The 72089-nt window shown below is 40.8% G+C and overlaps 2 protein-coding genes and 1 long non-coding RNA gene across 3 annotated transcripts; 1 reads left to right on the top strand and 2 right to left on the bottom strand.

The window, feature by feature from the left end:
- The first annotated feature begins 38365 nt into the window (after positions 1 to 38365).
- On the top strand, positions 38366 to 39630 carry LOC137097070 (uncharacterized). Its single transcript, XR_010909952.1, has 3 exons — positions 38366 to 39005; positions 39130 to 39198; positions 39307 to 39630. It is a non-coding gene; the product is annotated as an uncharacterized lncRNA (long non-coding RNA).
- An 11370-nt stretch (positions 39631 to 51000) lies between these two features.
- LOC137097120 (uncharacterized protein F54H12.2-like) lies at positions 51001 to 52311 on the bottom strand. The gene has a single exon (XM_067468473.1). The coding sequence runs from the start codon at positions 52309 to 52311 to the stop codon at positions 51001 to 51003; it is 1311 nt and encodes a 436-aa protein (XP_067324574.1).
- A 2364-nt stretch (positions 52312 to 54675) lies between these two features.
- On the bottom strand, positions 54676 to 56059 carry LOC137097069 (uncharacterized). Its single transcript, XM_067468374.1, has 2 exons — positions 54948 to 56059; positions 54676 to 54824 (listed from the first exon to the last, which is right to left on the bottom strand). The coding sequence occupies exons 1-2, from the start codon at positions 55632 to 55634 to the stop codon at positions 54738 to 54740; spliced, it is 774 nt and encodes a 257-aa protein (XP_067324475.1). The 5' UTR covers positions 55635 to 56059; the 3' UTR covers positions 54676 to 54737.
- Between the last annotated feature and the right edge of the window lie 16030 nt (positions 56060 to 72089).

Here is a 72089-nt window from a genome sequence, read left to right as displayed (position 1 = left end):
GCTAAGAAAATTTCCTAGAGAAAAATGAACAAGCTTACCAATTCAAGGACACCTGATGCAGAGCTCAGAAAACTCAGGCCCCATCTACACTGCCATATAATGCAGTTTGAAACTGCATTATTTGGTCAGTGTAGACCCATATATTGTAGTGTACTGCATTATATGGTAGTGAGGATTTCCCAGCTGGCATTGTCACTAACTATGCTCAGACAAAAGTTTGGACTATATTCTCCAAAGTAACTGTTCTACAGTTTGTCCAAGTGTCAAAGGCAGATAAATTTATAATCTTCCAAATGTAAACATGAAGAAATGTCCACCTTTTCCCAAACAAATGATCATGAATCTTAAGAGATGAGTGGCTCCTATTCAATTACTTGTCTTACCTCTATTCTTCTGAACTAAACAGGAGGGAGGGAGGTTTGCTAGCCCATGAAAGGCTAACAGATCAAAAATTTATTTATTTATTTATTTATTTATTTATTTATTTCAGGTTTTTATATCCCATCCTATTTCAACCTCCACAGAGGGACCCAGGATGGCTAACAAATGGGCACCCCATGGCAATATTAGTATCTAAAGTAGAGGTTGAGCTTCTTTAGATGGGGGAAAGGCTCCATGGTCAGAGAAATCCCACATGGTACAAAAGTGATTTTTATATAGAGATTCATTTAAATTCATTCCTGGTAACAGTATCATTCAAGAATTTCATAAGGTTTCATACTAATAGGATACTAGCCATCCCTAAATGATCCTCTCCTCCAAATTACCTGGATAACCTTAGCAACAGTCCCAGGTCATGGAAGAGAGTTGTTGAAAGTGTTGCTAGCAAGTATTACATCAAGGAATGGTAAAACCACGGCCAGTTAGGACTTGAATCCAGACAAGCATGTTGACTTGATATGACTTGACTGAATGAGCTGGGTAAGCACCGTCAGCTTTGTCCACTGAATTAAAATAAATTGTACAGATGAATTGGACAACTCACAATCCCTCACAATATTTCTAGAAATACAGTGCATTAGGGCAGGATGTGAAATCTGAATCCTTGAGTTTAAATTTGCATCAGGATGATGGCTTACTGTAAACATGGTCAACATTTATCCCATCTCACCCTACAGCAGTGGTTCTCAACGTGTGGGTCCCCAGATGTTTTGACCTTTAACTCCCAGAAATCCTAATACCTGGTAAACTGGCTGGGATTTTGGGAGTTGTAGGCCAAAACACTTGGGGACCCACAGGTTGAGAATTATTGCCCTACAGGCAGAGGCGGCCCTAGGTAATTTTCAACGGTAAGCAAACAGTATTTTGCCCCCCCCCCCCAAACAATCACTGATTGTTCATCGTGGGAGTTCTGTGTGCCATATTTGGTTCAATTCCATCATTGGTGGAGTTCAGAATGCTCTTTGATTGTAGGTGAACTATACATCCCAGTAACTACAACTCGCATATGTCAAGGTCTATTTTCCCCCAAGAGTGCCTCAAGAGCGCCCCTGGGCAAAATCAACTATACTGCAAATGCTTACTTTGTGTAATGGGTTGAGCCACCCCTGCCTACAGGCATCATATGACAGTCAGAAGAAGACCATGTTCCATTGGCTGTAGTTGGCCTGACAATGGGTAAGGTTTTGGGTCATAGATAGGCCTAGAGGTTCACATTTATATACACTGCTGCACATTCATGGAAAGGATATAGAAGAACAAGTAGATTAACTTCCACATGATGATTCAATTCCTGGCAGTCTTCTCCATAGATAGAAAATTACATATCAGCTCTCAATCCAATTGCTAGCCAATGGGCTCTACACAAATGATCACTTAGTGTTCAGCAATTGATTCAGTGAGTGTACTTTAGCTGGGAATAGCAATTAGATTTAGACTGTAGAATCTGCGTCTGACCATAGATTGGTTGGCTTTGGGCAAATCCTTTTATTTCAATTTCCATTGTCCCCATTGCTGAATACATTCTTACAAAGTAAAGCTAGGAACAAAGTATGGGAGAAAATTGATAAAGCTGCATGGAAACCTGAACAGGCAATGACGAAATGGATGTTCTTATAACTGGGAGACAAGCACAAACCTGCCCTGCAAACATTTATCACTACCAAGGAAACAACAGTGCATTATCTTGGATTCTCACCACCCATTAAGCAAATAGAAACTGGAAAATGAAATTGATTGATCCATAAAATGCTTTCTCTTTATATTAATGACAGGAAACTAAAACAGCCAGATCCTGGAAATGGGACTTGGCATTGAAAATAGTTATCAGAATAGCAATGACTAAGCAAATAAAAATGTAAGCATCAAACAAACAATAATCCTATATATCATGACAGTTACTGAGTCTTTTCCATTTGTTTTATTTTGGATTTCAGGGCAGTTTTTTATACCATCAAATATGGCATCCTTTTGGGTAATCTTGCTTGGATGGGCCACCTTGCTAGGATTACCACGGCAGACCATGTTACTCCAGAATGCTCTGAATTACAACAATGATAGCTCACAACAACATATGGTTGTGGATAAATCACTTCCCACCCTTCCAGCTGTTATGAAGACTGCATAGAGAAGCAATAGGGGAGCTTGAGGAAAGTGGCAGATGGAATAATTCTCCAGCTTCATCTAATGAAACAGTCTAACCCTGTGAGCTCTGGTACAATAGTGCTCATAGCCATTCCTTCCCCCCATCCCCTTGTTCTAATGTTATCACGACTTGCATCAATATTGATCTCAAAAATTAGATGCTTGTTTATCTAGTGGAAATAGCAATATAAAATCCATGCCCTGTTCATTTGCTCCAGCTTTAGGCATGTATTATATAATACATATACTACATTCTATCAATGGGGACTCCTTTTTATCAAAATTTCTCAAAAAATCCATCTATTTTCTTACTTTGTAAAAGATAGTACATTTCTTCGGGGAAAATATTACCACAATATTTAATTAAATGGTCCATGCGAGCAATGTAAAGAGTGATGTTTGAAAATTTTGTTGTAGGAGACATTCACTCAGTCCTTCCTGTAGTAAAACGTTTGCCACAATGTCTGCCTATGAGGGGGTTTATGGCTTGGTGGTATCTGGGAAACAAAATCTGCAGGACAGTTGTATGTGGTTGGAATATAGTGGAAATCATGGCTCCAAGCGGAATTTCAAATGCAATTACAATTCCCATCTCTCCAGAATATCAGTTATTATTTGACATATCTCAGAAAGGCTTTCCTTTAGTTACCTAGGCATTTGATGATACCTGCTTTCAAGTATCCTAGCTTTTAAGTAACCAGAGTAGGTCCAAATACCCCAAAAGGCACCAAATACGGCCTGATTGTGGAAGCGAAGCAGGGTCAATTTTGGTTAGATCGTGCATGGAAGAACAATCAGCTGCTGTAGGCTGTAATTTATTTATTTATTTATTTAAAACATTTATATCCCATCCTTCTCAACCTGTGAAGGGGGACTCATGGCGGCAATCATTAGATGCCAACAAAGAACAATTACAGCACATCAATTAACATAAACAGGTCAACAGCAGTAAAAATACATTGAATAAATAAAAAATACATTAAAAATAATGGCCCTTAAAATATTAACACAACCAAGTCTGAGTCTGCAAATCCAAATCATAGTCCAGAGTTCCAGTCCAAGGTCTCTTCATTGACAATTCTAACGAGTCATTACAGTTGTTGCTCAGCCAGCTGCCCAAATGCTTGGTTCCAGAGCCAAGAGTCTTTCCCACAAACTGGTCGATGTCCCTTTCCAGTCCCATGTTGGGCAGATCCGGCATCATGTGGGCCACCACTTCGAACCCAGTGTCTTTGGTTTACTGGAAGGATTCACACATGGCCTTCAGCGTGTGGCCCCTGTTAGTATCTCTGGCCACATCTTCGCAGATGCTCTGCACCCCAGTCTCCAGCCGTGTATATCCGTACCACAGCATGTCACTCAGGTGGCACTTCAAGCTACAATCTGGCCTGATCTGTATTGTAATCCCAAAGCATTTTGTAAGGCTTCACTCGTACTGGACTGCCTCTGCCATGCTGTTTGAAGTGTGATCGGAGAGCGCATCATGCAAATTATGGATAAAGTAATCCCTCTACTCTTTCGGAAGAGCCACGAATGTCCCACCTATCACAATGAACTCCACTTTGTTCACACTGTGGCCCAGCTGCTTCAGCTGTTCGACATGGTGCCTGGTCTGGAGGTAGGGCTCAAATGGCCTTCATTGATGTTGGCTTGTAGTCATTACAAAATATCCAGTATTTTAGATGAAGGCAACGGCAAACCACCTCTATCCCTTGCCTAAGAAAATCCCAGGAGCATTAAGTCAACATGAGACTTGACACATGTATAGGTCTAGAGTATTAATGTTGTATTATCTAACCATGATAAATTGGCACAACTGTCTTACTTGTGGTAGAGAATCAATGATTTGAACATGGATAAACTGGTTTATCCAAAGCTCTGACAGGTTCTCACTAGCACAGCAGAAAAGAACACCCTCTTTCTGGGAGTATTTATGTTTCTATTGATATTATCCATTGGAACAATCGCTTGAGCAGACAAAAGGGCTTGACTCCCATCCCTCCATGCAGATAGAAAGTAGTAATAACATTTATATTAACCTGATCAGCTGCCCCATGCAGAATATCGTGCTTTGAAAAAATGGAACCAAAAATACAAAGGAAGCCATTGTAAATCAATGTGGCCAACCTATATCCAGTTCAGCACAAAGTATCCTAAGCTTTCAATTGTTGTTCTTGCTCTTGTTGTCCATTTGATTTATACCTTATACTTTCTTATAAGATCTCAAGATAGAGAAAAATCACATAAACATTCAGAGTTAAATATAAAAAATAGCTAAAATAATAAAATACAAATGCCTCCTGAAATAATAGTAAAACAAAAAATCAAACACTTGCTTATTCCCTAAAAGCCTGAACAAATAGATATATTTTTCACTCTAGCCTTGGATGTGTTTTAGAATTAATAAATACAGTTCTGGGAAATGGGAAAACATTGCTTTCAATACATTTACAGCAATACTTCCAAAAAGAGAGTTGTTTCAGTATTAACAGAGTCTCTTGTTGTATGCTTGTATTGCAATACTTGTATTTTGGCTATCTCATTAAAAAGCAAAATGTCTAAGATTACATAACAAATATGGAAAGAACATGAGTTTGGGAGCTGATTTGTAGAGCTACACATATCCCATTTCCACCCCAGTTCTCCACTCAGCCATAACCTTATTGCCTCCCTTTAGCACCCTCTAAAAGGCCCAGTTTGTCTTATGGCAGGTTAAACAGCTATATTATGCTTCGAACCAGAAGAAGTTGTTATTGGGAACTATAATTCCAGACTATTTGACAAACCACATCTCCTACTGTAGACCAACTCGGACACTGCGGTCATCGGAGGAGGCCCTCTTCTCAGTCCCACCCCCATCCCAAGCACGGCTGGTGGGAACAAGAGAAAGGGCCTTCTCTGTGACTGCCCCCCCCCACACACACACCTCTGGAACTCCCTTCCTAAGGAGTTAAAGATGCCCCCCCCCCTGCTTTCAGGAAACAGCTGAAGACATACCTTTGCTCACTGGCTTACGAGGAGTAGTAGTAATTGGTAATACTACCATTATACCTCTGATTAATAGCTACCAACTGTATCCGTGCCCTGCTTACCCCATCGGCTCAATTAATATCTTGAGCAATTATCAATCTATTTGTCTCAAGGAATTGGGAAATTGCTGTTTTCTGTTTGTTCTTTGATGTTTTGTCTTATGTCTGTTATAACAGGCTGCGTTTTTTTAATTTTAATTTTAGTTGATAAGTCATAGTTCATGTTTATATGTTGGGTTGTTAAATTTTGTTAGTGTGGCTGTATTGCTATATTCAGGCATTTAATGTTTGCCTTTTTTGCTTGGAATTCACCCTGAGTTTTCCGGGGAAATAGAGTGAAATATAAATTATTATTATTATTATTATTATTATTATTATTATTATTATTATTATTTCCATAATTCCCCAGTCATTACGACCACCAGCTATGCTGGCTGGAGGATTGTTGGAGTCAGAGTTCCCCAAAAGTCACATTTTCAAGATGTAGTAATCTATGACAGAACAACTAGTGCTTCTGGCAAGAAAAAAAAGGTTTTCTATTTTGTGATCATTTGGCTATTAGGTTTATAAGAGTTAGATCAATTTAACAGAGATGTACAGTACAGTACTAAGGATGTAACAGAAACTGTAGGAATGTTAGATTTGGAAATCCCTATCTACTCATAAAACAGCTGGATCAGTCCAGTAGAGATGTTAAGGAAGGTGTGTTAGAGATGTTAAGTAAGGTAGCCATCTGTAATGAAGCAATGGAAATTGCGAAATATGCTGCATGTTGGGAATTTCTATCTAACCATAGGAAATGATTGTAGGTCAGTGGGCACAGCTGGAATGCCCTGTAGCTGGAACACATGTACTCTCAATGGTATCCCATCACATTGTGGCAGCAATTTTCATATGTCTTTTCCTAGTTTTCTTTCCTAGAGTATTGTGCCTTTCTCTTTACTTCTCTCCAGCAAGGCTATTTGTATCCACTATGTCCCTTTCTTGATTTGGCCCATCAAGGTTATCTGATCTGTGTGTCTCACTGTTATTTTTGGAACATAGAAAAGGATTAAAGTTCTAGAGAGCTCTCAACAGCTATCTGGCTCAAATTTGTTTATTTCATAAAATATTTATGCCTTCCCTTTCTATTCAATATCTTCCAGGGAAGTTTATAATTTAAGACTCATAATTAAAATCAGTTTTTAAAATGGAAACTATGAAAAAAAACCCCAACAACATCACTTGTATTTAAGTGTTCAAGAAAAGCCCTGAGTAAAGAAAATATAGTTGGAGAATGGGACAAAAGCCCGGTAAAAGACTGGAACATAAGGCCACTGCATTAAAACTTTTAGAGTCAGGCGGATTCCAGTTTAGACTGTTACGTAGTTAGCGTATTTGAGCCTAGCTAACCAAACCAACTAGATATTTGACTTTTTGTCTGTGTCAGTTTTATTGAGGAAAAAAGAAGGGATCAATAGTTGCCCAGTGGTGAAGGTTGAAGAAGAGTAAAAGAAGATGGACAACTTCATCACATTAGTTAAATTCCACTAAGTCCTACACTTTAAATCCAGTAAATCACTCTGTTCATCACATTGGTTTTAGCTAAAGTGTAGAGTACAGTATTCTTTGAGTTTTTTAAGAATAGGGGGCAGCATTCTGTTCAAATGTTTCAGGAGAAGGTGTGGAAATTGATTTTTCTCAACAATCCGGGTGTGCTAAATCTGTAATGTGATGGCATTTGTTGCTCTCAGGTTTAGGGTTACTCAATTTGTGGGAGGAGAAATTGTGGGCAGAGCCAATATACCCTTGTTAAGGCAATCTACGGCATTACTTTTTGCTCACTGAGTTTTTACTTTGCTATAACCTTTTTTTAAAAAAAAATAGTCTTCTGGGTCCTTCCCTTCCCTTCCCTTCTTTTTCCTTCCTTCTGTGATATGTCTATGCCTTGTGTTGCATGGGAAAGCTGAGAGAGAGAGAGAAGGATCCCCATCAGGGCTTTTTCTCCCTCCCTCCCTCCCTCCCTCCCTCCTACCCTCTCTCCCTCCTACCCTCTCTCCCTCCCTCCTTCCCCCTCTCTCTCCTTTGTTGCTTCCTTCCCAGGTGGGACAGCAGAGAGAGAGAAAGAGAGAGAGGGGGAGGGATAGGAAGAGGGAAAGGAAGCAGCTGGGGGGGGGGGGGAGAAGGATGGCTCTCTCCTTGCCAAGAAAATGGAAAAGCCAGGAGAGAAAGAAGAAGAAGAAGAAAAAGATGATGATGATGATGATGTCATGCCTCCATGCTGTGCAGTCCTGGGAATTATAGTTTCCCAAGGACCATACCTTTCTCTGTGGGTCAGGGGAGAGAGAGGGGGAGAGAGCATCACCACTTACCCTCCCTCTCTCTCTGCTTCCTTGCTTCCAGAACTGAAGACACGTAACAGCTGACATTTTAAAGAGAGGAGGTTTTTCCCTCACCATGAAAACAACGGAGGAGGAATGGTTGGTGGGGCCAACGCTCTGCAGTATGATGAGAATGGTACTGAAAGAATACTGAGTAACACAGATAGATTTAACAGTGTGATGAAGATAAGGAAATCATCCGTTTGATTTCAAAACTGAGTCTGTCTGAACTCTTCTCTATTAAACACTTCTGAGCTTCAATGTGATGAAGTGGCCAGAGTATAATTATTTCCTATGTTGATGTAAGGGCAAGCATTATCTCTTAAAACCCAAAATGCCATTCATGCAATTAATAATTGTATTAATAGTAGGTGGAGAGAAAAACAACCCAGAGCAAAAAAGAGGAAACTTTAAAACCTTTTTGCTGAGCTGACATCTTCCTGCTACAACTTCTACTTGAATAGGAAGAAAAAGTAAATAGGAGGTACAGCAGGGAAACAGATTTATGTTTAGACTCCAGCAAAGGTTGAAATTCCCTTCTTGCCCATCAGGGTTGTGATGTTAGTTGTGCAATGTGTGTTTGGTTTAGGAGTCTTTATCGGAGGTTTTCTTTTCAGGAAGAAGGGGAAGGAATTCACAACCTCATTGAGTTCCTTGACTCAGCTACACAAAAAGCCCCCACACATCAAAACTTTTTTTTTACAAAACATTTGAAGTTTGATGTGGGAATACTGATGGCAACACACTTTTAGTTTTAAAAAAGGCACAGCTAAAGAGCACCTACAAAAGGAATGAGGAATGATTCACTGACCTTCTCTCAGTCTGAGGTTACCTCTCTTCATATCTAATGGATATAGATCTATGTGCCAGGGCATCATGGTGAAGCTTAGCCAATACAAGGAGAATAGAATGTCTCAAGGCCATTTTCAGGGAGACCTTACTACAGGAACTGATGAAAGATAGTCAAATATTTGCCTTGTTAAAAAAAGGAATTCTGGGGCCTCATTGTGACTGCTGATAATTTCCTGTTTTCCTGTTTTAGAGTGCTATGTAAGTTTGGCATGGAGAACTTCTTTTTAATGATCATCCAAGGGATAATGAGACAAAACACTGAAAGCTGGGTTAAATGAATAAATAATTTATTACCCATGGCAAGGTAAAACACAACACTATTAAAATTCAAATAACAAGATACACACAGGTAAAATGGAGGTTAACATTCAGATGTTACAATTGATTGAGTAGGCCTGCCAGAAGAGAGCTGGAAGTAATTGTGTGGGCCATCTAGTCCAATCACCTGCCATGCAGGAAAAGCACAAAGTACCCGTGACAGATAGGCATCCAGCCTCAGTTTAAAAGCCTCCAAAGAAGGAGCTTCCACAACACTCTGAAGCAGTGAGTTCCACTGGTGAATGGCTCTCACAGTCAGGAAGTTTTTCCTAATATTCAAGTGCCATCTCCTTTCCTGTAATCTGAACCCATTGCTCCAAGTTCTAGTCTCCAGGGCAGCAGAAAACAAGCCTATTTACACATGACTATCATGTCTCCTCTGAACCTCTATTTACACATGACTATCATGTCTCCTCTATACCTCTAAACCTTCTTTTCTGCAGGCTAAACATACACCGCTCTTTAACTCAGTCCTCATAAGGCATGCTCTCCAGACCTTTGATCATTTTAGTCACCTTCCTCTGAACTCATTCCAATTTGTCAATTTCTCTTTTAAATTGTGGTACTCGGAACTGGACACAGTATTCCAGGTGAGGTCTGATGAAAGCAGAATATAGGGACAACATAACTTCCCTTGATCTAAATGCAATATTCCTTTTAATGCAACCCAAAATCCCATTGTCTTTTTTAGCTGCTGCCTCACATTGTTGGCTCATATTTAACTTATTGTTCACTTAAGTCTCCAAGATCTTTTTCACATGGACTATTGTCAAGCCAGGTGCAGCTCATCCTGTATGTTGTCATTTTGTCTGCCAAAGTGTAGTATCTTACATTTGTCCTTGTTGAAATTCATTTTGTTAATTTTGGCCTTGCTCTTTGATCTGTTATAGTAATTTTGAATTCTAATCCTGCCTTCTGAAGTATTAGGCATCCCTCCTAATTCAATGTCATCTGCAAACTTGACAAATGCCCATTACCTTAATCAAAGTCATTAATTAAGATATTGGACAGAACTGGGACCAGTGACCTCATCATATTGATGACCCCCCCCCCCCCCCGTCACATTTTGCCAGCAAAACTGAAGGTGTGTGTGGTGCCTCAAAACCCTCCCTCCTTCCCCTATCACATGGAGGAAGAGTGGCATATCAGTCCAAAGCATATTGGTACCCTGTCACTTCCCCCATCAGACAGGGGAAAATCAGGGAAAGAACACATCGGTCTGTCTAAGATACAAAAAAGATGAATGGCTCCCCATGCTGGCAAGGAACCTTCTTGCAACACTTCCACTTCACCCACTGATGGTGTGGGGGCTCAGCCTGTGCCATCTGATGGGATGCTTCTGTATCTGTAGCTGAAGAGGAGCCCCAGCATGATAAGGGGCAAAAATCCCCATATGTGATTAGGTGGCAGGACAGAAGCCTGCAGACTCCACTAGTCACTTCATTTCAGGATGAAGAGGAACCATTGGTGAGCATCCTTTGTGTTTGGTCACTTAACAACGAATTAAAAATGTACCTAAAAGTAATATTTTACTAGTTTGTTTGAAGAAGACCTCAGGGGACCTTGTCAAAGACCTTACTGAAATCAAGATATGCTACATCCACGACATTCCCTGCATCTACTAAACTTGTAACTCTATCAAAAAAGAGATTAAATTAGTTTGGCATGAATTGTTTTTAGGAAATCCATGTTGACTTTTAGTGATCAAAGCATTCTTTTCTAAGTGATTACAGACTGCCTCCTTAATTATCTTCTCCAGAATCTTTCCTGGTATTGATGTCAAGCTGACTGGATAATAATTGTTTCAGTACATTTTTTTTCCTTCTTGAAGATAGGGACAACATTTGTCCTCCTCCAGTCTGCTGGAATTTCCCCTGTTCTCCAAGAATTTTCAAAGATTATTGCCAGTAGCTGTGAAATGTCTTCTAGTTCCTTCAATACTCTTGGATGTAGTTCATCTGGCCCTGGAGACTTGAGAGTTGCCAGGTGTTCTTGACTAGTTCTTTACCTATTTTGGGTTTCATTTCCCCTATTGCTTCATCCACCCCATATTGCTCAGGTTTAATACTGATGTCCTTTTGGGAGAAGACTCAGGCAAAGAAGGTATTGAGTAGTTCTGCCTTTTCCCTATCCCCTGTCGGCATTTCACTATCCTCTCCATGCAGAGGCCCTACCATTTTCTTCCTTTCTCTACTGAAATAACTAAAGAACTTATTTTTATCGTTTTTAATCTCTCTGGCAAACCTGAGCTCATGTTGTGCTTTAGCCTTTCTAACCTTTTTAACACAAGTTGGTTCTCAGTTGTATATTAAATTCTGACAGCTGATTTAGCGGTCAAAAGTCTTCTGGCAGATCATTCCACGATCTTGGGGCAGCTGATGAAAAGGTTCTCTATTTTCTGGCTAGCCGGAGTAGACTGTGCACCCTGCCCCTGAGGATCTAGTGTCCAGGGAAGATTGCATGGGAGAAGGCAATCCTTTAAGTAACCAGGAACCAAACTACATAGGGCTTTAAAGGTCAAAATTAACACTTTGTACTTTGCCCGAAAACTAATTGGCAACCAGTGGGGTGATTTTAGTATAGGTGTAGTATGCTCACTCCTAGATGTTCCTGTAACATATCTGGTTGTTGTGTTTGGAACTAACTGAAGTTTCGAAACTTGGTACAGGGGTAGCCCAATGTAAATTGCATTACAGAAGTCAAACCTTGAGGTACCTGATATCTGGAATCCCTTGATATAGGTGAGCCCAGGCATCTATCCTGAACTATCTTCTCAGCTTTCACTTGAGCAAAAGTCCCAAAGGGAATCCAGTAGTTTGGCTGCTTCCTGGCCAGCCACTTATTGGAAGGAAAACCCAGGGAACTCCCTCATCCCCCAAAGATAAATCCAAATGAAAACAATCAACAAACAGTGATATTTAAATAGTTCAAATTAACCAATAAAATTGAAAATTAACAATGAAGGGACAGTGTGTTTTGAACCAAATGTTATTGTGGCACCCACAAACAGCTGCTGCAAAGTAACCAGTCCCACTGCAACAGAAACTAAGGAATGGAACAAGAGAACTACAAATCAAATACACACAGTCAAATTTATGACATGTATGAAAAGCAAGTGAAATACTGATTTAGATGCCCATTCTGTGGTAATCCAGAGAGGCATATGAGGAGGACAGCCAGGCCTCTGACTTCACCCCATCATGTGCCCTGTCTGGAGCTTTATGCCAAATGCAACAACTCCAGCCTCTGACCATAGAGCCCTCCTCTTCAGCATCCTTCACTGCACAGGGATGTATAATGAAAAAGGAAATATTCTAGGTAAGTATGCATGAAGTCTTCACATATTGATGAGGCAAAATAGGCAACTAGAGAAACCCAAATAAGATAGATAAAGGAATACTATTTTAGGGTCATGATATATCTTTATGCATTATATATCTGTATAATTTTATAAGCTGAAAGAGATAGCCGGCATAGGCTAGTGTTTTCATAATAGGACTATGACTCTGGAGATGAGGGTTCAAACCCCACTCAGCTATGGAAGCTCACTGGGTGACCATGGGCAAGTTACATTTTCTCAGCCTTAGAGGAAGGTAAAGGCAATCCTCCTCTGAACAAATCTGGCTAGGTTTTCCTTACAATCACCATAAGTTTGAAACATCTTGAAGGCACTCAACAACAAATAAGGTAAAATACAAGCCCATCATATCAGTATTCAAAGAAATGCAGTGTAAGCTTGTGTCAGCATACAATGAGATCTTGTAGCACCTTTGAGACTGAGAAAGATGTCTGTAGCATACATTTTCATAGCCTCAGCCTATTTCACCAGATGCACGAGGCATCTGTGGGTAGCAAAGAATGTAACTAGTAATGGGATGGAATGAAAAGTTCAGTTTCAATTATGGTTTATCATAAAGGAGAGTTAGGGGGAAAGGGGACCAACTGGAACTGAATTTGTCATCTCATCACTATACTCACATAATTACTGTTCATCCCCCAACTCCCATCAACCATTAATTCGTATAAATGCCTGTCTACAGTTGCCACACTCTATATGTCTGTCTAGGTATATTTAGCCTACAAAAGCTGATGTCACAGAATCATTTCTCTCAGTTTCAAAGATGCTACAACATTTTTGTATCAGTAAATCACTATATATGATACAGGGCATATAACAGCTCACTACTAATTTGGTTAATTCTTTAATTCTTCAATTGACATTATGCTATTTATTTGTTAAGAATAGAATTGAATAAATGTATTATGATCCACAGATCAGACAAAACAAGTAGAATCAAACAATATCAATAACATGGCATAGTTCTGATAAGGTTTTTATCAGAACTATGCCATGTTCATTAACTCACATGTGGCACAACTAATCTAGGCTATATATGATCTGTTTCTGAGATGGCTTTACTTGGTACTATGCTCCTGGAGCAATATGCACAAAGAAAATTTCTGAACAATCTGTCCCTCAGTTTGGAACTCTAATATTCACACACTGTATCATCAAACAGAATTTCCCAGAATCAATGAACCTCATCAGATGGAGATTATCCTCTACTTCTACACACTTCAAATATGGAATCCCACAGATCCCATCAAATGATGCACTATCCATTCCGTGGGTGCTTGTGGGACTCTGTCTCCACATCGTGTAGAAAATTTTAATCACAGGCTGGAATCGCTTCCACTCATCTCCCTGTACTTAGAAATGGGCATTTTCCATGGGAAAATGCATTTGGCCATTTTCAGTCCATACTCTGACATTTCAGTGAGAGTGTGTGTTCTTTTCATGCCATTCGAAGCTCCTTCTACAGCCATTATTCTTTGGACTTCAATTCTCCTTTAAAAAAAATGTTGTTATAGCTGTGCAGTTTTGAATCTTTGAAATTCTGAAATTGCTCAAATTTTATTTTCAAAAACCCTGTGATGTGGGCACTCCACAGACAACGGCATGGGAGTAGACAACACCCACCCGTGTAATGAGAAATGAAGCATAGGGTAAAACTAGAAATGTGATGAGGGTGAGTAAATTCTTTGTCTTCTTTCAAGATGGAAAGCCACAGAATACCGTGGAATGAAGATTCCTCTCTCTCCCCTTCCCCTTTGTGGATGAGGTCCCTAGAGTTGTTTTCAATCAAAAGCCTCAAAATAGAACAGCTAACAACCACAAAGAGATCATTTTCTAGGAAAGGTATCTTCTTCAAGGATTAGCTATTCCAAATCAAATCAATATTTATTTACCTGTTTAATCCATTCAGTATCAGACTTTTGCATAAAAGAAATTTTAGGTTTATTACCAGAAAGCTCTGAATCATATTATACAAACAGAACAGGAAACAAAATCAAAATGAAACAGAGCAATAGCAACAAGCATGTTAAGACTGTTATGTGAGGATAACATTTCTCCAGTGTTTGCTTTAACTGGATTAGATACGGTTGTCTTTTGTGTCTCTTCGCTTTACAGCATTTCCACATAACTTTCTGGCCTGTCCCTCTAGGTGCCTGATGATCCATAATTCTTTCCCAAGTCATTTGCATATATTCATAAAATACACAATAAAAAGCAGGGAGGACACTTTCCTGTCCATCAGAATTCTGGAATGTTTGGAAGTAAGAGACATTGACCTGACTGAGCCAGATTCAGCAATGTTAAAGAAGATGCAATCTTAAAGAAGTTTAGCAAGCTTCATCACACTAGAGAATGAACCCACTTTAAATCTGGTTTCTGCCTCCTCCAGAATTCCGGGGTTGGTAGAGTAGTGAGGCCAGAGGCGGCCCTAGGTAATTTTCAATGGTAAGCAAACAGTATTTTGCCCCCCTTCCCCCAACCAATCACTGATATATATTTTCTGTTTGTTGTAGGAGTTCTGTGTGCCATATTTGGTTCAATTTCATCATTGGTGGAGTTCAGAATGCTCTTTGATTGTAGGTGAACTATACATCCCAGTAACTACAACTCACATATGTCAAGGTCTATTTTCCCCCAAGAGCGCCTCAAGTGCGCCCCTGGGCAAAATCAACCATACTGAAAATGCTTACTTTGCGTAATGGGTTGAGCCGCCCCTGAGTGAGGCTGTTAAAGGCTTCTCCCTAAACTACAAACCCCAGAATTCTGCAGAAGACAGCAACCGGATTTAAAGTGGATTCATTCTCAAGTCCAGTGGTTCTTAACCTGTGGGTGCCCAGGTGTTTTTACCTACAACTCTCAAAAATCCTGGCCAGCATTTTTTTTATTTATTCATTAACTGCATTTCTATACTGCTTTTCTCACCCCTGGGGGGACTCAAAGTGGTTTACAACATAATAAATGACAAATTCAAGGCCTCACACATATATAAAAAAAATCACATATCTAGATCAATAACATATAACTGTAGGTTAAAACCATTAAAACTATAAAAACATCAAACATAGACATAAGCATGAACCATATTATTGCTGCAATTAACAATATAGATGCCTTCTTCCCCCCCCCCCATCTCTCTCTCCATAGTGTTTCAGCCCTTCTTTTTATACCCTCCCTGCTCCCCCCTCCCATCCCACAAGACACAAAGTTCTTTAGGTACAGATTGAATACAGAATGGGGAGGATAAAAAAATGTCCTGGACCTTCTTGGGGGATGGTAAATGTGATATGAGGTCCTTGGGAAGCAGGCGGGGGGGGGGGGGGAGTCTTATCTGATGATGGCTGTAGGCTACTAATCATTTTTGTAGAAGTCCAGAGGAACATAGATTTTATCAGTTGTGGCGTCATAAGTCAGGTCTGAGCTATCACTTGCCAATAGACTGAGGATGTTTTTTTTTGGGGGGGGGGGCAGCGAGATGTAGCTGCTACCGAGGAGAGTTTGTCTTTAGGCAGCACCTTCCATTCTGGAGCAACCGAAGTCTCCTGCCCTCCTTTTCACCTCCTCCTTACCATCCATTGGTGGGAGGAGGCTGTGAGGTGTAGCTGCCACCATAGAGAGTTGGTCTGTAGTCTGCATCTTCCACTCTCAGTTTACCAGCTGTTAGGATTTCTGGGAGTTGAAGGTCAAAACATCTGGGGACCCACAGGTTGAGAACCACTGCTCTAGTGTGATGAAACAGAAAAAAGAAATAGAAGAAAGCATTTTTTTTCTCCCATTCCATTTAATCATCCAAGTTTCCTGCAGAGAAAGGAAACCCTTCGCTTCAAATGGTGTCTGGTGAATATACATATTTGTTAGCTCTTTCTATTCATGACATATGCTTGAGCAAATCTATAGAGGATGTCTAGGTGGAAAATACTAAAGGAAAACAACAAAGAATGTTGTGGCACCTTAAAGAATAACAGGTTTTATTTGACATAAGCATTCATGGAGAGCAGCCCAGCTCATCAAATGCATCCATGAACTTTTGTGGATCTGATGAACTGTCAGTGAAAGTTTATGCCAAGTAAATATTGCAACTCTTCACTGTTTTTGTTCCAAATGATTAGTATGACCCTTCCACCTGAACATCAAAGAGTAAGTACTGCATGTAAAGTTAGAATCTGTTAAAGGGAATGCAGTGAATTTGAAATTCTTTTTTTTTTTAAAAAAATGATTCAACCTGATGCAGTGGTCTTTGCTTTCAAAAATCTAAAGATGACAAAAATATACAACTCTTTAAAAAGAAATGCTGGGGAAGGGAGGAATAAGGCAACTACCTATGGTTTCTGATAAAGGAAAATAAAAAGGTAACTTGCTAGGACTGTTTTTATGGTATGTTAAAGTTGTTGCCATGGTAATAAGTTTCACCAAAATTCACTTCAGTTCACTGATTTACAAATAAGAACAGTCATGGCTTAGTACTACATAGACATACATTCAAAATACAACAAAAGAGTATTCATTAGAGGTCAAATCTGAAGATGCTTTGCAAATGATGCAAAGATAATCTCTAATTCATAGGCATCAATTTGGGGGAGGGCAATTGTGACAGCTCAGACTTTGAACATTTAAGGTGGATGGAGTTGGAGAATAATCAGGAATTAAAAAAATATTAGTAAATTTGTAAAATTGTTATTTCAAAACCTGCTTTCCTTGGGGAGAAAAAAACATAACAGCAAGTCAGAGACTGAGACAGACAGAAAGAGGGAGGGAGCGAGTGAGCGAGTGAAAGCATTTCCCTTGAGTGAACTACCATATAACAAAATTTTCCTTTCAGTCAGTAAGACAAGTGACCTTTATCAGGGTGATATTAGGCCATTTTGTTGGCTAGGTTTTGGAGGCTGTAAAATACCAGCCAGATATAAACATCTGGAATACTAATGAATCATAACCAAGGTGCCATACATCACTTAGAGCTCGTGTCAAATCTTCTCACTGCAAGAACTGTAATAGTGTTAAATCTTAGAACAAATAAGTAAATGAAATTCACTTTTGGGCAATAGAAGGAAAACCTTGAATGGGACATGACAAGGGATCTTTCAGATGAGATGCTTTTATATCTTTGCCAATGTTTCCTGTAAATGTGTCAAAAATATTTTTTATGTCCCTTACAGAAAGCTGAACCTGGGTATATACAACAGCAGAATCCCAACCCTATCCTGAAAATAGACAACTGTTACCAAGGAATGACAGAGATATGATAGAATCATAGGATCATGGAGTTGGAAGAGACCTCTTGGGCCATCCAGTCCAATCCCCTGCCAAGAAGCAGGAACATTGCATTCAAAGCACCCCTGACAGATGGCCATCAAACCTCTGTTTAAAAGCCTCCAAAGAAGGAGCCTCCACCACACTATGGGGCAGAGAGTTCCACTGCTGAACATCTCTCACAGTCAGGAAGTTCTTCCTCATGTTCAGATGAAATCTGAACATAATAAAGCACACCCATCCATGTATGGTAGCCAGCACATGACAGATTGGCAAAAGTGCAACATAACCCTAATCAGCAGAGCAGTGAGCCTGAAGCAGGCTCTGTAGCATGGATACATCTTTGGACTAAAGCTCATAGCAAATGCACTGCTCTTCTGACATGGAAACCAACAGATCAATTTGGTTAGCTAAAGAAAATGAATCAAATAATTTTAATAATGAATGCAAATTATACCACAAACCAATATGTCTGCTTGAAATGTTATGTGTCTTCAAATTGACTTCACCAATCTCAGAGTGTTTTCTTGCCATACTTTATAGGGGAAATGATAGCTATTGCTTTCCTCTTAGGCTGTGAAAGTATGATTTGGTCAAAGTCATCCAGTGGGTTTGCATGGCTGAGAAGAGATTTATACTATGTTTTCTCAGAGTTTTAGTCCAATGCTCAAATCACTAAGTCATGTGACTCTCTGCATTTCAACCCCTCTGCACTGTTATCTGAATCTAGCCTGCTATATTCTATTGCAGTTTCTTAAATTGTTGTATGCTACAAACTCTACAGAAGAACTGTAGATTGATCCTTTCTAGCCATTCTTTTTCTCTGGAGATCAAAGCACTTTTCTTGTTGGCAGTTATAAGCTAGATGTCAACAGTGCCAATCCCTTGGCTGTTTTGCCAGTTGAAATGCATTAGCAGCAATCAACACACGCTCTTCAAGCTTGGTGTTGGTAACTGCCTCTCTTGAGGCAACACATTCCCCTTGGTTAATGTACAGACTGTTTTGGTTCTGCGTTGGCAATTTCATAATATGTTGTTGTTGTTGTTGTTGCTGCTGCTGCTGTTGTTATCATTGGGCATCAAGACAACATCGACTTCTGGCAATTCTATGAATGAAACAACCCCAAGAACCCTGTTCCTTAACTGCTCTGCTCAAATCTTGCAAATGCAGGGCTGTGGATTTTTTGACTGAATAAACACACTTGTGATGTGGTCTTCCTCTTTTCCTACTTCCTATAAAACATTGAGGAAATTTCCATATTTTTTACCAAAAAAAAAGCTAATGATCTAGTCACACTCCAGATGTCGTTGGAGTGCATGTCCCAACAACTCTATTTAGCTTAGAATGGTAAGGAATACTGGAAGCTGTTGTCCAGCAACATTTGGAATGTTATACAAGACTTTAGGTTTCTTTCATAGCTTGAAGTAAAATCAATTTCTGAGAAGTTCTCAGTATGTGCTCCAATGAAGGATAAGGCAAGAGGGTACCAGCAGATTTTAGCACAAAATATATAATGGAGCAAAATCATTATCCAATCAAAGTAGACAAAACATATAATGTTAGCTCTTGGAAATACACCAGCTTCTTCACTAGGCAAAATACATTTTTAAAAATCATACAGGAGAAGGGAAAAAAAGCAGAGGAGGGGGGATGGATGACTATGTTGGAGTCACAAGCCTACATCTATAGGTTGCTGCACTCTACTCTACTATTCCTTTCTATCTAATGCCAAGGAAGCTGTCCTGACCCTAAACCAGTGCCTGAAATCAGTAATGATGCGTATCATTGCCTTCCAAGTGTAGAATCTTGGTAGTGGGTTTATAGGTAACTGTAAAGTCCTATTCTGAATCCACAGCAAGGACATCAATTTTCCAGATGGAAGGTGGTCCAGACAAGGGTTGGCTTGATACACCCTCTTCTTGACACATTTATCTCTCCATAGCACTGTTGGTAACAGCTGAAGAGTAAGGCCGGATCTACACTACCCTATATCCCGCGATCCAATCCCAGATGATATGCTTTGAAATGGATTATATGGGTCTCAACTCCAATATAATCTGGGATAAGCAGACAATCTGGGATCAGATCCTGGGATATAGGGCAGTGTAGAAGGAGTGTAAGTGTGGAGTGAGAAACAAAAATTCAGTGGCCTTTGAACAGCCACTAACTTGGTGAAAAGATGAGTAAGAACTTTAAAATATGAATGCTCTAAATAAATCAAAATAAAAAAGAAGACATAATTCTGGCAAGTTCAATGTTAACAGAGAAGAAGAATTTAAGCATTTAGCACTAAAGACAAAACAAACGGAATGAAAACATTGGAAATAGGGAGCTTGTCAGTGAATTGGTAGGGCCATTTAACAACCAAGATGTAAAAGGAATCCTCAAGGACAAAGGTATATTTCAGAAAAGCTAAATGAATTCTTTTCATGGTTCTTCATTCTGGAGACTTTGGGGAATTTATCCTTGTGTAAGCTCTCCTTTTAAAGTGATAAATCGGAAAAATTGCTTGAAGTTGAAATGCCAGTGGAAAAACGTTTTGAAGAAAAAGATAGATTAAACAGTGATAACTCAATCAGAAGGACTGTGGGTAAATGTGAAAGAATGGTAATCTTCCCAGAGTAGGGTGCAAAATAGCTTTGTTTTTGCTTAACACAGCACTGCATTTTAAATGTGGGATTAGACTGAGAAGGGAAATGGACCTTGAGAACTTGTTGTGCCATTGTTATCTTGAGTATCGCTCAGGGATGTGAGATTGAAAAAAATGGTTCAATAAAGTAGTAGTGTCTGTATTAAGTACTTAAAGCCAGTGATGAAAATCCTAAAGAAGTGTAAAGTTTCAGCACCATACTTACAAGGAATGTGGGCTGCCAGGAAATGAGAGTGGAGGTGGCCACAGGGGCAGAGGGAACTTTTTCTGAAGTATTCACAAAGCCAATCACTGGATCTTGGGATTTAAAGCTAGAGGTCTGGCTCCTTCGGAGTCAAACCAGTCACTTCAATGATGCTATCCATCCATCTTGCCCTTGGTCGGCCTCTTCCTTTTTCCTTCCATTTTCCCCAGCATCGTTGTCTTCTCTAAGCTTTCCTGTCTTCTCATGATTTGGTCAAAGTACTTCATCTTTGCCTCTAATATTTTCCCTCCAATGAGCAGTCGGACTTTATTTCCTTAAATACAGACTGGTTGGATCTTCTTGCGGTCCAAGGTACTCTCAGAATTTTCCTCCAACACCACAGTTCAAAAGCATCTATCTTCCTTCACTCAGCCTTCCTTATGGTCCAGCTCTCACATCCATAGATTACTATGGGGAATACCATTGCTTTGACTATGTGGATTTTCATTGCCAGTGTGATGTCTCTACTCTTCACTATTTTATCAAGATTGATCATTCCTTTCCTCCCAAAAAGTAAAGGTCTTCTGATTTCCTGGCTGCAGTCTGCGTCTGCAGTAATCTTTGTACCTAGAAATACAAAATCTGTCACTGCCTCCACATTTTCTCTCGCGATTTGCCAGTTATCAATCTGTCTTGTTGCCATAATCTTGGTATTTAATGTTTAATTAATGTAAAACTCCAGTAAGATTCTAGCCATAGCATATATATAGACTGAGTAATAGACAACAATACTACAGCATTTTGAAACACTATAATGACTTATCTCTCAAGAACAAGAAAGAGTGGTATCCATGAGCATCATGGATTGATAATTCTGTATGTTGATGTAAGGTTAGTAATGCAACAGTTAGAAAGGCAAGCATTTGCAGAGAGCATGAAGCAGAGTGGGAACATAGGGATCCTCCAGCAAAGGATCACCGCCTTGACGGGGCGCTGGAGCTTGAGCACCTCAATGATGTCATGAGCGAAACCGTGAAGGGACACCCAAGACGGGACGGTTGTGGCAGAGAGGTCAGACCAAGCGTGATCCCTGGGGAAGGCAATGGCAAACCACTCCAGTATCCTTGCCAAGAAAACTAAATGGACCAGTACAACCAGAGATATGTCGGTATGCCATTGGAAGATGGGACTCCCAGGTCAGAAGATGGCCAAAATGCTACTGGGGAGGAGCAGAGGATAAGTTCAATTAGCCCCAGATGTGATGACGCAGCTAGCTCAAAGCCGAAAGGAAGGCTAGCGGCCGACGGTACTGGAGGCGAACGACGAATCCGATGCTCTAAAGATCAACACACCATAGGAACCTGGAATGTAAGATCTATGAGCCAGGGCAAATTGGATGTTGTTATTGGCGAGATGTCAAGACTAAAGATAGACATTCTGGGGGTCAGCGAACTGGAATGGACTGGAATGGGCCACTTCACATCAGATGACCACCAGATCTACTACTGCGGACAAGAGGAACATCGAAGAAATGGAGTAGCCTTCATAATTAATAAGAAATTCGCTAAAGCGGTGCTTGGATACAACCCAAAAAATGACAGAATGATCTCAATTCGAGTGCAAGGAAAGCCTTTCAACATTACAGTGATCCAAATATATGCCCCAACCACAGCTGCTGAAGAAGCAGAAGTAGATCAGTTCTATGAGGATCTGCAGGACCTACTGGATAATACACCAAAAAGAGACATTATTTTCATTACAGGAGACTGGAATGCCAAGGTGGGAAGTCAAATGACAACAGGGATCACAGGCAAGCATGGTCTGGGAGAACAAAATGAAGCGGGACGCAGGCTGATAGAATTTTGCCAGGAAAACTCGCTGTGTATAACGAATACTCTCTTCCAACAACCTAAAAGACGGCTTTACACATGGACCTCTCCAGACGGTCAACACCGAAATCAGATTGACTACATCCTTTGCAGCCAAAGGTGGCGGACATCCATCCAGTCGGTGAAAACAAGACCTGGGGCTGACTGTAGCTCAGATCACGAACTTCTTATTGCCCAATTTAGAATAAAACTAAAGAGATCAGGGAAAATACACAGACCAGTTAGATATGATCTCACTAACATTCCTAGCGAATATACAGTGGAAGTGAAGAACAGATTTGAAGGACTAGATTTAGTAAACAGAGTCCCAGAAGAACTGTGGACAGAAGTCCGAGACATTGTTCAGGAGGCAGCAACAAAGTACGTCCCAAAGAAAAAGAAAACCAAGAAGGCAAAATGGTTGTCTGCTGAGACACTGGAAGTAGCCCAAGAAAGGAGGAAAGCAAAAGGAAACAGGGATAAGGGGAGATATGCCCAGTTAAATGCGCAATTCCAGAGGTTAGCCAGAAGAGATAAGGAACTATTTTTAAATAAGCAATGCATGGAAGTGGAAGAAGACAACAGAATAGGAAGGACAAGAGACCTCTTCCAGAAAATTAGAAACATTGGAGGTAAATTTCAGGCAAAAATTGGTATGATAAGAAACAAAGATGGCAGGGACCTAACAGAAGCTGAAGAGATCAAGAGAAGGTGGCGAGACTATACAGAAGATCTGTATAGGAAGGATAATAATATTGAGGGTAGTTTTGACGGTGTGGTGAATGAGTTAGAACCAGACATCCTGAGGAGTGAGGTTGAATGGGCCTTAAGAAGCATTGCTAACAACAAGGCAGCAGGAGACGACGGGATCCCAGCTGAACTGTTTAAAATCTTAAAAGATGATGCTGTCAAGGTGATGCATGCCATATGCCAGCAAATATGGAAAACACAAGAATGGCCATCAGACTGGAAAAAATCAACTTATATCCCCATACCAAAAAAGGGAAATGCAAAAGACTGCTCCAACTTCCGTACAGTGGCCCTTATTTCTCATGCCAGTAAGGTAATGCTCAAGATCCTGCAAGGAAGACTCCAGCAATACATGGAGCGAGAGTTGCCAGATGTTCAAGCTGGGTTTAGAAAAGGCAGAGGAACGAGAGACCAAATTGCCAATATCCGCTGGATAATGGAGAAAGGCAGGGAGTTTCAGAAAAACATCTATTTCTGCTTCATTGACTATTCTAAAGCCTTTGACTGTGTGGATCATAATAAATTGTGGCAAGTTCTTAGTGGGATGGGCATCCCAAGCCACCTTGTCTCTCTCCTGAGGAATCTGTACAAGGACCAAGTAGCAACAGTAAGAACTGACCACGGAACAACAGACTGGTTCAAGATTGGGAAAGGCGTACGGCAAGGCTGCATCCTCTCACCCAACCTTTTTAACTTGTATGCAGAACACATCATGCGATATGTGGGGCTGGATGAATGCAAAGCTGGGGTGAAAATTGCTGGAAGAAACATTAACAACCTCAGATATGCAGATGACACCACTCTGATGGCCGAAAGCGAGGAGGAGCTGAGGAGCCTTCTAATCAAGGTGAAAGAAGAAAGCGCAAAAGCCGGGCTGCAGCTAAACGTCAAAAAAACCAAGATTATGGCAACAAGAATGATTGACAACTGGAAAATAGAGGGAGAAACCGTGGAGGCCGTGACAGACTTTGTATTTCTAGGTGCAAAGATTACTGCAGATGCAGACTGTGGCCAGGAAATCAGAAGACGCTTACTTCTTGGGAGGAGAGCAATGTCCAATCTCGATAAAATAGTAAAGAGTAGAGACATCAGACTGGCAACAAAGATCCGCCTAGTCAAAGCTATGGTATTCCCTGTAGTCACCTACGGATGTGAGAGCTGGACCTTAGGGAAGGCTGAGCGAAGGAAGATCGATGCTTTTGAGCTGTGGTGTTGGAGGAAAGTTCTGAGAGTGCCTTGGACTGCGAGAAGATCCAACCAGTCCATCCTCCAGGAAATAAAGCCCGACTGCTCACTGGAGGGAAAGATACTAGAGACAAAGTTGAAGTACTTTGGTCACATCATGAGGAGACAGGAAAGCCTAGAGAAGACAATTATGCTGGGGAAAGTGGAAGGCAAAAGGAAGAGGGGCCGACCAAGGACAAGATGGATGGATGGCATCCTTGAAGTGACTGGACTGACCTTGAGGGAGCTGGGGGTGGTAACGGCCGACAGGGAGCTCTGGCGTGGGCTGGTCCATGAGGTCACGAAGAGTCGGAGACGACTGAACGAATGAACAACAACATGGCCACTGCCAAAGCACTCCTGGTGCTGCAGTTTTTGTAGGTTTATTGACAATTATTCTTGTAGAGCTCTAGGACTTTCTTTTTGCGAAGGTACTTGTAACTTGTAAAAAAAAAAGCAGGACCTATATGCAAGAGAAATGCAGGTTACACATTTTAATATGTGCAGTAAAATAAAGGCTGAAGTGTAAATGCATTAATAAAACTGGATTTTGTCATTGGTTCTGTTGTGCACGTCAGCCTTATCTAGTCACAGGGAAAAATGCAAGATACTCCACTTAGGCAGAAAAAAATGAAATGCAAAGATACAGAATGAGGGACACCTGGCTCGACAGCAGTACATGTGAAAAAGATCTTGGAGTCCTCGTGGACAACAAGTTAAACATGAGCCAACAATGTCATGTGGCAGCAAAAAAAGCCAATGGGATTTTGGCCTGCATCAATAGGAGTATAGTGTCTAGATCCAGGGAAGTCATGCTACCCCTCTATTCTGCCTTGGTCAGACCACACCTGGAATATTGTTTCCAATTCTGGGCATCACAATTGAAGGGAGATGTTGATAAGCTGGAATGTTTCCAGAGGAGGGCTACTAAAATGATCAAGGGTCTGGAGAACAAGCCCTATGAGGAGTAGCCTAAAGAACTGAGCATGTTTAGCCTTCAGAAGAGAAGGCTGAGAGGAGACGTGATGGCCATTATAAATATGTGAGGGGAATTCATAGGGAGGAGGGAGCAATCTTGTTTTCAGGAAAGGAAATTCCACCTGAACATGAGGAAGAACTTCCTGACTGTGAGAGCTGTTCAGCAGTGGAATTCTCTGCCCTGGAGTGTGATGGAGGGTCCTTCTTTGGAGGTTTTTAAGCAGAGGCTGGATGGCCATCTGTTGCGGATGCTTGGAATGTGATTTCCTGCTTCTTGCCAGGGGGTTGGGCTGGATGGCCCATGAGGTCTCTTCCAACTCTATGATTCTATGATTCTAATCCGTACAATTAAACCTTTGAAAGCATACATTAAAATGTGTATATGTGATCAAGAGGGCGAGTTAAATATATGCCTGCCTATGGTAAAAAGGGGGGGCTCATTGCACATTGCTCAGGCAAAATCTACCCTCTGGCTGCTCAGATTACAGACTGAAGGCATTTCTATGATATACAGATTGAAGATCCCTCAGCTGAAATGCTTGGGACCAGAACTGTTTTGGATTTAGATTTTTAAATATATATATATATTGGTGAAAGCATGTTCCTGTATCATAAGCTGTACACAGCTAAAATGCACAATGAACAGGCTTTGATTTTTTTTCCTGCAATATGTGAAAAATCAATAATTGATCAATTAAGAAGTATGGGCGAAGATATGAAAGATAATGTCAGAATTTATATTTTATTTGTGAATTTTGTCCAGATGGCCGAGCACGGCTTTAGCTGTTATATTATTCTGAACATAAGAAAAAGTTCTGTCTGATAAGGAATTTGTGATCAAAGCTCTCACCAATCTGTCAGATTCCATCCAGTCATCGAAGTCACCAGCAATTGGAACACCTGTATTTGCATATACATACATAATGAGAGATGGGATCCGAGTCTAAACACGACATTCATTGATGTTAAATATACACCTCATGCACATAACCTGAATGTCATTTTATACATAATATTTGTAATAATTATGTTCATAAAGTGTCAGAAACAAAGATGTCACTATTCCTGCCATACTTTTGAACATTTTGGAGTATTTCGGATTTTGCAATTCTAGATAAGGGATGCTCAACCTGTAATGATATGCAACCAGACCTCTATCACCTATGTATGAGTCCTCCATCTTCTAAATCATATGCCTCAATCAATGCCTTTGGGGACATGAACACACAGTAATTCAAGCCATTGTATTTCTTTGTCCTGAAAGCTAGGGCAAGCCAATTTTCTCAGGTTGTAAGGTTCATGTGCTAGTAGGGATTCTGGGAATTATAATCCAACCCATTGAGGGGGTACATGATTGGAACAGGATGGGTTTTTAAAGTAGTTTAATTACTGTATTTTCCAGCTTATAGAACTACTTTTTAACCTAGGAAAATCTACTTTTTAACCTAGGAAAATCTAGGCGGGTGCTGAAACTTCTGAGCCAGACTGGAGAATCTGCGGTTGCCGCATATAGTGGGGGGAGCTCAAAAACGGCTGTGGCCACATCCCTGCCATATGTGGTGACCGTATGAAAGCAGCAAGGGTGGCACTGTACAAGTACGATAGAAGAAAATCCACTCACTAGGATTTGTGGAAAGAAGTGTCTTAACACGGTCCCAATGTTGAGGTGAGGGAAGATGTAAGTGAAGGGCGGAGCAAGCTGCAGGCATCCGGGACGCCCGGGGTATGGAACAAAGAGATAGAGTGGCACTGTGTCCAGAAAAACATGCTCTTTCACCTGTTTGGCCTGTCCTTGTATCCTATTACCATACCTCCTTCTCTGCCTCTCAGATCTCACTCCTGAGGATTGCAGTGAAGCGGTGAAGGTGCAGATGTGTGAGATCTGAGAGGCAGAGAAGGAGATACGGTAATAGGAAAATTACCATATTGAAATCATATCTGATGTTTTTAAAAAAAATTATTTTGTGTGCATTGAAAGAGGGGTAGCCGTATACGGCGAGTATATCCCAAACTCTATATTTTAACTGGAAAAGTTGGGGGTTGTCTTATATGCCCAGTGGTCTTATATGCCGGAAAATATGGTACTTTTCTGTTAAGACATAATATCATCTATGGAACTATCAGTGTCACAATTTCCAAAACCAAATTAAAATCCATACATTGCAACAAATATTAGCTCACATGCATAGGACTGAGGACATTATCACAGGAGGCTGCTAAAGTGCAGATATAAATTTCTGATGATTACATTTACCGCACAATGTTATAGTGGGAAGTGGTCACATTGTGCTTGAATCATGATTCAATTGTCCCTTTTCATTGATGGGAAAAACCTGTCAAAGAATTTAATATTGCTTTTGTTTCACAACTTAATCTTGTGTGCTAATTTCCTTCTGCTACAGTCCTGATATTGGAAAGCATAGGAAAATCTAGTGAGAATATCAAAATTCTGTGGCTGAGCAGTTGTAGCAATATACAAAAAACATAAGGAAAATAGAAGAAAAACACAGTGCACGTGCACTGGGTAGGGCAAACATGGTAAGAAGCTAGACTTTGTGAGCACAGATCACAGTAATTCACATCACTAAATTGCCGGCATTGCTCAGCAGCATCGATGTGTGAAAGAGATCATTCCAATGGTGGTATGTTTCTATTTGCTTAAACAATGAGATTGCAACAAGACAAAACCCAGGTATGATAAAGTCCTAAGATAGGTATATGCACTTCAGAAAGGATAAAGAGTACAAATGTTTTATTTTGCTTACTACTTTTTAAACTGACAACTTGTAAAGAGAAGCACAGACACAAAGTACTGCAGTATTACTCATGACAGTGCCACTACACTAGGAAAGGCAGGGGACACTGACATTAACAGGAAAGTACAATTTAAGAATAGCTCCAGAATGCCTCTCAGTCCAGCTTATCTATAAATCTAGCAGCAAGCGGAGTTGTCAAAGGGGAAAAATTAGCCTCTGGCTTTCCCAAAGTATCCATGCTCCTCTTTGTCTCTTAGAATGAACACACACTACATAATTGAATGGACCTGAAACAGTTTTAATTATTATGGTCTCTGCCATGGTGTTGTAATTCTGTAGGCCTGCTGACAATTCTTGTAGGTGATCCCTAATATCTTTCTTTATAGAACTGCAGCTCAAAGTCCCTTAGTTATAGAAGCATTACTTCTATATGTGCATAAAAAGCACTGTAGTGACCACATTTTAGAGGAAGAGGTGGCCAAAGTGTGGATCTGGGAGTACATACAGCTCCACAGGGCTGTTTTTGTTATAGATAGCAAATGTGGCATGCCTCAAGTAGTTACCAATTGGCATCCATCTCTAAGACAGAGGTGGGGAAAGTGGAGCCTGCAGATGGCATGTACTGTTTGGGATTCCTTCATGAAACCCTTGGGGGGCACTGGAATACCGCTCTAGTCCCACCATTTATATATATATATATATATATATATATATATATATATATATGGATGGGGCAAATTTAGACAGGGCACAAGGGCAGAATATGAGCCCCCAGAATCACTAAAATTGCAATCCCTTGAAAAAAGCAAACAAACGATTCCTGTAGTAAAATGCTGTAGAGTGGAATGGTCCAGTTTAGCTAGCCAATCATGGTGGGATAATCTTTGGCCCTTTCATCTCCTCATTTTGGTATTTACTCTAGTTCCCTGACACTGGAGATCATTGAAAAAAAAATAAGCTTTTCACGTACTGAGATAAGAACAATCCTGGACTGATAAGATTCTTTGCAGTTTGTGACCTATTCGGCACAAAATTCACATGTCATCGTTTTTGCATAGAAAACAGCATTTTCTGCACAGAAAACAATATTCCGTGTTAAATATTATTTTCAATGCAGACAATGCTGTGCCCTCTGCAGAAAATGCTGCTTTTTGCACAAAAGATGCATAAGAGAATTTTGCACAGAATACATCTTGAATTGCAAACAACCTTCAAAAACTGTGGTCTTTGAAGATTTTCTTGTAGTTAGAAAAAAATTGCTGAAATTACTCATTGCTACCTTCGAGAAGAAACATAATGAAGAATTACATTCCTCTCTTAATTGCAACACCTAAGTATTGTCAAATGAGAATTTTCATCTTGTTTCACTTAATAACTCATGTGTTGTCTGTATTCAACCTTGACTGAGGAATTCTGACTCCAAATCAGTGTTGGCATCTTTATAACAGAGTTTTATACAGCTCTGTGACAGGTTTCTAATACAGGCGGCAGCATTATTCTAAGAAGGAAAGAGAGAGAACGGGAGACTGCTTGTTCTTCAGGTCATACTGCATTTTAGTTCATCCCAAATACAGTGTATTTGGAGAGGCAGTAATTCATTCCCACCCCTTTAATTATGGTCTTAGGAATTTAAATCCAATATTACTAAAATCCATAAATTAAAAAATTGAGACTTTTTTTTACTAAACAACTTGATGCCAAACTAGAATCAACACTTGATTTAGGGCCCTTCCACACAGCCCTTTATCCCAGAATATCAAGGCAGAAAATCCCACAATATCTGCTTTGAACTGGAATATATGGCAGTGTGGACTCAGAGTGCATCCAGATAGCCCCTTTATTGTAATAACTCCCACAATAAAGAAGGGGCTATTAAGATGACATCCTGCAGTCCAGACACCATTCCCACAGTTTTCCGGACTAAATTAGCCCCCAGACCCCTTTGAAAAGTAAAGAACATTAACCCGGCCTCCATTATAGTCTTGGTGCACCTCTCCTGGTGCACCTCTTACTGGCACATAGTAATGATGTGCCACAAGAGGGAGGGGAGGAAGACAATAGCTCCCCCCACTCTTATTATTTATTATTATTATTATTAACTTTATTTGTACCCCGCTAGCATCTCCCAAAGGACTCGATGCGGCTTACACGGGCCGAAGCCACAAAACACAATACAATAGAAAACATAACACAGCGATAAACAAAGCAAATCAATAATTAAGCAAAATAACCACAATGACAATACATCAAGACACTATTAAAACTGGTTCGGCCAGCGCAATGGGGTACAGGGTTAAAAGTGCTGAGATGGCAGGAGGAACGTAGGATTAAAGTGTGGTGTGCAGCAATGTTAGTTGTGCTAAAGTGCATCTAGGACTTGGGATGGGGATTCCTAATCTGCGAAGGCACATCGGAACAGCCAAGTTTTTAGGTTCCTTCTGAAAACTGCCAGAGTAGGGGCCTGACGAAGCTCTTTTGGAAGGGCATTCCAGAGTCGGGGGGCCGCCACAGAGAAGGCCCTGTCCCGCGTCCCCACCAAGCGCGCTTGCGACGTAGGTGGGATAACGAGCAGGGCCTCCCCAGATGACCGGAGCGAGCGTGTGGGTTCGTAGATGGAAATGCGGTCACGCAGGTAGGGTGGTCCCAAACCGTTTAGGGCTTTGTAGGTGAGCACCTGCACCTTGAATTGGGCTCGGAAAATAAATGGCAGCCAGTGGAGCTCCTTGAACAAGAGGGTTGACCTCTCTTGATAATGGGCTCCAGTTAGCATCCTGGCTGCTGCCCGCTGGACCAATTGTAGTTTCCGAGCCGTCTTCAAGGGCAGCCCCACGTAGAGCGCATTGCAGTAATCCATTCTAGAGGTGACCAAGGCGTGGACCACCCCGGCCAGATCCGCCTTCACAAGGTACGGTCGCAGCTGGCGCACAAGTCTCAGTTGTGCAAAGGCCCTCCCGGATACCGCCGACACCTGAGCCTCAAGTGTAAGCGAAGAATCCAAGAGGACACCCAAACTGCGGACCTGTGGCTTCAGGGGGAGTGTAACCCCGTCCAACACAGGTTGCCACCCTATACCCCGATCCGGTTTACGATCGACCAGGAGGACCTCTGTCTTGTCGGGATTGATCTTCAGCTTGTTCTTCCTCATCCAGATCGACACAGCGGCCAGGCACTCGTCCAGCACCCGAGAAGCCTCCTTGGAATTAGGTGGAAAGGAGTAGTAGAGTTGTGTGTCATCCGCATAGAGATGGCACCCAACTCCAAAACTCCGGATGACCTCTCCCAGCGGTTTCATGTAGATGTTGAAGAGCATGGGCGACAAGATAGATCCTTGCGGGACCCCACAGGTCAAAGGCCAGGGGTCCGAGCAGGCGTCTCCCAGCTTCACCATCTGGGTGCGTCCCTCCAGGAAGGACTGGAGCCACGACAGAACCGTGCCCCCAAGGCCCATCCCAGAGAGACGACCCAGAAGGATACCATGATCGATGGTATCGAAAGCCGCTGAGATGTCCAAGAGAACCAGCAGAGTCACACTCCCCCTGTCCAGCTCTCTGCGGAGGTCATCCACCAAGGCGACCAAGGCTGTCTCGGTGCCATGGCCAGGCCTGAAACCAGACTGTGCCTGATCTAGGTAGTTGGTATCGTCTAGGAAGCCCTGGAGCTGCGAGGCGACCACCCGCTCCAGCACCTTACCCAAGAAAGGGAGGTTGGAGACTGGTCTGTAGTTATTCAGCACCGTGGAGTCAAGGGAAGCTTTTTTGAGGAGTGGACGAACCACTGCCTGTTTCAAACCAGATGGAAAAATCCCTTGCTCCAACGATGCATTGACAATCAATACAAACCAGTCAACCAACCCCTCCCTGGCTGATTTAATGAGCCAAGATGGGCATGGGTCTAGAGGTGAGGTGGTCGCCCTCACAGCCCCAAGAACCTCCTCTACGGTTTCAGGAAGAACAAGCCTAAAAGAATCCCACAAAATTGGACAAGCAGGTACCTCCGTCACCTCTTCAGGCACTGCGATGGAATTGGAGTCGAGCTCGAGGCGTATCTGGGCGACTTTATCTGCAAAATGGTGTGCGAAATCGCGACACCGAGCTGCGGGGTCGTCAGGGACCCCCTCCACCGCAGGTGGGTGGAGGAGTTCTCCCACGACCCGAAACAGCTCCGATGATCTATTTGCTGCAGATGCTATACGAGCGGTCGTGAATGACTTCCTGGCCGCCCGTATGGCCACGGAGTATGCCTTAAGAGAGGCTCTAGCCCGTGTTCGATCAGATACATCTCGAGATTTCCTCCATTTGCGCTCTAGCCCCCTTCTCGTGTGCTTCATCACAGCCAGCTCCTCGGTGAACCAAGGAGATGGCCTGTCACGACGCAACGAGATGGGGCGTTCGGGTGCGATCATATCTAACGCCCTGGCCATCTCCCCGTTATAGAGAGTTACCAAGGCGTCGATAGAATCGCCAGGCTCCAAGGCAGGAAGAACCCTAAGATTCCTCAGGAATCCATCCGGATCCATCAGTCTCCTAGGGCGGACCATCTTAATTTGTCCTCCACCCCTGCGGAGGTTTAGGGTCGCAGTAAGTCTAAATGTGATCAGATGATGGTCAGACCATGACACTGGAAGGATGTTTTGATCTTCCACTCTGATCAATTCGTCGTCCGCCACAAAGACAAGGTCGAGAGTGTGCCCAGCTTGATGCGTGGGGCCGGATATTATCTGTGACAGTCCTATGGCCGTCATGGTGGCCATAAAGTCCTGAGCTGCGCCAGATAAAGTGGTCTCGGCGTGGATGTTAAAGTCTCCCAGCACCACCAGGTGCTGGGAGAGCAAAGCCGAATTAGAGACCACCTCCGCTAACTCAGACAGGGAAGCTGCTGGATCTCGGGGTGGACGATACACCAACAGGAACCCCACACTGTCACGGCTCCCCACCTTCAAGTGGACACATTCAAACCCAGAAGCTTGCGGGACAACGCATCTGGTCACGGCGATGGATTGCCGGAAGACCACTGCGACCCCTCCTCCCCGCCCCCCTTGTCTGGCCTGCTGATGCACTCCGAAACCAGGTGGACACAACTGGGTGAGATTTACTCCCCCCAGCTCATCCAGCCAGGTCTCGGTGATGCATGCCAGATCCGCCCTCTCATCCGTGATCAAGTCCTGGATGGCCGCGGTCTTACCATTAACGGATCTGGCATTAATCAGCAGGACCTTAAGGCCAAGGGGGCTGCCATGGAGCCTACCACTACCTACCTTCTCCAGGGTCGCAAGAACTCTGTTGCGCTTCTCCCTGGGATGTTGGTGAACCGCTATTCTCCTCCCCCACTCTCCTGGCACATCATTTCTACATGCTGGGAGAACTGCTCCAAGACTGTAATGAAGGCCGGGTAAGTTTTCTTTACTTTTAATAGGGCTTTGGGGACTTTGGGGGAGGGTCTCCAGATGTTCTGCCGGGCAAGTTCCAGCAGAACATTTGGACACCCACCCCAGAAAGTGCATGCTTTCTGGGGTGCAAGTAGATAGGACCACAGGAACATCCGCGTTTTTAAAACATGAATGATCCTGGGATAAAGGGCTGTCTGGAACCACCCTCAGAAAACCCAGTTCAAAGCAGTTATTGTGGGATTTTCTGCCTTGATATTCTGGGATAAAGGGCTGTGTGGAAGGGCCCTTAGGTTGAGATTTGTGGACATGATGTTCAAAACATCCTTAGGACCACAGTTGGAGAACCACTGGAGTCTAAGCCATAGAGATCACATTATATGGGGAAGAGTCCATTCTGTATCTTTAATTTCTCTTTTAGGATGAAATATCCCACCTTGTGGTATATAGAAATTCTCTCACACAAATGCTTAGCATTTAGCGAGCAGAAATAGGACCAAAAATATTTTTATGCTTCCTAAATGTGTTTCTTTCACTGTCTGAGCTATTAAGGTGCAATGCTCAGCTGCTTGATTCATGGTTTTTAAAAAAATAAAATTGATCTTTTTCTTTCCTTTTTGGCAATAGAGAACAGCTTTGATGTCAGACTCTGCTGTAGTTTCCAAGAGAGTAAGAATGTCGGTGGGAGGATTTACAGCTGTTTGAAGTATTCCTCCACCCCTACAATTGATTTTAATGGAAACAAGTGAAATAATATCCTGTACACATGAACAAGCTGTTCTGTATTGCCTGCCTCTGTGCAGAATGGTGCTTTTTAAAAGAGTAAAATAGGCAGTGATGACATCTCCTTTGGAGGGTCTGCTGAACATTAGAACTTGCTTGAAAAGATGCAAAATTTGCTTTTTCATAAAAAGGCACTCTAAAATGGACAGTGCCTCTGTTTCAGTCTCTCACCATGCATGAGTTTATTGCCTCTCTGTTGTTCTGAAACAAGTCTTCAGTGAGTGGAAGGGCAATTTCTAGGGACCTTGTGTTGGTTAAATATTTCTGCAGGAATACAATTGTGGTTTTAATGTTCAGCGTTCCATTTTAATAGCTCACTGAAATTACTATTAAGCTGCAGCATAGCACATTATATTGCTACAACGCAACTCAAAAGACAATCAAATGTGTAGTCTCTAGAAAGCATTCTATACTTTAATGGATAGCAACAAAGCAAAAGGAAGAAGGAGAGAGAAGGAGACAATCCTTAAAATTACTAGAGATCTTGTCTTATTTGTAAAGAAAAGTTTATTTCCATATGCTCCCAAGCCTGTTCACATAGGCTTCCATCTTTTCATTTATCCTTGTTTTCTGTGCAGGGAAGTTGTGGTCTGTAGCTAAAAGGCTCTAGGGTCATGCTGCGCTCAGGTTAAAGTTCCAACTGGATCACAGATACACATCTTTTTGGAGTACTTGTCTCACATATATCTGTCTAAGACCAGTGTGTGGGAATCTTTTTGGTTTCATCGTGTACAAAAGAACATCACATCCTAAAGCAGAGGCAAGACTTCCTTTTCATTCTAAGTGTGGGCTTGTTTATCCTGCAGTATTAGATAAGACACGGCTTATTCACCAACATCAAGGAGATTTTTGTAATTCTGAACAGTTACTAAGACTTCAAAGAAATAAAAGTGACAGAGATGTAGCTTCAAACCTGGACCGTCTCTGATACTACCCAAAGGCAGTTTTAGATACTGTCAGTGTGCAACACACTTTCCTGCTGAATACAATCAATATTGTATCACTGAATCTTGTAGCAATTATTGTCAGCCATTTCCTCCAGATTCCCCTTCTGAGTGTTCCTACCAAATCTACTAGGGAAGGTGGTGGGACCAAAACAAGGGTATTCTTCAAGGTCTTAGAGGAATATATGGTCCTTTAGATAGCTTGGGCCCAAACCGAGCATGGCTTTAGAAACCATAAAAGCATTCTGAACAAAGTAGTTGTAATAAAGGAGTTGTAGACCCCATTTAGCCAACCCCAGCTGATGGCAGCTCTTTCGGATAGCTAATGTTTCTAAGCACTTTTCTGTATGGAGCATGTTACTATAATCCAAACAGGATATAAGCAAGGTGTGCACCTCAGTGTCCGATGTGGCGTGTTCAGTATATGACAGGAATGCCTTATTATAAGGATTCGTTCTAACTTTCCGAACCCCTCAGATATTTTCAGAAGTACTGACTCTCTAGCTGAGATTGAGATAAAGTTCACCATGCTTCTGTATTCCTTCTTATTCCTAGTAGATAACAACAACAACAACAACAACAACAACAACAACTTTATTCTTATACCCCATCATTATCTCCCCAAAGGGATTCGTGGTGGCTTACATGGGTCAAAATGCTCATAAAACATAAAAGCAAAACAATCAATTAGAGCAAAAATGCAATTAAAATAGAGCATGGTAAAATATAACAATCCAGATAAAAACACAATTAAAAAAACATAAGAATATAGAACAGCAATGTTGAAACTCAAAAAATGCTCGACAAAACCAAAGCCAGTAATACAATAGACATGACCAGGGTATAAAAAGGGCCAGCATGGGATAATGCAAAACAGCATACCATAAAGCCGGGGGATTGGATGAAGTGCAGAGAGCGAAATATTATCAGGTGACCTAGGGACTAAGCATTTGTAACCAGTGCCTAGCCATTCTCAAATGTTAGCTGAAACATTCAGGTTTCCAAATACCTGCAAAAGGAGAACAGTGTGGGGGCTTGTCTAATCTCCCTGGGGAAGGAGTTCCAAAGTTGGGGGGCCACCACTGAGAAGGTCCTCTCCCTCGTCCCCACCAAGCATGCTTGTGATGGTGGTGGAAGCGAGAGGAGGGCCTCCCTGGTAGCTCTTAAAGCCTGCACTGGTTCATAAGGGGAGATGCAGTCACAAAGATAGTCAGGACCCAAACCATTTAGGGCTTTGTCATAACTTGCACTTTGAATTGGGACTGGAAACTTAGCAACAACCAGTGGAGCTGCTTTAATAAGGGCATCATGCGCTCCCTATAATTAGCTCCAGTTAGAAGCCTGGCCATATTGCATTTAGCTCTAGTTAGAAACCTGTATAATTAGCCATAGTGCAATTAGCTCCAGTTAGAAGCCTGTACATACTGCATTGGCTATAGTGCATATAGATTCTCTGCTCTATGGGATGATGTATGGGTCTACATAACATTGATGTCAGGGATGGGCAAAGTGTATGACTGACAGTGAGGAGCCATAGTCTAGAAATATCTGGAAGGCCTTATTTAGCCTGATTCTGATTGACATGAAATTGTTTCAGCAAAAATTATATTTTTTATAAAATATTTTCTCTGTAGTTGGATATAACCACAAAAATATTTTTCATTTGTCTAACTTACATGTACTGTGTCAATATCCCTACAAGGCTAAAATTCTGTACTAATTTGATTTTTAGCCTTATACTATGCATAGTACTTTGGCCACATCATGAGGAGACAGGAAAGCCTAGAGAAGACAATTATGCTGGGGAAAGTGGAAGGAAAAAGGAAGAGGGGCCGACCAAGGGCAAGATGGATGGATAGCATCCTTGAAGTGACTGGACTGACCTTGAAGGGGTTGGGGGTGGTGATGGCCGACAGGGAGCTCTGGCGTGGGCTGGTCCATGAGGTCACGAAGAGTCGGAGATGACTGAACGAATGAACAACAACAACTATGCTTATGCTCCAACCAGAACTGTCATTATTACCAAAACTGCATGGGTATTAACATGGTTTTGCCTGAACTACAAGCATGCTCTGTTGTTTTCATTGCTGCTGGAGCTTTTTTTAGTCACTGGTATTGACAATATTTTAGCTAAACTATTGGGACATGGTCTGGTATGGGAGGAGGTCCATGCAACTCCAGTAATGCCACTGGATTACTGAAATCATTAATGTTCGTATTGGAATATTGTAACATGTTCTACAGGCAGCTGTCTTTGAAAAATAATTTATTTATTTATTTCATTTATTGAACTTCTCCCCTTTTCATGACTAGGCATCTATTTAACAAATAACATAACCAGGCATTTATGAGCACCAAAATTTGCATTATTTCACATAGCAGATGGGCTCTCTTTCACATATAGCACTTAACTCAACCATATGTTAAATAGGCTCATGGATGGAAGATGCATGATCTCATTATTTGAAGCTGTGGATTGGTCAATTTAAATTTACATCTCTGAGAGTGGCCTAGGCTCCTCAGAAATACATTTGAAAAATAGTCATTTGTTTTTGGGAGGCTGACAAAAGAATCAAGATAGGACTAGCTACGTTACAGAGTCTCTCTCAGATGGGGCTCATATGTCGCTCATCTGATCAGAATGTTAATGAAGGTACATCATACAGAGTATATAGCCTAATACTGTTCAATTTTCAGTGGCTATACATTTGTTTCTAGGACTAATTAAAAATCCTGGTTCCCTAAACAGGCTGAAACCAGGATTTCTGAAGGCTCTTCCTATATATGTACCTGCCTATGAGTTCGGATCAGTATCTAAAGTCTGGTTTTACCTCTTATATGATGAAGCGCAATGGTTGGGCATTAGAGTCAGAGCCTTTATAGGCTGGCACCTAAAATGTTGAGTACGGTACTTTATTTTGAGAGGTCCCTTTCACTGTGTTGCTGCCTATTTTCAACACACAATATAGATATATAGAGTAGCTTGGCAGGCAAACTTTAATTGATTTCAACTTCACTTTTCCATTACAGTTTTATGACTGTGGTTGCCTCACTGATTTTAACCTTGCTGTTGCCAGGTTGAAGGTCAGTAGTAAAAGGTGGCACCTCTCGTCAAACTCAAATTTGACAGGTACCACGCCCACTTTTGGGGAAGGCCCCTCCCACGCCCCGCCCACTCAATGCCCGGAAGTCCCGCCTGCCCTAAACAGGAAATGGATGCCTGAGAGTCCCTCCCACGGGCTGAAACCCCACCCCAGTGTCCGCCCCACCCCGCCCAACCCATTTGTGTGGAACATAGCATGGATAGACCTATCCCCAAGGAATGGCATGTGGAAATGAACAGCCTGAGCCCCTAGCGGCCCCTTTCTAAGATGCCATCACGTGTTGCGTTGTAACCAATAGGGAATGGTTTAGGCTCATAAGGTGACCATGTGATAGTGGGGCCCAATAGGCGTTGTTTTTAGGGGTTAAATAACCATAGTAGAGTTTTAGGGAGCCTGCTCTGACTATTTTGCAGAACAACACATAATATGGAATCGCCCGCTGGCCCTTCATCTATGGACTTGCCTGATTCAACAGTGGATGATGATCTATGTAGGAAAAGGTACATCAGCTCATCTGAGGATGATGAGGAAGAAGGGGATGAAGCTAAAAGATCTCGGGAGGAAGAACGTGTAGTTCATGAATCTGTGAACAGTCTGTTGGATATGCTTTCAACACCAGCATACGTTGAGCAGGTAATACTTATAAGCTATTATTATGATCCACCTTAGGTTGAAAAGGGATGGTGGGGATGTTTCAAAAGGATGAAGTTGTATAACCTGTAAATTACTAACACTCTGATCTTTTAAAACATTTTAGGGGGCTGCTGAAAATCCGCCTATCTCTGCTCTCTGGAAGCTCTGCTGTGTTGCACCAGGCCAGCTACAAGTAAGTTTGAAAAGGGAACGTTGGTGTTTGTGTGTGTGTGTGTGTGTGTGTGTGTGTTGGGATAATGATCATTGTATGTGTTTTAACATGATTATTTTGTTTTTATAGGAGACCCCTGAAATGGCAGCTATTCAGCGCCCAGGACACGAGGTCGTGTCAAGCATACTTGGGTTGGAAAGGGGTATTCAACCAACAGATGAAATCCAGAAACCAGACATGTACGCATTTGCTAAAGGGGTCATTTATTCTATTTTAGAATATTGTTTGGATTCTGAATTATTTGAATGTTGTGAGGGCTGTAAAATTGAGGCGGGCGGACAGATGTCGCATGACTGTGTGTCATGGAATATAACATTCTTTAATAAGAAGCTAAGAGATATATGTGACAATGTTTGCTTTAAAAGTCTGCTCCATATGTATATATTATTTAGTTATTCCCAAAAATGTCTTTCTCTGACTAATGAAACAGTAGATTTTATCCTGAATTTGGTAATATCGTTAAGGAGTAATGATTCTCCACATGATTTTTTATATTCAGAATTGAAAAGATGTAATGAGAACTTGCTTAAAAAGATGAAACGCATTTTGCAAAAAAGAAAATACACGGATTTTGTGAAATCACCTGGGGGTATTATTGTCCGTTTTAAAAAGGATGTGAAATAAAATGATTTAAAACAGTATGCCATTTATGCCTTTTATCCTCATTTAACATTTAAGAAATAATTTGAAAGAAAATCACATTTGAAAATCAGGCCTTCTGATACATTCCTTTACTAAGGGGGGGGGGGGGGGCATGGTAAATACACTGTGCAGGAGCTAACTATCACCCCATCTGCTAAAACAGAGCTCCAGTGGCCTGGTTTCTAAGGCCTGTTTTCTTCAATGGCCTGCTATCTATCACCCCATCTGCTAAAACAGAGCTCCAGTGGCCTGGTTTCTAAGGCCTGTTTTCTTCAAAGGCCTACTATCTATCACCCCATCTGCTCATGCTCAGCTAAAAACAGTCTCCTCCACAAACAGAATACCATTTAACATTTATGAAATAATTTGAAAGAAAATCACATTGAAAATCAGGCCTTCTATCTGCTAAAATACAACAGAATGCCACATTCCTTTACTAAGGGGGGGGGGGGTGCATGGCAAAATACACTGTGCAGGAGCTAACTATCACCCCATCTGCTAAAACAGAGCTCCAGTGGGGCTGGTTTCTAAGGTCTGTTTCCTTCAAAGGCCTGCTATCTATCATCCCATCTGCTAAAACAGAGCTCCAGTGGCCTGGTTTCTTCAATGGCCTGTTTTCTTCAAAGGGGGTGCTATCTATGAACCAACTGCTATACTAGGCCTTCAAAGGATGTCTCAAACTTTTACCATTAATCCACATGCTAGATGTTATCTTGTAAATCACATGTTATCTAATAAAACACATATAGCATCTAACTGTAATATTACTACACCTCAAAAGGGTTGTGTTTAGGGCACCAACCAATGAACTTTCTCAGTTTCAAAATGGGGAGAGCTAGCCCCCCAAAAGAAAAGTGCCCGCCCACAGGCTAAAATGTATAAAAAGCTTCTTAAAATTCAATTCTCTCCTTCCATTTTCTGACGCACCTCTACACGTTTGATTGGTGAGTGCTACCAGCCCTTCCTTCTCTCTACCTCTCTCTCTCTCTCTCTACCACTCTCTCTCTCTCTCTCTCTCTCTCTCTCACTCTCTCACTCACACACTCTCTTTCTGGGGTCTAGAAAAGCCATGAAAATAATACCATGTGTATCTGATCAGCGGATTAGCAAATCACTGTGAAAGTAACTAGCTGCTAACGTGTCGTTATCTCTTAACAATGAGAAAAAGCCTTGAATATGCATTGTGCAGGGGATAGTAATTGAGTATTCTAACTTTTCAACCATGCAAAGGGTTAGCAAGGGGAAGGAGGAGAGGTTGGCTTAGAGCAGCTTTTATAACTGCACCCCTTTTCATTTGTTTTAAATGTTTTATATAAATAATACAAAATATCAGCAATATTATGTGTATATACAACATATTGATTATTAACTGACATAATATATTATCAATACATATTACTATGCTGCCAAATATATATATATATATATATATATATATATATATATATATATAACATTATTAGTATTATATTATTAGCGTTGAACAATATTAACATATTTTACGTTCTTGTACTAAGACATGTTGTCACAATATTCAAGCAAAGCATTATATTAACACTGTTGTTCAATATTAAATGTATATACAATATATTAGATGGAATCTCCTTTCTTGTAGTTTGAAGCCCCTTGCTCCATTGCGTCCTAGTCTCCAGGGAAGCAGAAAACAAGCTTGCTCGCTCCTCCCTGTGGCTTCCTCTCACATATTTATACATAGCGATCAAATAGCCTTCTCTTCTTCTTCTGCTTAAACATGCTGTAACTCTCACACACTCTCTTTCTGGGGTCTAGAAAAGCCATGAAAATAATACCATGTATATTTGATCAGCGGATTAGCAAATCACTGTGAAAGTAACTAGCTGCTAACGTGTCGTTATCTCTTAACAATGAGAAAAAGCTTTGAATATGCATTGTGCAGGGGATAGTAATTGAGTATTCTAACTTTTCAACCATGCATAGGTTAGCAAGGGGAAGGAGGAGAGGTTGGCTTAGAGCAGCTTTTATAACTGCACCCCTTTTCATTTGTTTTAAATGTTTTATATAAATAATACAAAATATCAGCAATATTATGTGTATATACAACATATTGATTATTAACTGACATAATATATTATCAATACATATTACTATGCTGCCAAATATATATATATATATATATATATATATATATATATATAACATTATTAGTATTATATTATTAGCGTTGAACAATATTAACATATTTTACGTTCTTGTACTAAGACATGTTGTCACAATATTCAAGCAAAGCATTATATTAACACTGTTGTTCAATATTAAATGTATATACAATATATTAGATGGAATCTCCTTTCTTGTAGTTTGAAGCCCCTTGCTCCATTGCGTCCTAGTCTCCAGGGAAGCAGAAAACAAGCTTGCTCGCTCCTCCCTGTGGCTTCCTCTCACATATTTATACATAGCGATCAAATAGCCTTCTCTTCTTCTTCTGCTTAAACATGCTGTAACTCTCACACACTCTCTTTCTGGGGTCTAGAAAAGCCATGAAAATAATACCATGTGTATTTGATCAGCGGATTAGCAAATCACTGTGAAAGTAACTAGCTGCTAACGTGTCGTTATCTCTTAACAATGAGAAAAAGCCTTGAATATGCATTGTGCAGGGGATAGTAATTGAGTATTCTAACTTTTCAACCATGCATAGGTTAGCAAGGGGAAGGAGGAGAGGTTGGCTTAGAGCAGCTTTTATAACTGCACCCCTTTTCATTTGTTTTAAATGTTTTATATAAATAATACAAAATATCAGCAATATTATGTGTATATACAACATATTGATTATTAACTGACATAATATATTATCAATACATATTACTATGCTGCCAAATATATATATATATATATATATATATATATATATAACATTATTAGTATTATATTATTAGCGTTGAACAATATTAACATATTTTACGTTCTTGTACTAAGACATGTTGTCACAATATTCAAGCAAAGCATTATATTAACACTGTTGTTCAATATTAAATGTATATACAATATATTAGATGGAATCTCCTTTCTTGTAGTTTGAAGCCCCTTGCTCCATTGCGTCCTAGTCTCCAGGGAAGCAGAAAACAAGCTTGCTCGCTCCTCCCTGTGGCTTCCTCTCACATATTTATACATAGCGATCAAATAGCCTTCTCTTCTTCTTCTGCTTAAACATGCTGTAACTCTCACACACTCTCTTTCTGGGGTCTAGAAAAGCCATGAAAATAATACCATGTGTATTTGATCAGCGGATTAGCAAATCACTGTGAAAGTAACTAGCTGCTAACGTGTCGTTATCTCTTAACAATGAGAAAAAGCCTTGAATATGCATTGTGCAGGGGATAGTAATTGAGTATTCTAACTTTTCAACCAAGCATAGGTTAGCAAGGGGAAGGAGGAGAGGTTGGCTTAGAGCAGCTTTTATAACTGCACCCCTTTTCTTTTCATTATTATATGTGTGTCTTTTTCAATTGTTTATTAATATTATATAATAATAATGAGACCTAGGCCTTCGTTCTATTTTAATGCGGTTTTAACTATGCACAACCTGTTTTAACCATCATCTTCTCCCCTTCTTGCCCAACCTAGATACAATACATCAATTCCTCTAGAAATGAGACATGTATACACTGCCGCTATTATCCACCCTTCACCATACGATGATTCAAATATGGCTCTACATGATGTTTTAGCGGATAGTGAAATTATAACTGCTGAAGAGCCAGATCCACAACTGATAGGAGGTTTGTTCTTATACCCTGAAATAATATATAATATTAATAATAATAATAAAATGAATGCACAATGAGTGTGTCTGTGTGTTTTCTGAAATACATGTCTATTTTCAGAAGGTGGAGTATTTTCTGATTTCGTTGATGACGCCTCTGCCGCCGCTGCAGCTGCTGCTGTCCAAAAGGCTGATACCAATGATTCTATAAATACAGGTAATGCTAACCCACGGCTTATAAACGGACCATTGTGTATCAAAAACACAACATAAAATACTATTTAAAATACTAAATAAATTTTAATCAAAGCAATAACAGTCTCAACCCTATGAAATAATGAACTTACAGAAATCAATAGAACAACCCTATAAATAAATAAAATAACCATTCATAAGGAAGTTTTTAGGACAAGCTAACCATGTGGTTGTAATTGTATTTTCTAGATATTCATTCTGACAACCCTGTCACATCCATTCCGTCAACTTCAAAAAATCAAGGTAATGAGGTGTTTGTCTCTCCTACAGAATGTCTTGCTACACATATGAGAAATAGTTATTCATGTATTGATATTTTATTTGTTACTTTTAGGAAAAGGGATGAAACGTGGCAGACCAGAGACTCAGAAAGCAACTAAACCCCGCAAAAAGCAAAAAGACGACGCTGGCGTTAAAGATGCCCAAGGCCAAACCCCCCAAAAAAGAAAATTTACTACATTGAATGAATGTTATGATGAACTTAATAGATTGACAGCGGAAGTGGTCCACAATCATAAACGGATTGTGGCTTGTAAGGAGAGAAATGCTCAAATAATGGACCGTGATTTACAAAAAATTTATTCGGCAATTAAAGCACTAGAAAAATATCGGATGCTTACAAAGTCAGCTTACTATCAGAGGGGTGGGGGTATGAACAGTAGGGGGAAAAGAAAGCAAAAGAAGCCCTGTCCTGGAGATCTGTACTGGAAAAGAAGACGTAAATTGATAAAAAAGGCGAGACAAACTCTTGCAAGATCCAAAAGTAAGAAAAAACATAAAAGAGCATGCCCCTTAATGAGGTCAGACGCGGCTTCTCCTTCCAGTACAGACACACATTCTCCAGAGCACCATCACTTAGGAGCTGCATCTAATGTTGGTGATCAAATCCAGCAGGAAGCCCACAATGCTGTTGAGGTTAATGGTTCACACCCAGTGTTTGCTGAATGCGTGCGCTCATGGCGGCATCCAATTCCTGATTTCAGCACATGGCGATTCGTTGAGGTATACCGTTTCAGAAATTTAGAAATGATTAGGTCATACGCAGAGATTGTAACGGCATTATACATGGCGATACAGGGCATATTAGACCGGATGGGCTCTAGAATCGAACCTGATGATTTTGTTCAGGTGAGACTAGAAGCCTCAGGATTACGAAATCCACTCTTTTCTTTTAAAAGAAGCAGGGAACTATTTAATGCTGATGAGTTCCTATCAAACCTTAGCCGCCTCTTACAAAGCAGTATGGAAATATGTGCGCACGGAGATTTTGAGTTCGTGGTTACTATAACAAAACCACTACGGGGGGGAGCACATCGAAAACTGGGGTCAATCCCTGCGAGTGAAATAATAGCCCGAAAAAGACAATATTTGATAGATTTGAATTATTCAGGAAGCAATCTATGCTTTGGTGGAGCTTTATTCGGGGTTATGAGTTTACAGAAGCCCACAGATTCCGAAATGTTGACAGCTGGTCAAAAACTGCATATGGAGCTTGGTTGGTCTGATAAAAAAAAGGTAACCCTTAAGGACATTTCTATAGTCGAACAGCATTTAAGAGTCAACATCGATGTAGCCTATTACTCAAAAAAGTCAGGATGGTGTGTTTTTAAAACAGAAGGACCCATTTATCCCAAAGCCTATACATTACTATTACACGAAGAACATTTCTACGGGGTCCTGAATGTAAAAGCTCTTTTTGGTATGCGTAACTACTGTCAATTTTGTCGCAAACTCTACAATCATGACAGACACAGCTGTCTGTTTTATTGTAGAATGTGTATGAGAAAGGACTGCTCTAACGTAGTTGATGAGCAGGTTCGTTGTCTGAGATGTAAATTTCATTGTAGGTCAAACGCTTGCTTAAAATTACATCAACAACTGTTCTTAGAGAAGAAAGTCAAATGTCCAGCGAGGAGGTATTGTACAAAGTGTTGTCATTATCAGGATGCAGATCATGATGATGAAAGATGCAAGGGTAGACAGTGCATGGTTTGTTGGGGGTACATTGTTGAAGATGAAGACCACGTGTGTTACATGCAAACACTTAATCGGCCAAAGCTTTCTGTGAAATACTTGTTTTATGACTTTGAATCACAACAAGAATCGGGGGTTCATAAGCCAGTGTATTGTTTTATAAAAGCTTTTCCAGGGGAAACAGTGGAGTGTTTTAAACCAGATTACGTGGAAGAGGATAGCGGGTCTGAGGATAGTGATGATGAAATAGTGGGGGGTGTGGCCCCGTGGAAGTTTGCAGGTAAAACATGGGAATTTAGGGGTGAAAACTGTGTTGAACAGTTTATTAAGACGTTTACAAAAGATGGCGCCTTCAAAGATTCAACATTCATAGCCCACAATTCAAAGGGATATGACTGTTACTTTATACTCAATCAGTTAGTGAAGGAGAAACTGGATGTTAAAATTATAGCACAAGGTGGTAAGTTAATCTGTGTTACAATTGTAGCGTTAGGCATAAAATTCATTGACTCACTCAGTCACCTTCCCATGGCACTCTCTAAATTACCAAAAGCTTTAGGGTTCGATGAGGTGAAAGGCTATTTTCCACATTATTTCAACACAGCTGAGAATTGGAATTATGTTGGGCCTTTGCCGCTGCCCAAATACTATGGTGTAGAATACATGATGCCTGCTGAAAAGACAGCCTTTACCAAGTGGTATGAAGAGAACCGCTCAAAAACCTTCGATATGCAAAAAGAGTTAGCATACTACTGTCAGAAGGATGTAGAGATTTTGGTGAAGGCCTGTACCAAGTACAGACACGAAATAGTTCAACTCACAACGGCGATCAGGAAAGTTCTCGTAGGCAAGAAAAAAGAAAAAGTCATAAAATACAGAGCGGCTATAGATCCGTTACAATATCCGACCATTGCAGGTGTAGCTCTAGCAATGTACAGGTTCAAATTTCTTAGGAAGGATACTATAGCTATCCCAAGTTGTAATGATTATCATAATCAGTACAAGCGATTCTCATCGGCGTCTATACAGTGGCTCTCTTTTGTTAGTCATAAGGAAAAGGTTGAAATACGCCATGCTCTGAATGGCGGGGAGGTTAAAGTTGGCGATTATTTTCTAGACGGTTATGCAGTTGTGGGTGAAAGGGAAATTGCCTATGAATTTCTGGGTTGTTTTTTTCATGGATGTGTCCAATGTTATTCTCCAGAGGAGGTCAATACCCTGGTGGGGAAAAGTTATGAGTTTCTTTTTAATGCGACACAGAAAAGGAATGCAGACCTCCAACGCTTAGGGTTCGAAGTGTGCGCCATTTGGGAGCATGAGTGGAGACATATGGTAAAAACAGATTTGGAAGTCCAGGCTTATCTTGCAAACGCCAAATTTCCAGATCCGCTAAAACCTCGCGATGCGCTTTTTGGCGGTCGCACAAATGCTGTATGTCTCTATTATAAACCTAAAGATGGGGAAGCTGTGAAATATTATGACTTTACCAGTCTGTATCCCTATGTCAACAAAACAAAAGAGTATCCCTTGGGGCATCCTAAAATCATCTACAAGGATTTTAAGCCCCTTTCAAATTATTTCGGACTGGTAAAAGCCAAGGTTTTTCCCCCTAGAAATCTCTATTTCCCAGTTTTGCCTTCCAGAATCTCTGGAAAACTCATGTTCGTCCTGTGCTCAAGCTGTGCAGAAACCCAACATCAGGAGCCTTGCGACCACACAGATGAGGAGAGAGCGTTATCAGGTACATGGTGTACAGTTGAGTTGAACGTAGCTATAGCAAAGGGTTATAGAGTTGTCGAGATTTTTGAGGTCTGGCATTTTGAGCATCGTTCTGCAGATCTGTTTTCGGAGTATATAAAATTGCATCTTCGTCAAAAGCAGGAGGCTTCTGGTTACCCTCAATGGTGTGTAAGTAAGCAAGATAAATCTAAGTATATAAGGGATTATCGTGCACGGGAGGGCGTGCGTTTACGTAGAAAGGAAATTGCGGTGAATCCTGCAAAGCGTCAAATTGCCAAATTGTTTTTAAATTCCTTGTGGGGAAAGTTTGGGCAGAGAACAAATTTAGCAGTCACAGAAGTGCTGAGAGATCCGGAGGATTTCTTTCAAATTCTATTTTCTGATGCCTATAAGGTGTCCATGTGTGAGTTTCTGGATGAAGAGGCTGTCTGTCTCTCGTGGAAATATTCCGACGACCGTGTGACAACCTCTGGGAGAAAAAATGAATTCATAGCATGTTTTACCACGGCATATGCAAGGCTTGAACTCTACAATTTGTTAGATAGGTTAGGCAGACGTGTTTTGTATCATGACACAGACAGTGTCATTTTTGTAAGTAAGGAAGGTGAATGGGAACCACCTCTAGGGGATTATTTAGGGGACCTCACAAGTGAAATTCCGCCAGATCAGACTATTACAGAGTTTGTCAGCATTGGTCCGAAATCCTATGGCTATAAATTGTCTGATGGTACAGCTTGTATGAAGGTAAAGGGGATCACCCTGAATAGCGCGAACTGAGAGAAAATTAATTTTACTAGTCTTAAAGACCTGGCATTTGATTACGTCTCAGACAAGAAAGATGGACAGCCTCGTGAAATTGTGATACATCAGCCAGGTATTGTTCGAAATAAGCGCCAGTGGACGCTTCACACGAAAACTCTCAAAAAAACTCAGAAGGTTGTATTTGATAAAAGAGTGATTAAGGAAGGGTTTACAACGCTCCCTTATGGATACTGAATTGGAGACACGTTGGCAGCACCCCTTCTCTGCAATTCTCGCTGGTCCTAGCGGATGTGGCAAAACGTATTTTATAAAAAATATGTTGGATCATGCTGAAAATGTGTTCTCTGTACTACCGCAAAATATTGTGTGGTTTTACAATTGTTGGCAGCCCTTGTACAATGAACTCCAGTGTAAATACGTCTTTATTCAGTTTGTGCAGGGATTACCTGAAAAATTTGATGATGATGAATTGTTACCAACCAATAAAGTCAATTTTATCATTATCGATGATTTGATGCAGTCTGCTTGCAATAGCATTGGTTTGGAAATGTGTTTTACACAGTATGTCCACCATCGGAATATAAGTGTTTTCCTCATCACACAAAATATTTTTTGCAAAGGTAAAAGCAACAGAACCATCAGCCTTAATGCAAAATATATGGTGCTATTTAAAAACCCAAGGGATAAACTACAGATAGCAACCCTGGCCCGTCAGATGTACCCGGGAAACACACGTTTTTTCATGGAATCTTTTTCTGATGCAACAAGCAAACCTCACGGTTATTTAGTGGTAGATTTGCATGGTACTACACCAGAAGCGTACAGATTAAGAACCGGAATCTTTCCGCCAGATTGGCCTGTGGTATATTTGATGAAGAAAAAACCACAGAATCACAAACGGTCTTTGTTTTAAACAACATAGGACCAACAGCCATCTGCTCCTCCACCGGCGCATCATGTCCACCCGTGTAAAGAGAAACCTGGAACTATTAAAACTGCTTATTAAGGTACCCCCACGTCAGAGAAAAGCCATATTGTGCACGGGCTCCAACGATTTAATTGCTACTCTCTCAGAAATAGCCCTCAATACTTTAAAAGGAAACATCCCTCTGGCGCCGCATCAGCTACGAACGTTGAGAAAAAGACGCCGACTTATTAGAATTCTGGGAAACAGCAAAGTGTCTCTTCAGAAAAAGAAGGCTCTTGTGAAACAGTCTGGAGGGTTTTTGGGCCCACTGCTAAGTTTTGCGGTTCCCCTGTTAACCGGGCTTTTAACAAACCAGTGATGGAACACGCTGAAAAAATGTATTTGGTCCCCAGCCGTCAGCTGGATCAATTAAGAACCCCACTTCCAAAGGATGAAAACATACGAACTACAGCTATCTCATCCTTAGATAGAGAAATGCAGGGGATTCTACACCGGACTGATTTATCCGAACATGAAAAAGCACGACTCTACAATACCTTACTTCAAAAATATTTAACCCATGTAAAACAGAGGGATGCTGAGAAACAAAATTTAAACCTGTTTCTACCTGAACCAACTGCTGAAGAAACAACAGACCCCTTTGCTGACAACGTGTTTCGTGAAGTGGTAGACAGCCTGCCTGTTAGATACAAGAGTCACGCAAGATTAATACTCAACAAATTAACCCTAAACAGGAATATTTCTACATGGGATGATAAAGGATCCTTCGTGTATAAAGGAGAAGTCATTCCTGGATCTAACATCTTGGACTTAGTCAAAGCTGCAACTCAAGCTAATGCGGTTTCTGTTACACGTCTCCCTAAAGGGTGGGATGTTTTTATGAAAGCCTTGGCTGAAATAAACACCCCGTCTTCCGTGATAGGTAATACGTCCAATCGCCAACTCCTGGATTATTTAAAAAACCCAACAGCTTCACCCCCAACTCAAAGACGCAAATCTTCTAGGGAGCATCGGCAAGCTAGCTCTCCTACCTGGATTAGCTTATAATAATTTTATTTTCACCAAATAAAATACTTCTTTTCTTAAATTCTGTTTTATTGTCATTGTCTGTTCTTTTAAAAAGAGAAAATAGTGACACAGATCATATTCCAAAAGCACCCTCTAGGAGGGTCTGTTTATTAAAAGACGTTTATGAAATGCACTACAGGACATACAATGTTGCATCGTTTGAAACATATCTGAGGAACGGGTCCTTGTGTTCATTTTCTTCACAAAACGCATAACCATTTTGTCATTTTTATCCAAATCGTCGGAATATAACGCGCTAATATTTTTAAAGGATACCCCCATACATCTTTGATGAATGAAAAAAATGCAGTGATGTCCACAAACAACCGAGTCTGAGGCCTGTACAGGTTTGCATTGAAACACAGTTTTGCCAGCATTTCTTCTTAAAAAGTTCACAATGGCTTTGGGAAACAAAGCATAGTCAGGAGGGTGACCATATGAGTCAAAAAATTCGGCTGTCCTTTCATTCGGTAGGTAAACAGCTAACCAGTGTTCTCCTGGAAGGTTATGGGGGTGAGTATTGATAATCAGCGCCACTGGTCTTTGCTGGATGTGCTTTCTTGGAAGTTTGTCACAGGGTAACACCCCATAGAAAGTGTTCTGTGTATAGGGGTTTGAGCTTAGTAGTCGAGTTAACTGCAGGCTATCCATTTCACATATAATCAAACAAGACGTTTCTCCTGTGATTTATTTCTATCACGTTGTCAAAAACGCCGTAAACCACCATATTGACGGTTGTTGGCAGAGGCTTGGCAAAACGCAGCTCTGCCCTCAGGTTTCCAGTTTTAATCAGCGAGTAATGGTCTGCACATTCTTGATCCGGAGTCAGGTCAAATGCAAAGAGTGTGTAGCCTTTTGCATACTCCTCACGGTTAATTAAAAGTGCGCTGTCTCTCATGTGTTTGCCAGCGGTCTGGACTAAACTCATATATTCTCTCACACAATTATCCTCTTCAAAATTGGGTTGAAATGGTTTCATAGGATACTGCTCACCATCCAAGTAGAGTGCTGCAAAATTGATGTCATAATGCTTAAAGTTGAAAGGGTTTTTAGTGTATGACCCGCTGAAAGCATCGTTATCGACGAGTGCTAGCACCACCTGTTTAGGAAGTTGTCCCAAAAACAGGTTCTCTTGATTGGAGACACGGCTCCCTACCGGTATGCTGAATACTTTCATGCTTACACGGTCCACTGGGTATTTGGCATTAGATGTCAGGAGGGCTTCAGCGTGTCCTAGGCGAACGCCTGGTGTTAATTTCACTTTTTTGACAAAGAGGGAAGCTGATAAAATCTGTAATTTGTAATGCCTGTTTGCATCGTTGCTCATTAAGCAGAAGGCGTCTTTATTGCGGGTGAGTTTAATTTTCACATCAACACCGTTCAGCAGCAGTTTTTCTTGGAAAAACAAGTCAGCATGGAGATGTCCCATCAAGTCTATTTTTTTACTACCAGCTCCCAGGAATGCTCTTTTGCTAAAACCTTTATTTGCCCCATCCAGAGCCGTAATCTCGTGTTCCCCTGCATTGTCTTTATAAAAAGCCCCAGCCGTAAATTGCGTGGCTAGTGTGTCTTCGCAATAGTTCAGCACGGATTCAATGTATGCTCTGTAAGGATAGCAGTTGTTACTTTGGCTGATGAGTCGGTCCCCTAAAGTCACATCTAACTGGCTGAAAATGGAGGCTATCGGGTAATTCACGAGACCTACCGCAGCCCCGTTAGCCAGGTTTGATCCGTCTTCATTCACCACTTTGCACGTCAAATATAAAAGCGTGTTGTTGAGATCCATATAGTCTTCGCCATTTCCGGCTATAAAAAAGTCCAAGGGTGAGGATTCTGTGAGAGCGGTTAATGGTGGAACTTCAATATAAAGGCTTCTCTCAATACTAGTTTGTGTAGGCCCAATGTGAAACAAATCAAGTTCGGATTTGGTGCACTCTTCAGAACAACCGTGAATAAAAGCCATGCTGCCGTTTTAGAATATATCGTTCGTAGACTGTGTCCTCCTCCTCTTTCTACCTCCTCGACGCTTCTGGGGTTTCTTTCTACGTTGCACTTTCCTTTTAATGGGTTGAGGCGGACCTTTCAATCTCAGTTGCGATGCTTTTCTTTTTAACCCTCTTCTCCTTCTAATATACATAAGTCCCGATCCCTCTTGAGGGTTTGCCGGTCTTGTTCTGTTTAGAACAGCCTGGGTGATATGACCGACCATGTCGTTGGCTATATTACGCGCGGCTGTTTTAGCGTGGGGTTTAATGATGTCAAAGCCTCTTCTCAAAAGCGGTACAGCTTTTCGGAAAAGGCTTCTGAAAATCCCGCCTAGGCCCGAGCCATACATTTGTGGAATACCATGATACCCCGGTAGACCGTTTCCAGCTTGTGCCCTGTAATAGTTTTTATAAAGACCAGGGTCCCCATAGGATTTCAAGATGACCATTTTAAAAATCCTAGGTCCTCCTGGGGCGGAAGTGAAGCTTCACGATCACCTTTCCAAAACGAAATGGTACATTTTTGTTCTGGTCTGACTTTATCTCAACAGTGAGAGTGTCTATGTGGTGTTTGCTCACGGGGATGTAGTGGGGTTTATCGTAACAGATGTTGATACGATCGTTATTCTTCCCTTGCACCGGCACACATCGCAGCAGAGGAACGTAGAAATCCCCAACGAGCTGGTGCTCCACTATATCGGTGTAAACATATAAGGTGTTGAAACCTCCTGTGATGTCTGCCGAGAAAGCTGACTCATTGGCCGGAATGTTGGGGGGCAGCCCTAATATATACTGTAATTCCTTATCAGCTACTATCTTATACTTATTCTCGGGTTTAAGTAGGACCCTTCTGCTCACTGGTTCATATTTAAGAACAGCATTCAGTGGGTTCCATCGTGCTGTAATGCGTTCGTTCATATATCTCAACAGCTCTGGGATGTTAGAATAATACCCGTTCTCCAGAAAGAAGACCCACTTCTTTTCTTCTTGTACAATAGTAAAAGTTGGGTGGGTCGTCAGATTATCCCAGGTGTGAGGATACTGTATTTCAACTAGTCCTACTTCCCAGGCCCCCGAGAGCTCTAGAGGTTTTGCTAATGATATAGTGAAGCTTGAAATGGAGTTCCCGGGAAAGGCTATAGCACTCGCATTGCTAGGTAATGTGACATAAAAACCACCCTCCCCCATTTCTTTCCTTAGGAATAAAAAGCTCTCAGCTAGGCAAGTTCTGTTACTTCGGAAGCCTGAACCCAACTGTTGAACTTGCTAGGCCATCCTAACCATTTCACTAAGCATTGCTTTCTCGCCCCCTGGCCTTTTGTGGCTAGAATTTTTTCAATCCTGTAGATGCAGTCTTTGTCTGTATTAATCTTTTGCAGTTCTTCAGTATAAAAGCTGCCTATGACGTCTTCACCCCCATAATCTTTCAAAAGAAACACCGGCTTGTCTGTTTTTTGAAGAACCTGGTCCACAATGAATATCTCTGTGGTAAAGTTCTGTTCATACCCCTTAGCAAATTTACCCTTGCTTTTGGAAATCCTCACGTGGTCTCCTTTTCTGATTTGGTTTGCTTTTACCTCTATTCTTTTCACAGGGGGCCCGTAAACTCTCCTCCACACTGTTAAGGCGTTGGAGTCGTTAACATCTACGGGTCTCGCTTTGATAGTGCGGTGAAAACTGTGGTTATAACTTTTGAGTAACAAAGGCAGAACATCGATGTAGGTAAAAGTGTTATGAGCTGTGAAATATCTCCACATTTTTGTTTTTAAAGTTCTGTTAAATCGCTCCACAACTCCCGCTTTAACCTCGTTGTTGGTGACAAAGTGATGGACCCCATGATGTTTCATAAGCGTGGATACTGACTTGTTTAGAAACTCTCGCCCCCGGTCTGTCTGTAATTTTTCAGGTTTTCGACCATCTTGTGTAAAGATTGCATTAAGCCCCCCTGCCACCTCTCTAGCTGACTTATCCTTCAGAGGTACTCCCCATGCGTATTTAGACAGGATGTCTATCACTGTTAAAATGTATTTGTAACCACGGTTATACTTTGAAAGTCGCTGCATATCCACTAAATCTGCCTGCCATTGAGAATCCACATGAGAAACAATAGTCTTGTTTCTTCTAAAATGGATCCTCGCTGGCCTGTGTAACGTGTAACTGTCTTGTTTGGATAACCATTGAGTAACATCCCGCTTCCTCACACTTTTGCATTGTTTTCTGGCTTCTTGAAAAAGCGGACAAACGCCTCCGAGGCTTCCTACCTTCCCCGGCGAATAATATATTTTCTTTAGGATTTCTGCGTATTCTGACATGGCTCTTAATGCATGAAATGAACACAAGGGTACAGATCAAACTCATTTTATTGAGAAAACACACATAGCATCTCTATTCTGCAGGATTTGTTTTAAAGACAGGACATGATGGAAACTTCCATGGTCTGCGAGTCCCCGATCTGTAGATTCCGCACATCACCCGAAAGGTGGATACTTCCCTATGGAAATCAAATAAATAGCAATGAGTCTACAGAACACAATTTCATCACTCTCTTTCACAACACCATACCCCACCCTATCCCACCCCCACACATACACAGTATGGACATTCTAACGCTTACCTTAGAACTCTCAAAACCGTCAGAAGTGTTTTCATCAACAGCCGTGTTTTCCTTTTCCTCTGCCGCATACTTCAACAGATCAGATAGGAGTGACCTCCGAATGCTTCTGTCTGGGTTTGGTTCTTCACACATACTCTCGCTATCCTTATAGTCTGCTTTACAGTCCATTCCTTCATCCATCTTTTCAGCCTCAGCCTCCGCCCGGCGTTTTTCCTCCATTTTGGCATGCCATCTTCTCAAATCCTCAGGGTCTGTATCAGGCACTATCTCTTCATCCTGGTAGCCGAGGTTATTAGTCAGACTTCCATACCCTTCATCATCAACATCCACATCAGCGTCGCCACATCGCATTCTCGGCATTTCAGGGTAAAGCTTTTTCAAATCGACACGGTCTGTACCCCGACCATAAAAATCAGGCTCAACATCTGTGAATTTATTTTCCACAGCATAAAGACCCGGTAATAAGTTGAGCCTTGTCGGTGGTTTTGCACTCGAGGATTCTCTCCGCTTTTTAGGACTGTTCACAGGTGTTCCCGGTATGGAAAATCCTGTTGCCCCCTCCGTGATTGGATAAGACCAGTACCTGTACTCGCTTTCAGCTGTTCTCTTCATAGTTGCTTTTTTCTTTCTAGGCGCATCTGGTGCTGAAAGGCTCACGGAGGTTGAAGGGCCAGCGGGCGATTCCATATTATGTGTTGTTCTGCAAAATAGTCAGAGCAGGCTCCCTAAAACTCTACTATGGTTATTTAACCCCTAAAAACAACGCCTATTGGGCCCCACTATCACATGGTCACCTTATGAGCCTAAACCATTCCCTATTGGTTACAACGCAACACGTGATGGCATCTTAGAAAGGGGCCGCTAGGGGCTCAGGCTGTTCATTTCCACATGCCATTCCTTGGGGATAGGTCTATCCATGCTATGTTCCACACAAATGGGTTGGGCGGGGTGGGGCGGACACTGGGGTGGGGTTTCAGCCCGTGGGAGGGACTCTCAGGCATCCATTTCCTGTTTAGGGCAGGCGGGACTTCCGGGCATTGAGTGGGCGGGGCGTGGGAGGGGCCTTCCCCAAAAGTGGGCGTGGTACCTGTCAAATTTGAGTTTGACGAGAGGTGCCACCTTTTACTACTAAGGTCTGTTTGTTTGGGAGGCGGGGGTGTAAGCAGTAGGACAAATCTATTTTAAATGAAAATGAATTGGTAGAAAAATGCAGACATATGGTAATTCTCCAACTGCATTGCATGGGAGAAATTTCTAATAAACACTTGTGTAAAAATTATAAGAAGATCCTAATGATGACGGTATCTCCTGATTAGATCATCATGTAATAAACAAACAGGAAATGTTTGTCTAAGGCAATGTTCTTGAGATGTCTTAGCTACAACACAAATGAATTAATTAGCACAGCGGTTAAGGATATATGCCTTGTTCCTACAAGTGCACATTAAAATAGCAGATGGTGGGCAGTCTGAAAACAGGGTCAATTTTTTCTATTGCAAACTTCCCTTTTAAAAATGTCTATTTTTATAGTGTGGGTTTATTCATTTCCATTAATTAAACCAAAAGCTTTATTCAGAAGCATTAAATGTCTGTCTAGAAATTAATCTTCATCTTGAAATGAGGTGACGCGAGCAAATGTTCCCTCTGTTGTCATTATTATTATTATTATTATTATTATTATTATTATTATTTGTCGTGTCAGGAGTGGCAAGTCACTTCTGGTGTGAGAAAATTGGCCGTCTGCAAGGATTTTGCCCAGGGGATGCCCAGATGTTTTTGATGTTGTACCATCCTTATGGGAGGCTTCTCTCATGTCCCCGTATGAGGAGCTGGAGCTGACAGAGGGAGCTCATCCGCACTCTCCCGGATTCAAACCTTTCGACCTGTCAGCCTTCAGTCCTGCTGGCACAAGGGTTTAACCCATTGCGCCACCGGGGGGGGGGGGACTACAGAAACTTTCCAAGAATAATTTACCCCTCCTTCTGGTTACTTCTGACAGTTTGGTTTAATATTGATTCTGCTGTCCATGAGGATTAGTGCTCAATGTAACAAGATTCAAAGCATAGGCATGATCTACAAAATCTGAAAGGAGGAGTGCATTGGACAATGTCAAACAGCAAAAACTCTAAAAATAGAAGTATTTTGACTGAGTGCTGAAAAAGTGTGTGTGTGTGTGTGTATGAGTGTGTGAAGCATAGATTCTTCCACGGTCCTCTGGGAAAACTCTTGTGACAGTTTGTCAGGTGTGAGCATTCTGTGTGCATATTAAAAGAGTCTGACTCATCGCACTAACCTGCCGGGTGATACTATTTAAAAGTAAAAGAAACAGGCAGTGGCGTCTCCTAGAAGCTCTGAGACAAAAACAAGGACAGACGTCTTCCAAAGGGAACCCCAATGCTCAGTAAATAAATAAATGAATTCCAGGGAAATGAGGAGCATTTCCTTTTCTTCTGCATCCACCTAGAAGGTTACATAAATCCTACTCTAAGGAAATGTAGCCAGGGAGAAATTAGACCTCTCAAGAAAATATGTCCTTATCTCATACTCACCAGTATTTCAGACTTAAAAAACCAGGGCATTGCAGCCAAGTGAGATTGGAGTATAGTAAAGACAGCTGCAGTTAATAATGAGCTAGAACAGTCGGTCAAGGTGGGACTGCAGCAGCTTGCTTTTGCCTGAGTCTGCTGGGGAGGATAGGATTTTGCCCTCATGAATTAACTGAGGGCATACTACCTTTGCAGAGTTTGTACTAATTGCAATAAGCAGAGCAGCAGAGGAAAATTGGAACGTTTTAACATCAGCTGAAAAATGGGATGTCAGAGGATTAATCAGGACCATGAGGTAGTTGGAGAGCATGTTACCTTTCAAAGGCATGGCCTCCAAATTAAGCCATTGCGATTGTTGACATTAATCACCTCTTCATACAGCCCCTGGGGCTGTCCTATTTCACCGACAGTCACTGGTGAAAGGGTAGGTGTGTAGGCCGACTTGTGGAACCCCATGTGCCCTCCCTCCTTCCCCCATCATATGGTGGGGATGAGACATGGCATATTAATATCCTGTCCCCATCATATGGGTGACAATGCAGCAACACGCATTGCCCTTTCCCCCATCAGATGGAGAAAAGGGCAACAAAACACTGGTAGCTACATCAGAATTACCAAAATATACTTTTCTCCCATGGTGGCGGAGGAAGCATCTTATGGTTCCCCTCCTCTTGAGGTGGGATGGGGGCGGGGCCAAGCCAGTGTCATCTGATGGTGATTGGCAGGTTGCAGGTGAATATTGAGATAGTATTTCATGTAGTAGTGATACTAACCGTAGTAGCAGCAGCTGAAGCATGGACAGCTGGTTTAGTAGTTGTCGAGGAAGGAAATATTCCTACTTTGATTGCCTCTCTCAGGTGCTACTGTTTACAATAAAACTGTAATAACACCCATACTGCTCTAATCTGGCAACCATAATTTTCTGCATATGCTTTGTAAACTTGTCTGAAATTTATATTCCTCTCTTTTGTGTGTTTCATAACAACAGTTGGTATGAATTCATGAGAAGCATCTAGCTACCTGTATTCTCAATCCGTTAGGATACTGATTCAGAAAATACAGGTCTTCTTTTGTCTTCAAAGTTCAAACACGTGGGCATTTTGTCTATTTCAGAAGTGCCATGGAGCTATATGCATAATGGTGGGAAAGATAGATTGGATGATATTTTCATTCTGTTGCTTATAAAACTACTTATCCAGCAGCTGATTATTTTTCCTGTATTTTGTTGCATTAAATTATAGACATGGAGATTTTTGAGTGCTGCCCTTGGAATGTTTTTCCTTCATTGAACCAATCTCTTGGCTTCAGAATATTTCCAGATATTAAATTCTGAACTCATATTTTTCAGTCTGTTGCTACCACTCAAGAGTAATTCCACATGATCAGCAGTACAAATGGAGTCTGGCTCTGGCCACAAACACTTGCAGACATACTGCCAAGCCCATATTAAATATCCGTACTGCTGTATCTCTCTGCAGTACTAACTTTGAAATTATGCTTTGTGACATTTGGCTGGGGCTGCAGACACTGAGCTTCAATCTAAACGCATACTTGATGTTCAGAAAGTCTAAGGATTCAGCAGGAAGCTGCTACTACAAATATATATTTATTGTTCCCAATCCAGTAATATAGTCATTCCTTCATGCCCTAAACTGTTGTTTAAATCTTCTTACTAAATGCATCTATTTATAATAATAAAGTCTATTTTTTTTCTAATGTAGCCCACTGGTGTTGCAAAAAGTCAACAAAAATCCTCAGCCATCCTTCCCCCTGCATTACAGATGGAAATGAATATTCACAAATGAACGTCATTTTCAATTAATTCATTCATTTGCATTTGACGACTGGACAAAGTAAACACGGACGGAAAGTAAAGTTCAATTTGGCTGTAATTATAATGGTGACAGTTTCCTATTAACTTAAGAGGAGATTGTTAGACCTTGTTTGTAGACTAATAGAAATACATTGCTGTAAGTATGTGATTTATTTTACCTCAAATTCCTTTAATGCAAACACTGTAATAGGTTATGTTGTGGAAATATCTCTTTTTGCCAGCTACAAATTTAAAGGAGGGGAGCTTGGCAATAGCTTTCAAAATCAACATTTATTCATCGGAAATATGCAGCGAAAAGAAATGTAGTCTACATCTTATCCTCAGATGAGAATAGGTGGAAACAGAAACATATGAAGATCTGAAAACTATGTCAAAATGTTGAAGAAGGAGAGGCACTAAAGGCAAAACCATAACATTTGCTTCCCCACTTGTGAATAGCCCATTCTGAAATGGAGAACATAATTTTAAGGCCTGGGTTGGATCCAATCTGAGTTATATCCAAACTCAATCATGATATAAAGTAGCCTTCTTGAACCAATGGGACTTTAGTCAGAATTAACAAGTCTTTCTCCTTTCTATTAGTTTGTTCCAAATATTACCAATACTCAGTTTTTATAGGGAAATAATGACTATGCAAAAATGGTTGTGGAATGGTTGAGTCCTATTAACAACAACGACAACCACAACAACAATAAAACTTTATTTATATCCTGCCCTATCTCCCCTTGGGTACTCAGGGCGCGTTCACTACAAATAGCAGCAACCATTCAATGCCATAAAGTGCAATAAAAAAACCAACATAAACCAAATAAAACATATTAAACAAGAATATAAAATAATAGTGAGATAATACACCAAATTAGACATCACATAGATAAAATTACATCTTAACAAATAAGCATTTAGGACAACACTTAAAAATTAGGGACTAATAGCAATTAAAACATAACATTTAAAAACGCCCAAATACCACATTTACATTTACATTTTTCTTATATTTTAAACGATATTTTGAACTATTTTCCTGAGAAATAGTTTGTTTTTTCTTTCATCAGATCAATGACTGCACTGTCAGTTTTACTAATACAAAACAATAAGTTAGTATATGGCCAGCAGGAAGCAAACAATTCAGTACCCAGAAGAATTATAAATATTTTGTACTTCTTGGGACACTTCACCAAGGACAAGCACGATAGTATAAAATGGAGGCAGGTAGAATATTAGAAGCATAAAATTGTTGAATTGGAAGGTGCTTCTAGGATCATACAATTCAACCTCCTGCCAATTCAAGAATGCACTGCATTAGCAGAGAGGTTTTTAACCTACTCAAAAGCCTGCATAAAGAGTTTGTGTCTTTATGAGGCAATTCATTATATTGTGGTCAGTTCTTGCCATCAAGAAGTCCTTCATAATGTATAGTCAGTCTCTTCTTTCATTTAATCTGAATCCATTAGTTTATATCATATTGTCTACAGGAGGAGAAAACAAGATTGCTCCATCTGTCTTGGTATTTGTGTTCAGACAGTCACACCTGTCCCCCCCCCCCCCCCCATGTGTACAAATACTCTTCAAACAATTGAATATGACTTCTCCAGGCTATACTCTCTCAACCATTCCTTGTAGCTTGATTTACCTTTACCTTTTTGGTCAACCTCTTCTGGATACATTCCAACTTCTCAATGCAGACAGAATTGCATTAGCCTTTGCACAACATCTTATTTACTCATGCTAAGGTTGTGGACTATTTATACCCCTAGATAATTCAGTACATACCACTGTGAAGCCAGATGTCATCATCCCATCTGATTTTTCTGGACTAGATGTAGAATCTTAAAATTATAACTGCTGAAACTAATTATGTTAATTGTGACCCAGTTCTCCAGCCTAAGTAGTCACCCTGAACCCTGATTTAACCGTTTGATTTAACCCTCCCAGTATGGTGTCATCTGAAAATTTGATTGTCAACCTCTCTGTAACTTTTTCCAAATCTTTCATGTAGATGTTGAATATTGCCGGGCCTAGGACAGAACTTTGTGACATCTCACAAGAATGGGAAGGAAGAATGAATACTCTTTCTGTTTAGACCCTCAACAAGCTTAAAGCCCTAACATTGTTTCAATCAAATTGTATCAATTTTTCTGGAAGAAAATAATGGAGCCTGCTGAAATCAAGATATACTAATTTCAGAGCATCCCACTTATCTACCAAGCTTGTAATTCTGGTTTGTAAAGAAAAGGAATAATAATAATGAGGAGGGGGGGGGGGTGAAAAAAATCAGCTGATGACCCAAAATGCAGACTGTGCAAGGAAGCTGATGAAATCATGGATCATATCCTCAGCTGTTCCAGGAAAATCGCACAGATGGACTACAAACAGAGGCACAACTCTGTGGCCCAAATGATTCATTGGAACTTATGTCACAAGTACCACCTGCCAGCAGTAAAGAATTGGTGGAATCATAAACCTGCAAAGGTAGTGGAAAATGGACACGCAAAAATACTGTGGGACTTTCGAATCCAGATTGACAAAGTTTTGGAATCACAATTGTAGAAAAGAAAAAAGTTTGGATTATTGATGTCGCTATACCAGGTGACAGGAAAAACTCAGCCATCACGAGGACCTCAAAATCGAACTGCAAAGGCTCTGGCATAAACCAGTAGAGGTGGTCCCAGTGGTTATTGGCACACTGGGTGCCGTACCAAAGATCTCAGCCGGCATTTGGATACAATAAACATTGACAAAATCATGATCTGTCAACTGCAAAAGGCCACCTTACTTGGATCTGCACGCATTATTTGAAAATACATCACACAGTCCTAGATGCTTGGGAAGTGTTCAACTTCTGATACGAAATCCTGCATATATATCTCATTTGCTGTGACATACTGTGATTTTGTGCCATAATAATAATCATAATAATAATGATGATGATGACGTTTTTTATATCCCACCCCCTTTCCGCAGGGGACTCAGGGTGGCTTACAACATAAATAATACAATAAGTGCAATACAATAAAATACAAAAATAATACATCCAATTGATATAAAACAACAAAATACAGCACAATCAAGTAATGAAGTTATGAACTTTAGCTTAACAGTTGTTCCTATGAGCTAAAAGGGGCTTGCTACTCCATTGAGGTGAATCCATATCCTAAAGATTGACTAATCACTATCAAAAGCCTTTTTAAATAAACAGATCTTCAAGTCCCTCCTAAATGCCATGAGGATGGATGCCTGTCTAATCTCCTTGAGAGAGAAAGAAGAGACAGAAAAATGAAGTGGGCCTGAAATAATTTTAAGGAATTAATACTGACCCTTTAAAATTACAGCACATTTTCCTAATGGTCTTCTCTGGAATCTTTCTTGGTATCAACATAAAGCAGACCTGTTGATAGCCCTCTCTTTTTCCTTTTTGGAAGAATAACATTGCATGCAGTCTGAAGGGATTGCGCCTATTCTAAAAGCCTTGTCAGACAATAGACAGAGGTTATGAGGTTACATTTGCAAATGCCTTTAATACCCTTGGATACAATTCTAGAAGCCCAGAGTTAATTTGAAATAGTTCTGTGATATTTTACACTATTCTTTCCCTGTTTGGGGTTGCAGTTCTTCATTGCATGATTTATTTAATTTAACCAGATTGCGGGCTTGTCTATACCAATGCCACACACATATCATGGTGAGATCACCATAACCACCGCCACACATTTCTCACTGATGAACTCATCTCAGTGTAATGAGGCAGTTGATATTCTCTACAGCAGCGTTTCTCAACCTAGGGGTTGGGACCCCTGGGGGGAGGTCATGAGGGGGGTTTCAGAGGGGTCACAAAAAACCATCAGAAAACACAGATTTCTGATAGTCTTAGGTGCCACTTTGACAGAGAAGGCTGAAGATGACTCCGCCTGACCTTCTCTTCCTTTTTGTTCTTTGTAGATAAACTATAAATACCAGAAACTACAATTCCCAAATGTCAAGGTCTATTTTCCCCAAACTTCACTAGTGTTCACATTTGGGCATATTGAGTGTTCATGCCAAGTTTGGTCCAGATCCATGATTGTGCTCTCTGAATGTAGGTGAACTACAACTCCAAAACTCAAGATCAGTGCCCACCAAACCCTTCCAGTATTTTCTGTTGGTCATGGGAGTTTTGTGTGGCAAGTTTAGTTCAATTTCATCATTGGTGGAGTTCAGAATGCTTTTTATTGTAGGTTAACTATACATTCCGGCAACTCCAACTCCCAAATGACAAAATGTATCCCCCTCCTAACCCCATCAGTATTCAAATTTGGGCATATCAGGTATTTGTGCAAAATTTGGTCCAGTGAATGAAAATACATCCTGCATATTGGATATTTGCATTACAATTCATAACAGTCATAAAATTAGTTATGAAGTAGCAACAAATCATGTTATGGTTGGGGATCCCCACAATGTGATGAACTGTATTAAGGGATCACGACATTAGAAAGGTTGAGAACCACTACTCTACAGTGATGTAATGCACCTTCAGAGAACCGGCCATACAACAAAAAAAAATCTGGATGTTTTTGGAAAACCATAGAATAAAAGGTGTTTTTTTTTAAAAAAAAAAAGTGGATTTAAACTCAAAAGACCCAGGTTCTAAGAAACCCATCAAGAATGTTGTGTGTTCAGATTGCAGCAGCTATGAGACAAGTATTTTTGTTAGCCCATGTAGACAAGCCCTGTGTACTATTTTCCTAATGGGAAAAGTCAGATATATAATAGATGTTGAGAAGTTGTACCTTTTTGCTATCAGCCACTAGAAGTCCTCAATTTTCTCCAGGGAGTGCACCTAACACTTATTCGTTCTTCTCTCATAGGAAAAAAAACCCCAAGAACAAATTCACTGCTTAACTGAGATGTCAACATATAAAAATAAGGGGTTCTCAAATCAGGACGTTCTGGCCTGACAGCCTAGGATAGCAAGGATCATGTAAAAAAGGGTACTTCCCAGAGGAATATCAGGGCAACCTTCCTAATGAAGAGATCCTTGGGCCAGGCTTTATGTCAAAATGAGCCTGTTATTTTTGCTTGCAGTACTTTCCCTTCCTTGAAAACAAACCTCTCCATGTTCTGAAACAGATTTTAGGCTTCTTGCATCAGTAGCCTTAAACGCTTCTAGATGGAGTTATAAAAATGACTAATACCATTCAGCCACATCTCTCTCTTTTTTAGTAGTTGACAAACCAAAAAGCTGCAGTTCTGACCTATTCCATTATGGCAGCATGCCAGGTCAGCAGACTGTGGTGTTCTCCCCAGACTCTTCTTGGCAGCAACATCTCTAGACATTTTGTGGCCTGAGGCAGATCATCAAATGGTACACATGCTCACACATGCACATAGACACACATGCACATGCACTGACTACCAAATCAAGATGCATAGTGCAATGCTACTCATGTTGTTGTTGTTGCTGTTGCCAATATGTTTTGATTATTCAAAATACCTAAATTATTTTAGCTACTTTTAATAATTAGAATGCTAGAGGATGGCAACTTATAGTGCCACATATCTCTGTAACCACAGAAATCATTTAAAAAGTTGCACCATAAAGAGTAAAGGTAAACGTTTCCCCTGACATAAAGTGTAGTCATGTCCAACTCCAATCTCCATGTCTAAGCCGAAGAGCCAGCATTGTCCATAGACACCTCTAAGGTCATATAGTTAGCATGGGTACATGGAGCACCATTACCTTCCAGCCAAAGCAGCACCTATTGATCTACGCACATTTGCATGTTTACGAACTGCTAGATTGGCAGAAGCTGGGGCTAACAGCAGGAGCTCACCCCACTCTCAGATTTGAACTGCCAACAATTCGGTCAGCAAGTTCAGCAGCTCAGTGGTTTCACCCACTGTACCACAAACGAGTTACATAATCCCTGATCATGTTGCAATTGTAATGCAATGCAGGTATGCCTTAGGGCCTGTCCAGACAGTACCTTTATTCCAGGAGCTCCCTTAGCAAACAGGAGGGTGGCAAGACGCCGTTCCCTCAAAATGCAGAAACAATAGTTACAAAAGACAAAAAACACAATATTTCCAGGTGCAGGAATATTGCGGATTTAAGTTGAATATGCAGATCTTTGCATGTCTGTATGTCCCTGCAATTGGATTTTTTTATCTGGGTTTGTTCCCGGGTTTTAGATGTTTGTATCTGATTTGTCGGTTCCTAAAAAGAAGGTGAAACTTGAATAGAAGGCAAAAACTTTGTTTGTGTGCCAGAAACTTCATAAAGTATGTGGAGGGCACAATTTCTCTGGCCAAGACAGAACTTTTGCAGTGATTCGCATATCCAAATATCCACATATCAGCATCTTGAGATTTGTTTAAAAAACCGCTGAAGTTTCCGATGCAAGTCCTGCAATGGCCATCTTGGAAGCCTCTAAATCTCGCAACAAAGCATCAAGTCTGGACAGTGGAGGCAGAAATCCCGGGACCAACATGTCTGCATGTGGGCCTCTTCTGAGGTCCTGGGATTTTGTGCCCCTGTTAAAAACCCGTGATTTAGTACTGTTTCGAAGCAGGCCTGTAGCCAGGATTTCGATTTGGGCGGGGGGGGGGTGAGTTTTTTTCAGGGGGGGTTTCGGGGGGGCTGAGTTTCAGGGGGGGGGTTAGTCTGAGTGAAAGAGGGTCTACCCTAGCAAACCTTTTGTATCATTACCCCAATACCCCCATGCATATGGGATATATTGAGTATGGTGATCAGATCATGATATGAATAAACATAACAGTTTAAATAATGCACCAGTAAGGCTTTTTCGCGAACCACCATGAGAATTTCGGGGGGGGGGGTGGTGGCTGAAGCCCCTCAAGGCCCCCCCCCCCCAGCTATATGCCTGTCTGGAAGCACCTTTAGTTATTGCAAGAAGTAATTAATTTTGAGAATTATTTGTAACCACTTATTTCTGGTTCTCAGGAATCCCACCTGCAGGAGCTGAGGATGGCATACATTTGTGCTGGCATGGTGTCTCCTGGATTGGAAGAGGTTTGTGTCTCGCGTAACCTGGCTCCTCCTTCACCACAGTATCTTTTCTTTTCTTTTGTGTCTCTTCTGCAGGCAGATGTTAGCCTACAAAGCAATTCTGATAGTGGATTGCTCTGATTGTAGGTATCAGAGGCTCCTTCTATGTTACTATATAAAATCCAGATTATCTGCTTTGAACTGGATTATATGGCAGTGTAGCTTTATATAATCCAGTTCAGATCAGAGATAATGTGGATTATCTACTTTCATAATCTGTATTTTATGGCAATGTAAAAGGAACCAGGGATGATCTGGTCAAAGTCAATTTTTGCTTGCCAAAAACAAGAGTGACCTGGGGCCAATTTTAACTTTGTACAACCAGCACATCTTTCATTTAGGACCGCACTACAATTCAGATAGCTGGGTTTTTTTGTTTTTGTTTTTTTTGTTGTTGTTGTTTTGCAGAAGCAGCTGCACCTAGCCAAATTTCCACCTTAAAGATTCATAAGTAAGTTTTTTACCTGCCCCATTAAAAAAGTACTGGGCGAAGTCTGCTGCATTTAATGACAAGCCTGGGGCTTATCCTCCTATAAACAATCCTATAAACAGTTATCTTCTGAGTAGGCATGCCTAGGACTGCAGGGTTAATTTGGAAAGGTTATTGTTAGAGAGCTAAAGCAAAATTGTTTCCAGCAAGTTTGCAGACATGAATTCTTATTAGATGACAATGCTATGCATGTTAGGATGGCCGTTTATATGTGATCAAAACAGTGCAACAAGGTGGTGGAAAAAAGGACAGATAATTGCATGAAATTTGCATATGATGATACTGATTTAGATGTATAGAATCACATTTAGAAATTATTATCATGATTTAAATAGAAGTACATGTTGCCTTTAACAAAGGTTGCATCCACACTGTAGAATTAAGGTGGTTTGATACCACTTTAACTGCCATCACTCAATGCTATGGAATCATATAAGCTGTAGTTTGGTGAAGTACTAGGACTCTTTGACAAAGAAATCTAATGACCTTGTGAGACTACAATTTCCATGATTTTTAAGTCACCTTGACAGGGGAACACCAGCCTGAGAGTCCAGTTCATGCTGGAGCCGGTTCATCAAGGCTGAGTATGGGGCAGGATTCCAACCCTGCCGCTCAGCTAGCATCCCCATTCCCTGAAAAAAGCAAGGATTCATCCTTTTACCAATGCTGCCAGCTATTCCTTTTCTGTTTCTTCATCATTTAGTGAGCAAAGCAGCTTGGGAGGAGTTGTGCCAGTCATTGGACTTTTTATCAGTTTGAGTGAGAAAGACTCAATCTTCTTTATCAAGCATGTCCCCAGCAGTGTGATAATACGCAAGCACAACTCAGCTCTTCCCTCCTATAACCTTTATTACTTCCAATTGGCCCACTCCCAAACCCATACTGTTGCCCATCCTCTACACAATTTCACATTCAAGTCAATGTGACATAGTGGTCTGAGAGTTGGACTAGGAGACTGAGAGTGCCTCTACACCAGGAATGGGGAAACTGTGAGAGCTGAAGTACAAAACACCTGGAGGGCTGAAGTTTGCTCATGCCAGATCTACAACAAAGGATTAATGCCACTTGATACCACTTTAACAGTCATGGCTCAATACTACAGAATTATGGTAATAATAATTTTTCAAGGTCTTTATTCTTCTCTGCCAAATAATCCTGGTACCTCATGAAACTACAAATTCTAGGATTCAATAGCTGTCAAAGTAGTGTCAAGCTGCATTAATTCAACAGTGTGGCTGCATCCTGGAAGACCAAGGTTCAAATTCCCACTCAACCATGGGTGACCATCAGCAAGTCAAACTTTCTCAGCTTCAGAGAATGCAGTGGCAAGTATCCTCTGAACAAACCTAGCCATGATCCAGGAGAGGTACCTTTTAGAGCATGTGTGGACAAACTTTGCCCCCCTGGGTGTTTTGGACTTCAACTTCCACAGTTCCTAACAGCTGGTAAGCTAGCTAAGATTTCTGGGGTTTGAAGTCCAAAACACCTGGAGACCCGAAGTTTGCTCAGGGGCATCACAATTAAGTAATGATTCAAAGCCATGTCAACAGAATTTTCTTCTCCAACAATTCTCAATAAGATCTTGGCCTTTATTGTTGAACTGAATTCAACCAGTCATCTCTTTAAATGGAAGACATCTTCAAATAGCAGGTTGTTCTCTGTCAAATCAAACCACAACTAACTAACATGCATTATAACTTTTGATTCATGTATTTTAATATGTGTATGTTTTAACAGGTGCATCTATGAGTGTATTTAAACTACGTTGTAGCCCACCTCAAGCCATAATACACCATTATGACTGTATTTGATATGGTTTGAATCTGTTTGATTGATTCATCTGTGTTTTAATTGCTTATATATTTAGATTGTTTATATTTTGATAAGATGTGTTTTATCATTTACCTGTGCGGCACTCAATTTTTGCCAGATTTTTAAGCCGACTTGGGTCCCCTTCGGGGTTAAGAAAGGCGGGATAGAAATGAAGTAAATAATAATAATAATAACAATAATAATAACAACAACATGTACCTGAGAGCACATCTCATTCAACTGAACAAATTACCTTCTGGATAGACATGTATAGAAATGTACAGAAGGGCTACTTAATACAATTAAAAATAGCTCCTTGTAAGATAGTTGACTTTAATTTCTTTAGATAATATCTTTGTGTGCAGACCACTTTTTTTTAGATATGAGCAGACTACTCCAAATGTTGAGGAGAATAAATTTCTTCCTTTGTGGACACAGGAGTTTGTGCTATTTTTGTGCTCAGGGAATGCAGAAAATCTGTATTACAATGAAAGAAATCTATAGAATCTAGAAAATGCATTCATTCTTTCCAACAAGAAACCAGAGCATGTAAAAGGGATTTGTAGGGCTACAATTCCCAGAATCATACTGGGAATCATGGATATGCTGTCTGGGGGTTCTGGGAGCTATGGTTCAAAAATAATAATTTTCCAAGCTGTCTAAGAAACCCAATTCTAGCTAGGAGTCAATCTTAATTACATGATTTCTAATTTACATGATTTCTAATTGAAAGATGCTTTGAATGATTATATCTGTTTCTTTTTCTATAGTCTATAATGGAACAGTTCAGACCTACGCAAGGTTACCCAGAAGTGTCGTTGGATTTAATGAGTCTTGCTCCCAGACAAACGTGCATAGGTTTTCAGCATTATAGGCATCTTTGTTATTAAAATGAAGTTGCAATCCAATATCCACTTACATGAGAGAAAAGCTCATTGAACATTATGAAATTATATACATGAGTAGACATGTATATAATTGCATTGTTAAGCTGCATTCTTTTACATAAGAGGGAGTAAGCCTTACACAAGGTGAGGCTTATATCTGATTGTGCTGTGAGGCTAACTACTGCTTTAATAAGGAAAGACAATATTTATAATCAAGTCTAAACAGTAGAAGAGTTTGTCATATAATTTCTTGATTTCTGCTAATGTATTCTACCCTTAAAATCATTTTGTAATACGTGTGTACTTTTGCAGTTGGTTTTATTATTCATTATTTAAATTTGCTAGTAAAGCTCGTCCCTGTATGGTAATATGCTTTGAAATCTGACATTTTGAATTAATTATACTTAAGACTCACTTTTTGTTTTTTCAAAAAGCTTCCTGTTATGTTTTAATGGGTTGTTAAAGTTTTTGTACACACACATTACTGCTAATGCTATTACAGCAAGCACTTTTGGAAAATTATTTCTGTTTCTGCTTCCATCCATTTATTTTTACTGGGTCATTTTGCAACATGCTCCTTCAAAAAGCATTGGCCACCAGCTGCATTATGACAGGCTCCTATGGATTTGCTAATAATAAAAAAATACACTTCCTTGGCATTTCAGGAGTGAACAATGACTAGCTTTCAGAAGGCAGGAAACTGTTATGTAGCTGTGTGAAAACCCTCTTGTCCTTGAAACAGAAAGAAAAGATAGCAATACAAATTTAACACATTTAGAATCAGAGCCACACTCACATGTTCTCTTTGATTCGATCTAGTTTACAGAACTTTGTGCTTCAATAAATATGCCACAGTGTGATTCTACAAACATGTGTGCATGTCAACATGCACACCATGTGGAGGATGAAGAGGATTTAGGGTTGCATGTTGTGGTTTTCCACTATCTGGCGGTGGGAGTAAAATCACAACAGCTTGCAGTTCTACTAGCAGTAAAAAAAACAAAAAACCATGCAAGTTGGAAGGGGATGCAAAAGCCATCTATTCCTGTCCCCCACCATGCAGTAATATATAACTAAAACACAATGCCCATCCAACCTTTGTTAAAGACCTCCAAAGGAGAGTCCATTACTTTTCTGGTGGTCTATTCCACTGCTGAGCAGCTCTTATAGAGAAGAAGTAAATGCATAAGTGGGCTTTCTTTCCTTGTTATTAGAAAACACTGGTACAGGTTCTAGCCTCTGGAGAAGCAGAAAACAGGTTCAACCTATCCTCTAGATCAGTGTATCTTAACTTTCCTATTGCCACAACCACTTAATACAGTACCTCATGTTGTGGTGACCCCCAACCATAAGATTATTTTCGTTGTTACTTCATAACTGTAATTTTGCTACTGTTATGAATTTTAATGTAAATACCTGATATGTAGGATATATTTTCATTCACTGGACCAAATTTGGTACAAATACCCGATAGGGCCAAATTTGAATGCTGGTGGGTTTTTTGTCATTTGGGAGTTGTAGTTGCTGGTATTTATAGTTCACCTACAATCAAGGAGCATTCTGAACTCCACCAACGATGGAACTGAACCAATCTTGGCACACAGAACTCCCATGACTAACAGAAAATACTGGGTTTGGTGAGCATTGATCTTGAGTTTTGGAGTTGAAGTTCACCAACATCCAGAGAGCACTGTGGGCTCAAACAATGATAGAGCTGAACCAAACTTGGCACAAATACTCAATATGCCCAAATGTAAAAACTGGTGGAGTTTGGGGAAAATAGACCTTGACATTTGGGAGTTGTAGATGCTGGGATTGTCCCCTCCTCACTTGGAGTCTTAGAAACAGCCTTCCCCCTGGCTGAGAGATAAGCTGAGAGGCTAGCTAGTCACAGCAGAGGAGGGGTTTTGATTTGCCATCAGTTTCCTAAAAGGAAGAGAAGGATAGGCGGAGAGATCTTCAGCCTTCTCTGCCAAAGGGGCTCCTAAGACCATCAGAAATACATGTGTTCTGATGGTCTTTGGCGATCCCCCCAGGGGTCCCAACCCCCAGATTTAGAAACACTGCTGTAGATGAGATACCGTCAAATTAAAGATGGTTACTATGGCACTTTTCAGTCTTCTCTTCTTCAGGCAAACATGCCCAAATGTGTTTTTTGTTCTATATGAGGCTTTGTTTCCATTTTCTAGGCATGTTACAACTTGACAATATACTTCTTAATCTGTAGTAACCAGAACTGGACATAGTATTCTTGGGGGGAGGGGGAGGGTGTTTGACCAAAGATGAACAGAGTTGGTGAAAAGGGAAATTCTGATCATGAGAATGGGTTGGATTTGGACCTACTGATTTCAGTGGAGATTAACAGTGCAACTTCAATAGGTTCAGCACCTTGGATATTTTCTTTAAAGCAAGATTGTGCAGTTCTCCAAAGATTGTTCTTGAACTCTCAGCAGCTCCAACCAGCATAATCAGTGATGAGGAATGTTGATAGTTGTCATCCAACAAAATCCAGATGGCCACACAAT

Source organism: Anolis sagrei, chromosome 5, assembly GCF_037176765.1.
Source record: "Anolis sagrei isolate rAnoSag1 chromosome 5, rAnoSag1.mat, whole genome shotgun sequence".
NCBI lineage: Eukaryota > Metazoa > Chordata > Lepidosauria > Squamata > Dactyloidae > Anolis > Anolis sagrei.
The sequence above is the reverse complement of the archived record's forward strand: the minus strand, read 5'-3'. Positions and strand labels throughout refer to the sequence as shown.

Excerpts from the sequence above, each read along its gene's own strand:
- LOC137097120 (XM_067468473.1), bottom strand. The coding sequence starts at position 52,311 with ATGGCTTTTATTCACGGTTGTTCTGAAGAGTGCACCAAATCCGAACTT.
- LOC137097069 (XM_067468374.1), bottom strand. The coding sequence starts at position 55,634 with ATGGAATCGCCCGCTGGCCCTTCAACCTCCGTGAGCCTTTCAGCACCA. Across the intron at positions 54,825-54,947 it reads ACGGTTTTGAGAGTTCTAAG|GGAAGTATCCACCTTTCGGG; the intron begins GTAAGCGTTAGA and ends TGATTTCCATAG.